Below are 72,089 nucleotides of genomic sequence, written 5' to 3' on the forward strand. Positions count from 1 at the left end.
TTGAAATTAGGGTTTTTCAAATGTGATAAAGCTAAGATGAGGTCATCATGGATTAGGGTGGGTCTTATAAGACAGGAAATTTGAGCACAGAGACACATGCAGGGGAGAGCACCATGTGAAGACGGAGGCGGAGATCAGTGTGATGTGTCTACACGCCAAGTGGCACCAAGGATTATCGGGAGCCTCCAACAGCTGGGGAGAGGCAAGGGAATTCCCCCTCAGATTCTCTCTCAGAACCTCCAAAAGGAACCAACCCTGCTGACACCTGGAGTTTGGACTTTCAGCTTCCAGATCCAAGAAATATATGCAAGAGGCTTTTATGAAGTCGAATCAGTATTATGCCCTATTTACCAAAAGATGACGTTTTGGCAGCTGTTTTCATCAGATCCCTGCCCTTTTGGCTAGCCTGCCAACTCTTTCCCCAGCAACTGTGCTAAAAGAAATTTTAGTGTGGGCCCTTATCATATCTTGCCTGGGTTGCTATAAAGAGTCTATATTCGGGGCGCCTGGGGGGCTCAGTCAGTTAAGTGTCTGCCTTTGGCTCAGGTCATGATCTCAGGGTCCTGGGATTGAGTCCTGGGTCGGTCTGGGCTCCCTGCTCAGTGGAGAGTTTGCTTCTCCCTCTCCCACTCCCTCTCTTGTGCTCTCTCTCTCAAATAAATAAATAAAATATTTTTTTAAAAAAGAGTGTCATCTTTTTCTTTCTTAGTTCCTCTACCTTCCTGCCACTTTTCCCCAAACATACTGATCTCATCGTCGGTTGTTACCCATGCTCTGCAGAAGAATTCCAAGCTCGCCAGCATGTCATTCAAGAATTTAAAGAATCTCATCTCAACCTCTCTGTGTGTTGTCCACCATCTCTCCCTTGCCATGTGCCTTATACTTTGGCGATACCAAATTATTTGATCCTAAATATTCCACACATTTCCACAGCTGCATGTTTTTGCGAATCCTGTTTTGTTTAAAATGATCTGTTAGTTGCCTCACTCAGGAGCCAGTTCCAACCCCCTTCTCCGACCTGGCTTGCTATACAGAAGCTGGAAAAGGCAAATTGTCTCTTTCCCAGACTCTATTGCTGCTAAGGCTAGTTATGTGACACAGTTCTGGCTAATGAGATATAAGGAGAAATCTGCCGGAGGGTTCTGGGAGTTTTTGCTTTGCTGCTAGAAGGGGAAACATGGCAGGCACTGTCCTCCTCATCTTTCACCTTTGAATGTGGACACAATGCCTGGGCTACTACAGCCAACCTGTGACTATGACTAAAGGTCACGAGAATTCCAGAAACTTCAGCCCTGACATTGTTGAGCTGATGAGTCATCTTGAGTGCCTAACTTATTTGTTATAGTAAATATATATTGTATGTATCATATATATTATATTTCTTTATTATTATTATTTAAAGATTGATTTATGCTAAGAAAGTAGGGTGATCAAGGGCACCTGGGTGAGAGAGAGAGAGAGCACACAAACACGGTGAAGGGCAGAGGGAGAGAGAGAATTTTGAGCAGACTCTGTGCGGAGTGTGGAGCCATACTTGGGGCTCAATCTCATGACCCTGAGATCAAGACCTGAGCGGAAACCAAGAGTCGGATGCTTGACCCAATGAGTCTCCCAGGCACCCCTGTTATTATTATTTTTTAAACCACTGTTAGTTAAGCATTCTGTTCCTTGCAGCTGAGGACATTTCTAACCAATACTTTGGTAAAGTGTTCAATGTTCTAGATCTTTCTAGTTAAATTGTTGCTTGCTATGAGAAGTAGTCCCAGACATCCTGGTCAGACTACACCTTCCTCCTCTAAGCACCCATGACATTGGGCACTTATCTTAGCTGCAGTACACATCACGTTAGAATGAATTGCTTACTTCCTGCTCTAGGCTATGAGCTCTGACCTTAGTCTTGCCTGTCTCTGCCCAAGGTATGCTGGCACCCAGCAGAGTGGCCTATAGAGAGCAAAGACTCCAAAAACACAGGGCAAGTGGAGGACTCCATTCACAGCTGCTCATCGCTGCATTGTAACCACTGGCAAGGATTCTCACCCTTTAAGATCTACAAGGGAATGGCCGACCCACCTCCCTGGGTCATTTCCATATTCTGTCCAGGCAGACTGTGCTCTAATGCATCCTGCAGATACTTGCTGTGCTTTCATGTGAAAGATGCTGTGCTATGCTCTGCACAGGACAAAAAGAAAGGAAGGGCACATCTTGTATTTTAAGAGAATACCTTAATAAGGAAATTAAAGTTTCTTTTGCATATGCCTTAAATAACAACACAACCAGAGGGGTGGAAGAAATACATATTTGTTTGCAACTGCAATTCCCATCCCTGACTGCATGTTAGCATGACCTGGGAGCTTTTAAAAAAAGGCAAATGCCCAGGGGCACCTGGGTGGCTGTTAGTTAAACATCCAGCTCTTGATTTTGGCTCAGGTCATGATCTTAGGTTTGTGAGATGGAGTCCCCTCTTCGGGCTCAGCGCAGAGTCTGCTCGAGATTCTCTCTCTCCCTCTGTCCCTCCCCCCACTCATGCTCGTTCTCTCTCTCTTAAATAAATAAATTATATATATAAATATATTTTAAAGGCAAATGCCCTGGCACTCTCCCTGGGGAGCCTGATGAAATTGGTCTGCTGCTCCCTTCCCCACCCCATCTAATTTTTGAAAGCTCCCTAGGTGATTCTAATATCCAGTCAGGGGTCAGAACTACTGATTTAAAAGAGGAAGAGATGTGGACTAGGAAGGCGTCTTGGAGGCCGTGGTCTCTGGGCCAAACCTTGAGGTATAAGGTTGGACAACAGGGAGCAGGGGTATCTGAGAGCGAGGAGTGGCAGAAACGAAACATCAGTCTAGCTGTCAGCCAATCAACCAGACTAGTTGTGGAAGAGAGTTCTGATGAGTCAGTACTAGAAATAAAAGTGGGTGTGTGGGGGAGGGGCCTTGAATGCCAGACCAACAAGGTTAGACCATTCTGAAGGCAAGGATCACCATCCTGATGGCAATTTTTATGCTAAGAAAGTAGCATGATTGGGGCACCTGAATGGCTCAATTGGTTAAGCATCCGACTCTTGATCTCGGCTCAGGTCTCAATCTCAGGGTGGTGAGTTCAAGCCCTATGTTGAGCTCCACACTGGGGGTAGAGCTTTCTTAAAAAAAAACAAAAAACAAAAAACTACCCCAAAAAAAGTTTTTTAAAGAAAGTACCGTGATCAAAGAGAAATTGAAGAAGAAACTCTGCATGTAGAAGGAATATGGGCTGTATGAATTAGTAAACAACGATATAGTCTGTTAAGATAATTACACTCAAGCCACCAGTGAGGTTGCCTGTGGACCTGAGGTGCTCCCAGGTTAACCTTCCTTCCCACAACTTCCACTGGGAGCTCCCGCCCAGTTCAGACATGCTCAGACCTAAACAATGTTTCGAAGAAAACCCCACATTTCTTTGGAGTTCCTTGTAATCATCCGTCATGTTCCTTTCATCCTTTTCTGCCTAATGCCTATCATAGCACACCACAGTGTCTGGGACCTTTCAAGTTCTCAAGAAACGCTTACAGAAAGGAAGAATCCAGCCACACAACTTAGCTTGGCTCAGCTGCAAGGCCTGCTGGGAGCTCAGAAACATGGGATGGTAGGGAGATGGAAGAGGAGGTCAGACCCAGTCAGAGCTGAAGGAAATAACTCGCTGTCAGACTGGCCTCAGGTGTGAGTGGAAGACTGTACAACGCAGAACATTCCAGGGGCCGTGGTGAAGCACCAGGAATTGACTGAGGCCAGGAGCCAAGGAGGCGCAAATTTGGGAATGCTGGGAGAGCCCCAGTATGGGAGCTAAAGACCAAGTAGGAACGGAACCGCAATCCCTGCTGCCCACTTGGGCCGGTGGGCTCTGGCCAAGGAGAACGGCCCGAGAGCTCAGCAGGGTATCAGGTCCAGACCAGAGTGGACGAGCCAAACAGAACATGGGGCCACATCCCCAGGGGAACGACAAGGCCGTCACAGCCAACATCAGGGCCAAGTTGTAGTTCTGAGGGCATATGGGGGTCTGAGCTTCGCCTGAGCCTTGGGCTCATGGCAGCAGGGATATGTCTGGCCCTCAACCGGGTGCTGGGATTAATTCAACCAGTGCTCTATCCAGCACTGACTCTGGGGCTGCAGGAGGGGGGCCATCCCACCCACCACATCTCCAGCCGATCAAAATGGGGAGGTGCTGAAGATGCCCAGGGCCAAGGTGCCCATGAGAAAAAAAACCAGGAGTTGTTGGTTTGTTTTCAAAACCTAGCATGGGTTCCAAATCAATGAAATGAAAACACAAATTTCTGGCTTCTTTCATCCTCTCTGCAAGAGAGATGATGTGACCTTGCCTTCACCACGCCAGGCCCCACCGGAGGCCCCACCTGTCCCTTGGTCATCCCAGCCTTGCTGAGTCTGCGCTCATGTGCTCCCCCCAGGGTCCTCAGGCAGCAAAGAAGTTGCTCCAGGGGCAGAAGCCATTGCAGGAAGGCGAGCAGGCAGCGGACTGTTGGGGAAAGAGGCCTGGCCTCGATCAGAAGAGCCGAGTTCCAGGCCTGATTGCATCACTAATCTGCCGCATGCCCGTGAGCACAGTACACGCAAGGCCTGTCATTGTGCCCACACGCAGCCCAGATGTTTTCCAAGTTCCTTTCGCTCTGCCACTCTGAGGCTTCCCATTAGCATGCGAACAGCAGGCCAGGTATGTGGGGAGTTAGAACAAAAGCCAAATGGCCACTCGGAGTCTGTCCCCTAACGGCTGTGACTTCTTGCGTCTCTCCCGGCCCTTCTCGATGCTGCTGCTCGTCGTGCTGATTTGGTCACCGTGCTGTGCAATGCATGGGAGGAGGAAGAGGTGGGCAGTTGTTGGGAAATGGTGTGGACACTGAGCAATCAAACGGCTGCTGGGAGGTAGAAGCCACGGTGCCCTGCCCAGAACCACTGCCAGGCCCCTGTGCGGAGTGGCCCCCCTCACCTCCACGGTGACCCTTCCCTGATGAGGGCCATCCACAGCCACGAACTGATATAGTTCACAAAGCTGCCCCCTCGCCTCAAGGTGGGTCAGCTCTACAGTGTAGTTTATGTTTTAGAAGCTTCCCCCTGTGGGTTAAGCCAGACCTAAACTTTACTTTTTTTTTTTTTTAAGTTGAAAGAGGGTTGACAATGTTACATGAGTCTCAGGTGTATGGTATAATGATACCACAAGTCCGTGTGCAACGCTGGGCTCGCCACAGTGCACTCCTACCGTCTGTCACCACAATACCACTGACCACCTTCCCTGCCGTACTTCTCATGCCCATGACTTACTCCTTCCATACTGGGAGACCGTACCTTCCACACCGCTTCACCCGTTTTGCCCATCTCCCTACCCCTTCCCTCTGGCAACCACCAGCTTGTTCTTTAAATTTGTGGCTCCGTTTCTGCTTTTTTGTGTGTTTCAAACCTAAACTTCACTTGAGACTACATCTTTGCTTGGCCCCAGCCCTTCCCCCTCCGTCCCTCACAGGGTTTCCCTGCAGCGTCCTCTCTGAATAAATCACTTTCACAAGAGTATCTGTCGCAGGTCCTGCTTCTAGGGACTTGATCCAAGACAGGGTGTTTTTAATAAATAAAAATGAAATGCCATCAATGGGCAAAACATGAATGTGGAGAAAACACGTATGAGAATATGGGATATAAACTCCCAGATTCATTTTTCTTTAAAGGAAAAAAGAAAAGTGTGCAACAAGTCTGTTTGTGGGGGAAGGAAGCAAAGACCAGCTTCCTGTTTGTCCCTGGAGGGCAGTAAGCTGAGTGGGTCCCTTCCCCGGTATTGAAACGCCATTTAGACTCATGCTTTTCCTAAACATCACGAGGTAGCCGGGAGCTCCCCAAATCAAGATCAGTCTGGTTTTCTCGAACGCTCCCGTCTATGACTTACCTGACTCATGCAAGTAACTATATCCTCTCTGTCTGTACAGGGGGCAGGAGCCCCTATAAGGAAACTCCAATAGTGAATGTGGTGTTTTTCTTTCAGAAACCAGGCTGATCTGTTAAAAGTCCGATTCAAAAAGGCTCAGAGGCCCCAACTATCCAGACTGCCCCAGCCCACAGTGGCCGCTCATGTCCAGACGAGGTGACCTAGTGAATAAAAGCTGTGCCTAATGAAAAGCTTTCCCGGGCCCTGAACTGTTGTCAGGCGCATCTTTCCGATGTTCTCTCATGGTCGTCAACGGCACAAGCTCTGGAATCAACATGCCCAAGTTTGATACCTGGCTCTTTCCCTTGGTGGCCGTGTGGCCTCGCCTCAGTGTCCTCATGCGTCAGATTAAGGGCTCATGTGTTATTACAGATGCATCAGTACAAGGGATGAGCTGAGAACACCGTTTGGCACAAGGTGAGGTTTAACACATGTTAACTTATTATTATCATGGTAACTAATTGCTCGTTCAGTGGAGGGCACTTGGGTCTCCACCACCGAGTTGCTGTATATCTGAGCAAATCACTTTTTAAGCACTTTACGCTCGCTCGTAAACACAAGGTTCAGCAGGATGCTCTCTGATATCCTTTCCGGCCCTAAAATTATATGAGCCAATGAACTACTGATGTCAACTTCGAACTCACTTCCAGGTCCTGAACTATCCTGGTAACCAGGACGTTGTTCTTATTTGTCCATGAGAATTTGTAATATTGATAATTTTATACGTCAACTAGACTGGACCACAGGATGCCCAGATATTTGGTTAACCGTGATTCTGGGTGTGTCTGTGTGGCCATTTCTGGGTGATTCACGTGTGAATCGGGAGACTGGGTAAAGCAGATTGCCCTCCCCAATGTGGGTGGGCCTCATCCCACTTGTTGGAGGCCTGACTGGAAAAGAAAGTTGGAGGAAGGGAGGATTTACTCTCTGCTTGTTTTCAAGCTGGTACGTTGGCCTTCTGCACTCCAGTTGGAACTTCACCACCTAATTTACAGTAAGACCGAAATATAATAAGATAGAACATAAAATAAATCTATTTATGTATCACCCCAGTATGAAGGCTACCATCAAAAAAAAAAAGCACAGACTGGGTGACTTAAAGAAGAGAAATTTATTTTCTCACTGTCTGGAGGCTGCAAGTTCATGATCAAGGTGTTGGCAGGGTTGGTTTCTTCTTCCTCCCTCCTTGCTTGTAGATGGCTGTCTTCAGTGTCTTCACATCATCTTCCCTCTGAGTGTGTCCATGTCTTAATCTCCTCTTCTTATAAGGACACCAGTCATATTGGATTGGGTTCCACCCCACTGACCTCATTTTATCTTAATTACTTCTTGAAAGGGTCTATCTCCAAATACAGTCATTTTCTGAGGTATTGGGAATTTGGGCTTCAACCCTAACCATATTCAATTCAATATGAATTTTTGGAGGATGTACTTCAGCCCACGGCAACTGCTTAATACATAGCAGGCATGCAACAAACATATGTTGGACAAATAATAAAACTATGAGCATACCAATAGAAAAATAAATGAAGATAATACACTAGAAAATCACAAAAGAAAAACTTAAATGGACAGTAAACACATAAAAATATGTCCAGTCTCATTGGAATCACAGAAACACAAATTAAGACAATACTGAGATATTTTCATTGTGCCAATCAAAATGGCCAAGATGAAAAAGAACAGACAGTAGCCACCCAGAGGAGTACAGATATGGGGAACACAGCTCTTTGTTACCTTGCTAGTGAGAATGCACTTGGAACACACCCTGGGCAAGGCAGCTTATCATCATTTTTTTAAAGTACCGCATTCTGGCAGGTGAGCAGACATCCTTAAAGAAATGACCTGAAGGGTAGTTCTTAGTCAAGTGAAGGAGGAGGGAGGAGCAAATAAGGCAGAGATAACAGTTTTGCATGAAGGCCTGGTGGCCAGAAAGCACAGTGCCTTCGAAAAGGCAGGAGAATAAGGAGGGGAGGGACCCCATCATGCTGTCCATCCTGGACCAAGGTCAACGTGAATATCGTCTTCCTCCCCAGATCCCACTGCATCAATGCAACATGTCACCACGTATACTTACAGAATTTTTTCTTGTGATGAGAATGCTTAAGATCTGTTCTATCAACAACTTTCAAATGTACAATGCAGTACTATTAACTCTAATTGCCGTGATGTACACCATATCCCCATGATTTACCTTTTTTTAAAAGATTTTATTTTTTAAGTATTCTTTACACCCAACCTGGTGCTCAAACTCACAACCTTGAAATCAAGATCTCACGCTCTACCAACTGAGTCAGCCAGGTGCACCTTACTTATATTTTAACTGAAACTTTGTACCTTTTGACTCCCTTTACCCATTTAAACCACTCCCCATCCTACAACTCTGACAACCACCAACCTGTTCTTTGTATCTATGAGCTTATTATTTTTTTTATCCCACATATATGTGAGATTATACGGTGTTTGTCCTTGTCTGTCTGATTTCCCTTAGCATAATTCCTTCATGGTCCATGCATGTTGTCACAAATGGCAAAGTTTCATTCTTTTTAATGGTTGAATAACACTCCATTATGTATATATACCACATTTCCTTTATCCATTCATCTATCTGTAGAAACTTGGGCTGCTTCCCTATCTTGGCCATTGTACATAATGCAGCACTGAAAATGGAGATGCAGATATTTTTTCAAGTTAGTGTTTTTATTTCCTTTGGATAAATACCCAGTAACGGAATTACTGGATCATAGGGTAGTTCTGCTTTTAACTTTTTGAGAAACATCCATACTGTCCTTCACCGTGGCTGCACCAGTTTGCATTCCCACCAACAGTGCACGAGGGTCCCTTTCCCCACTGTTTCTGGTATTGTTCATACACAAGAGTATAAGTGTTTTCAGAAATCAATTGAAGTCATCAACTATTTTCCTTAGGATGTTTGAGGTTAAGCCTGGAGCTCCCAACGTCCAATAAAACCCCCTTTTTCTTTGTTCTTTATGAGTTAGTTCTAAAGAATAAAAAACAAACAAAAAAACCACAAGAACTCACAAGGACAAGATAGGATCAGCAATATCTTTGGTGAAGAACTCTATTTTCTACATAAGCCAGCTTATGGTTTGCTGACCCACTGAATTTTAAAAATTCAGTATTGTGTTTATTCTAGAATTAATCGTTGAGGATGCAGGCATTCACAGGACACTGTGTCCTTTTTTTATTATCTCTCAGGGAAAAAAAATCAGGCATCACTAATCAAATCTACACAATTGGCTTCAGTTTTTGGACCGTGTGAACGCTGGACTGGATTATGTTTCTCCCTTTGCTCTGGATGATCAGATCCAATCTTATTTATGCTTCGTCTAACAAAGAGTTTATCTTCCCAAAGTGTGTGGGAATTAATATTTGCTCTTTTAAGTTTTTTCTATCTTTCACTCCCTTCCTCCAATTTATCTTTTAATTTTTTCACTTGTCTTTAATGCAACATATCACATCCTTATCGAAAGGAGGTGGGAAAGGGGTGCCTGGGTGGCCCGGTTGGTTAAGCATATCCAGCCTGGAGTTGGCTCTGTGCTGGGCATGAAGCCTGCTTGGGATTCTCTCTCTCCCTCTCCCTCTGTTCTTCCCCTCCACACCGGCTCCCCTCACACACACTCTGGCGTGCTCTCGCGCTCTCTCAAAAAAAGGGGGGGGGGAGATAAGAAAGGGGATAAAAGGCAAAGACACAGCGAGAGAGACGGGTAAGGAACAAACTCTGCTAAAACATGTACTTAGCAAGCAACAACCATTATTTACATTACCAAATTACACTTAACTTCACCATGGGGTTCCTTCCTGTAGAATTCCCTGAAAACATTTACATTTTTTCATTTGCTTTAATAAAAAGCACTTTCCCACAGGCACAGTATCTCTCCAACACGTCTGCTGTGTAAAGCAAATTTTATCTGTATTTCAAAAGAGTTTTACCCAGGTCCAGCAACGTCTGTCTGTAATGGGAAGAACTCAGCTCCATGCCGAACTCCAGCCTCCTCTGGTTGTTTCCCTTCATCTAGCCTAGCTGGCCGTGTGGTGAAGTGTCTGAGTGTGTCAGCCGGCTCTCCTACACTCAAGTTCCTTTCCATCCTCACTAGGAAGAGAGAGCATGGAGCTGATGCGATCACTCACCCACCCAAAGTGTCAGAGACAACGCAGATCAAAACTCCTGTCTCCACTCCCCGGGCTTTTGCCACCATATCACATCAACTCCTTCTCTCCCAAATGATTCCAATTATGTCCTCACTGCTATTTAGCAAAAATTTACAGTGTACATCTTTGCAGTAGTTTCTCTCTCTTTCACACACACACACACACACACACACACACACACACACACACACACCTTTTAACTATGATGTATAGCTTATTAGATATACAACATTTTTGTGTCAAAATTATAGATCTTGGGGGGTGCCTGGGTGACTCAGTCGAGTGTCTGATTCTTGATTTTGGCTCAGGCCATGACTTCGGGGTTGTAGGATCAAGCCCCACATCAGGCTCCATGCTCAGTGGGGAGTCTGCTTGGGATTCTCTCTCTCCCTCCCCCTCTGCCCCCCCCATTTACGAGTGTGCTCTCTTTCTCACTCTCTCTCTTTAAAATAAAATATATAGAGAGAGAACACAGGGAGACTTCATCTCGGGGCTTACGATCTCAGAAGTACGCTGAAACAGCTTAGTTTGAAGCAGAGCCAGAATCAGGAGGCAGTCAGCAGGGCATTGCTGGGGCTTCGGTCCATGGGCGTCCTGAGACATCACTGTGAGTGTAAGGAGAGGGTGAATTCCTAGTTCCCTTGGCATTCTGCTTCCATAATGGTGCTGAAATTTGTCTGCTGATACTCCTCTCCCCTTTATAATGATCGATTTATACCTTTATTAAGTTCTTTTACAACGATTTTGGTAGAGTCTCAGGAGGGAGAGATGACCATTTGAACTTACAACTCCTAGAGCTCTGATCCTCTCTGATCCTGTCTGTGTGTGTACGTATGTGTGTATGTGCACACACGCGTGGGCACACATTTCAGTATAAGAACAGAATTGGGCAGGCAAGCACGTTGCTCTGGAAGCCACTGTGGAACCTCTGTGTTTCCAAGGTAGAGACCCACCTCAGCAATTCAAGTGGATTGTCCGTGAGGTGGTCGAGGCCAGCCTTTGGTGGGAAGAGGGAAGTGGCCCAGCTGCAGGGAGAGTGGATTCCCTGAGCCCGCAGGAGGAAGGGCTGGTGAGTTTGGGGGAAAGGCAGACACCTGACCCCCACTCGTGTACACTGAATCCAGCTTTGTATATTTACAGTCATGGCCAAACTTTATTTCAGGAAAGCAGGAATTAATTTGCTTTAAATCACTTCAGATACTCTGCCACACTAACATATGAGGGGAAAAAAACCTTTTCTCAACAGATGCAGAAAAGGTTTTCAGTATAAGTCAAAGCCCATTGGTGGCAAACTTTCTTTTTCCTGTTTTTTAAAAATAGGCATGTGTATTGTATGTAAGTGGACATAAATAGCGTCCTGTCATAAAGCTGTTTTAGGCGCCTGAACTCCCCTCTCCCTCACCCTTGGCTGTATCAGGTCCTCCACCTCCACACGTCCCCTTAGTCATTTTTCTCCGAAATGATGCAATGCCATACACATTCCATGCCTCGTGCTCAGAACAAACCCCCATTCCCCCCGGCACATTTTCCAGAAAGGGCCACCACTCTTTCTTCCTCTTCTCACTCAGCAAAGCTCTCTGGTCTACCTCCCATCCCCAGCAATCTTTGAGTTTGTGGTTCCCATCAATGATGAACCCAACCGACTGCCATGCAGCCCCTCATTTAAACTCATCCTAAAGCACTTGGGATGGCAGCTCTATAAAAATGCTCTTCTCCTGGGTCACATGGACTGGTTTTCCTTCTGGTTTCTTTCTGTCTCTTCAACCTCCTTTTAGCTTCTCCCCTATCTATATCTGTCAGTGCCGCAGGCCCCTGGGGCTTCTCCTAGACTTCCTTCTTCTCTTTCCCCTCTCTCCCCTAAACTACATCATCCATGCTATACCTTCATTGACACCATTTTGCTGATTAAGACCAAAATCTCTATCTGCAGCCCAGCTCCTTCCTCGGGGTTCCAGACTCATCTGCCCAGTGATCTGTCCACACTTGGACTGGGTTTTCTATGAGTCCTTGATTCCTTGGGACCACTGGGCTGGCTGTCCTTCAGGAAACGGCGCCATCATCCAGTAGCAACCAAGAAGTAACCCTCTTCACCTTGGGGTGGCATGCCCCATCATTCACCACAACCTGTTGATTTTACTTCCTGGATATCTCTCAAATCTATTTTTTGCCCCATTTCCACAACCACAAATTTAGTTTTAAGCCACTATAATCTCTTCATCCTCACCAGTCATTCCACATCCATTCTTTTCTCAAGTTCCTTCTCTAAACTTAAAAGAATGGTTTTGTTCTGTTTTGTTTTGTTTTTTTAAGATTTTATTTATCTAAGAGAAAGAGCGAGAGAGAACACGAGCTGGGGAAGAGGCAGATGGAGAGGGAGAGGCAGACTCCTCGCTGAGCAGGGAGCCGAAGTGGAACTCGATCCCAGGACCCTGGGATCATGACCTGAGCTGACGGCAGAAAGGCAGACACTTAACAGTTGAGCCACCCAGACGCCCCAAAAGTGTGGTCTATTAATAATGCAAATCTATGCCGTTGTTCCACTGCTTGAAATCCTTCAATGACTTCCTCGAGCTTTTGGAACGACATCTGTCATCGTGAGCTTGGCCTCCGAGGCCTGCCTATTTTGTTTGTTGTCTGTCTCTCTGACTGCTTGGTCAGTCTCATCACTGACCTTCTCCTGGTTCCTCGCACATGTTCTTCTTCCCTTAACAGCACATGCTGCTCCCTCTGCCTACGATGTTCCTTGCCTTTTCCCCTAGTGGTTGCAGCTCAGTGTCCAGGGCGTGGTCTGGGGCGACCTCCTCTCCTCCCTTATATTTTTTCAAGTCCCCATGTCACAGGCTCTCAAAGTGTTCTTCACATCTTCCTAACACTTATAATTTATGTAGTTTTTTGTCCGTTTACTTTTCCTGCTAGACGGAAAGTTCCATTATCTGTTCCGTTCAGTTGTAGATGACATTTGTCTTTCCTCATGGTGACTCTGCACCTGCACTTCTTTCTATGCCGGAACAATCAACCACTTTATGAGTCTTGGTGGAAGAGGGAAGGAGCACAAAAGACCATCCCCAGCTCTGCTTACTTTCCCAGCCCCTCCTGTAGGTAGGACACAGACAATCCACACACACCCCTCCCCCGCCCCTTGACACATCCTTAAAGGATTTGGGCTCAGGAACTGGTAACATAGAAGGAAAGGGGAAATTCACTCGTCTCGTTTAGGCGGAAGCAGTGGTGTGGTGGCTTCTGGGACAGAAGCTGCTTTGGTGGTGGTGGCAGTAGTGGCTGCCAATGAGGTCCTGGGAACAGAACGAAAAAACACTGCCCTTTGTGTTCAGCAGTTGCCCTCAGTTCCGTGGGCTGGCTTGCCAGTCCTCTCAATGATTCTGTCACTTGTAATCAACTTTTTAATAGACACTACGGCACCAGAGTGAGACTATACCAGAATCTACTAGTCCGAGTTGACTAATCCAACGGCTGTAAATCTGGTGTCCCAGCGGAGTCCTGGCACAGAGCACGTACACAGTGAACGCCGGCTGCCTTAAAGAATGCATGAAACAAAGGGTCTTATGTGCCCTTGTGGACTGAGGATTCCTTATTCTTTCACAGAATCATTTTTAAAACTCCTGTCCTCCTTACATTTAAATGGCAAAAATCACAAATATTAAACCAGTTTGGAAAATACGGCATTGGTTGATATTGAAAAGTCCTTAAAGACTGCACCCACAGCATTACCGTATGATTTCTCCCCCCGCTAGAAAAAGGTCACATCCACCAAAGACTAGAGTTGGCCCAGCAACCAGGGAGCGTGTACTGTGTGAAGGACAGTTCACTTGGAGGTAAGTGTCACCTAGCTATAGACTAAAACCCAAAGGGATTCAGGAGCTGTTCTATGACAAAGAATGCAGGGCAGAGACCTCACTCATTTACTGGACCTAGATTTTCTCTTCTGTAAAACACAGAAAACAACCTCACATAGATTGTTACGAGTTTTAAATTAAAGAATGTTAAGATCTCCAAAGTCCATGTCTAGTGCGTGCTTAGCGCTCCCTCGATGTTTCCCTAGTTCCCCCTCCCTTGCCCCTCTCTCCTCACCCAAAACAGCGATCTGTTTATTAAATCACATGGCAAGTGTGGCAATGTGGAAAAAGCCAGCGATACCGACAGTTTGTCATGCTATTCTCACCCTGAATTCCATCCCCCCAAACATGGATTGTTTGGCAGGAACATGGTAGCATTTCTAAGAGCACAGATGATATGAAGATTAACTTTCAGAAATGGTTAAATGTGTATGAATTTCCTTTTTCAGATTTATTCATGATGCTGAATCTAGTGATGCCCAAATGGATAGCTTGAAGCTCAAAAATCTGCCTCCACCTAAGGCTCATTAGCGTTGCCAAACAGAACGAAACGCGCCACGCTGCCAACACTGCCCAGCGCTTGATCCCTTCTGTTTATTTCCCACATCTACTGGCAACACCGTTGACAAGCATTTTCAAGAATATTAATGATTGCATAATGTTTGGTGAGAAGCTGTGATTTCTCAGGATATAAATTGATATTGCAGAATTATTTTGAGAAAACCAAGACACCCCAGATGCTTGATTTAAAAAGAGACTGGGGCCCTGGAAAGTGCTTTTGCTTCGAATTGGCATCCTGACTCTGTCATTTATTAATGGTGGGAGGCGGGCTAATTATTGAACACCTCTGAGCCTTGGTTCCTTCGGCAATAAAATTACGTATTGGACTCTATTAACTGACAGCCACCACAATGCTCGGCAAAAAAAATCCCCAACAGATGCAGTTTTTCTCAACAGGCAGCAGAGATTAAGTTGTAGGAAACTCGCCCCACCTCTCTCTGTAGGCTGAATTTTAGTCCAGACACCTCCCACGTGCAGTCATCTCATTGCAAGACCTCTAATTCAATCTCACTCCATAAACAAGGTTACATGGCAAAAATGAATCAGTCCCATGTTTAATGTCATGCTAGCTAACCCTGCAGTACCCCCTAATCCCATTATTAAAACAAATGGCCATGCAGAGCTGCTTTTGCATGTGACAATTCTAATATAAAACTCACAGGGCACCCACTCAGCTTGGGCAAAGAGAAGATTCTGGGTTTAGCCAGAATCTTAAGTAATCAATCAATTTGACTTCTGTCACTTTGGGAGATTTCGGGTGTCCGTGAGCTCTATTTTTTTTTTTAAAGATTTTATTTATATATTTGTGAGAGTGAGAGCATGAGAAGGGGGAGGGTCACAGGAAGCAGACTCCCTGCTGAGCAGGGAGCCCCGACGTGGGTCTCGATTCTGGGACTCGAAGATCATGACTTGAGTCCAAGGCAGACGCTTAACCAACTGAGCCACCCAAGCGCCCCCGTGAGCTCTATTCTTTTCCCTAGTGTTTCTTAACATTTTCTTCTTCTGTCTCAAAAATAAAACTTCAGAAATCTGGTGCCATTGTATGCAACTTTTCTCAAGAGTTTAATCCTTCCTGATTCCCGGGTTATTTCAAAATACTCTGTATCTTGCTGTTCCACTTCAGGTAAATTAAATAAAACTAGCCCAAAACTAGGCTGGTTTTTCTTTTTTTCTTTTTTTGGTGTCAAAAATAAAATTCAGTCATTTTCAATATTTTTAGCACGCACCATATGACAAGCATTGTGTCAATTCTGGGGTGGTGGGAAACAAGATATGGTGCTTGCCTAGAGGACCTCATGGCCTATCAAGGAAAACAGACAAGTGGAAAAGAATCATAATTCAGGGCAAATGGGGGTAAATGCCAGATGTTCTGGGGGATTACTGGAGAGGCACCTAACCCAGCTGGCTCTGGGGGGTGTGTGTGATGGTTGTCAAGGTTTCCCAGAGGAAGTGAACTGTGAGCAGCTGCTGTGAAAAATGGAGGATGAGGGGTGGGGGAAGGGAGATCCCCCGCAGAGGAAAGAGCACTTACAAAAGCGACCGGGGCTGGCAGAGCATGAAGGTATGTTCACCGGTGGGGGAGGGGTGGCGGGCAAACATGGGGAGGTAAGGCTGGAGATGAGCAGGGCCGGGCAGTAACTTTAGAACTTTATCTTTAGGACAATGAGAAAGCATTTAATGGTTCCAAGTGACAGTAGTATGATCAGATTTTATTTTACTTGAGGGGCAAGGAGTGGGAGAGAGAATCCCAAGCAGACTCCCCACTGAGCGCAGACCCTGGACCTGGGAGTTCGATCCCACGACCCCGAGATCATGACCTGAGCCAAAACCAAGAGTCAGATGCTCAACCATCTGTGCCACCCAGGTGCCCCTTGATTTGAATTTTGGAACAGTTCCTGTGGCTGCTTGAAAGTACAGAGCCATAGAGACCAGCTGGGAAGCTCTTGCAGTGACCCAAGAAGGCTCGGGGCAGTGGCCTGGATTAAGGCAGCGGAAGGTGGGGAGCAGCAGCTGGAGCGGAGATATTTTAAAGGTGGAATTCAATGGTGACTAGATGCATGGGTGGAGGATTGGCACTTTCTGCTTTGGGCCATTGAGGGGATACTTACGCTCTTTACAAGCGACAAGAAGAGGGGTATGTGGAAGGAAAGAGGAAGAGAGATGGGGAGGACTAGTTCAGGACATGCTAAGTGTGAAATGGCCATGTCTAACGGGTAGACAGAAAGGTCTGGAGCCCAGCGCACACCTGGCTGGATTACGGCTGTGGGCATCACTCGAATTTACCTGTGGGTCAGTGAGACACATCCCTGGTTGTGCAGCACAATCACTTAGGAAGCACTTAAAAAAAAAGTCCGTTGTTTATTAAATATATCCACAGTTTTTCTGTACTCATGCTGGGAGTGGGAGTGGAGGACAGGACATTGTTGAGGTAGAGCACAGGTAAAATTCACTGAGGTTGGGGAAATAAAGCTTTGAGTTTTTGTTCCGTGAGCATTTCAAAACATACACGAACTGCAGCGGAGGGAGGTGAATCTTTTACTAAGTGGTAACCAAATAATTTTAATATGATTTGTACTCCTTCCCTCACCCCAAGTTTCCAACCCCATTCCACTTAAGCAAACTTCAAATTTGCATCTCAAAGTCTAAGAATTGATCAGCAGCTTTACCACCCATTAGCATTTACTCAAAACCCCTTGAAACACACCAAATGCTCTTTTCAGTTATTTATAAAACTTGCTATAGTCTATTAACTTCTGATAAGCTGTCTAATCAGCTGCAGAAATAAAACTTTTGTCAAAACTTTTCCCCTTCATTTTGAATTCATACACTAATTTCATGACCTTTATATTTTTAGTTCTACCATTCCAAAGTAAGAATAGCAATAAATGAAGCAGAGGACATGGTCTTCTTTACACACTGTTCTCCACATTCTAAACAAAGCTTTCACTCAATTTTATAATTAGTCTACAAAAGTGCTTAATACTTTGAACCTCTACCCCTCATGGAGCAGAAGAGGTACAATAAATCAGCCCAGGGCTAAAACACATAAAAGTTAAAATGTCACGAATGGGGCCTACTAGTTTATCGAAGATTAATCATTTGTGATTTGGAATGTTAGCTCACCTAAACCTAGAATTTATAGCTTTTTCCCTAAATTCTGGTTATCTTCGTCTGTTTACCAAGAGGCATAAAGGAGACATTTAGAATAAACACATACATTCTTGTACCACTACCAAATATAAAGTGTTATTTCTAGGACTCCATAATGTCTATACCTAAAATCCAGCCGTTCTCAATCCTGCTTTTTAGATTGAACTGTAATTTACTAATAGCAATGAGAGAATTAAAGGCCTCAAGAGATCATTTAGTCCAATCTCAGGCAGCTGAAGCTCAAAAGCAACAAGTCGACTAGGCTGAAAAGTGGAAGCCTAGTCTGGGTCTACTGGACTGATGCTTTTAGCTACACTGGAGAATAATGGCAGGAGCAATTATAAGGCTTCAGGAATCTTTAGCTTTCATTCCAGTCCTCCTCTCAGATCAGGAGTCACGGATGGAGAACAACCCTATCTTCCTTCAGCACCTACCCCATCTTTGTCTTCGAAGACCTAGTCTTTATGGAGAGAACAGTCGATCAGACTTGGATTTCCTCAACTTCTCCCTCCTTCGCTCCTAACAGACCTCTCTTGACCCTTGCTCGCCTACCTCTCCACTTCCTATCACGAATGCTTAGGTTTGTGTAATGGCTCCGAAAGTCCTTCTCCCCCTTTCCAAAGTCTATCTCCCTTCTGAGTCCTTAATATATTCCTCCTACTCCTTTCAGGGTCCTACTCCATTATTTTTCTGCTCCCTTGTGTTGTATTTCCTTTTGTGCTCTTTTGTTAGACTACCCTACCTCTATATCCGACTTAAGTAAACAATTCCACCACCCTGTCTCCCATGAGAAATCTTCCCTTCCTTTTCATCTCCAGATTAACTGAGAAAAGCCAGCACTTTCTTGCTAGTCTTTCACTGACCCAACACAATCTTACCTGGGTCCCTCTTTTGCTCCTACAGAAAATGTTCTTGCAAGAATCCGTGGTGATTCAACCACCAAAATCAAAAGGTTCTCTTCAATTCACCTCCTTAACCACTAAGTCTGACAGGGTTGGCCACCTCCTCCCCTTTTACGGGGGTTGGCTCTCCTACCATACTATTGATATCACTCACCTTTTTGAGTTTCTCTTCTGCTCAATCTTCAAATGTTGGACTTCACTGCTTTCTCCTTTCCTCCTGTTCAAATCTTCAAGTAGTATATAACACACATGCATGTCTGTCTCCATGTATCTCCATTCCAGACCTTTCTCCTGAGTTCTAGTGCTCTTTAAGAAGTGTCTACTTGTTAGGTTCCAACCAGGTTCAGTGTATTCAAAATTGAAGTCATCTTTCTTTCCCCCCGCCACTTCATTTCTCCTCCTGTCCTTTCTTGGTAACGGCATCAATAGAAACTCAAAGCAAAAAAAGGGGGGGGCAGGACAGACACACATGCCTCTTCCTCTCTAAGTCATCTTCTCACCACTGACTTCAGTTTTCCCTCAGATCTTCGTATCTACCCTGGCCCACCTGGCCAAGCCCTGGGGTTATTCCTTGGGCAAGCCCTGTTCCTTACCCACCGAATCAGCTGATCGCCTTATCTCTGGTATTCTTTCTCCTCACTCTTTCAGGACCATCCACAACTGCAGTCTTCAGTAATTTCCCTGCATTTAACCCCTCAAATGCATCCCACTAACTGGAGAAGTGAGTTCAACTCCCAGAAGAGCATATAAATCTTAACTTGGTTCAACACTAAACTATACTTTCAATTTCCTCTCTACCCATCCTGTTTTCCAGCCACAATGACCTTCCTGTTCTTTCTAGAATATATTTTTCACATGTCAGTTTCTGCCATTCCGTTACAGGCACGCTCTCGATTTCCTTTGTTTACACTTAGTCATCTTTCAATATATCACCTCTTCTGTAAAAAATACCCTGATGGCACCTGGCTGAACAAAAGTTCTGAATGCTCTGGCCCCATCACACTTCATACACACTTCTCCGAAAAATAATTAACATTTTGTGGTAATGGTCTCCCTGAAAGTTGGGAACTCAGGAGGACACACATAGCATTTGTTCCCATGCACCTGGCACACTGTTAGGCCCTCGAGTATTTGAGGAACTTAGTGATGGAAAACTTCGAGATAGATAAGTGAGGCCTCATCTCTAAACTCCCACACAACACACATGACATAAAATGATATGCTGACAGAGGAGGTTTTGTGAGAGCTTTAATGGCACAAAATGTTTATAGCTACAAGTTATACATGTCTTGTAAACTGTATATAATGATACAAAGTGCTAACTAAATAGATGAAGAACGCATAATCACTTTGGCTCAGTTAATTCCAATAATTTCAACAACTGGTTCACTTAAAAATTCATCCGACTGGCTAAGTCTTCAATTTTCACTTTTTAGAATAGTAAATATTTTTACTGCAAAGTAACTTGTTGCACTTTTCAATGTGCAAGTTTGTGCAGTTATGCTCATGATTCTATTTACAAGTATTTTTAGCCAGTTTTCATCAATCAAGAAAAATGAAACCTGCCTTTTCGTCCCCAAATTGTAAACAGGTATAAAGCTTTTTAAACATTAATCTTAAAATGTCAACTGTTAATTGTCCAAGTCTCCTTTCCGATCATGCAATCTGTTTCTGTTCAACACAGATCTGGGTAGGAGCATAAGCAAGTATTCTATATGTTAGGGCTATCAATAAATACTGCATGATTTCATCTTAGGAGAAGTTTTACTGTGACCATGTATTCATGTTTTAAGTAATAGTCCAATATTTCACAGATATTTTAAGAAAAAGGGCAGAATTAAATTTATTTCCAATGTTGAAAAAAAATCATAAATATACCCAAGTTCAACCACACTACTGATAGAATTGCTACTGAGTTTCAAAAGAGGGCAATGTGTTACCTGTAAAAAAGTGGCTCTTATTTTAAGGTTGGATTTTACTTTTCCCTCCCAGGATACCAACTGTAATACGAGTTGCATATTGTAGCAGTTCAACGGTTTAGTTCTTTCAACTTTATTAGCCTTTCCAATTTTACTCAGGCTTTTCAAAATCAGCGGGCCGTCAGATTCACTTTCTTTCCAAAGAAATCCAAATATGAACACTTGAAATAAATAGGTTACAGAAGGCAAATCAAGTGTCACCAGATATGAGAGTAAGAGAGAAACAAGGTATAATAAAAAGATAATCCAAAATTATTTAGGTATCAAGTGCTAGAAAGAAAACATAAAATGATCCAGAAAACTATTTTGGATATATCGTCTTTCTTAGAGATAACCAGCTATATTCTTGAAAAAAGACAATCAGAAATTAACTTTTTTTGCTTAATCTGTAGGTTTTTCACTATAACACGTCCATTTTCAAAACTTGATGTGAAAGACAAGAGAGTTAGTTTCTGCAAACTGGCAAATCCGGTTGCCAGCGTTCTTATCCAAGGCAAACCTGAAGCACTTTATTTAATGAATAGATGGCCAGTTTTAAAATTAACAATGGTTCTCTAAATAGTCAATAGTAATGTCTATATCATAAACAGTAATTATTTATATATAAAACATATAATAGTATCCCCTTCAGAGTCATGCTAGGTGTTCCGAAATCCAATAAATCTACTTGGAATAACTGGTAATCCCGCTGCTTTCTAACAGTTTGGTCCTAAAGCTTCACATTTTAGAAACGAACAAACTAAACAGAAACAGTCTGTCACTGAAGGAAGCTGCCGAGTGCTCTGGGACTGCAGGAGTCGAGCATGACTGAAGAGACGGCCCCGGGAGAACATGACCGGTGCCTGCACAGTCTCAGGCACCACTGTGGGAAGCTTGTGCAGGTAAACATTAAAAAAGGGAGCGATCCAAAGAAAACAAATGGGCTCTTTTCAGAACTTTGTCAACTGTTCCCACAACCCAAGTCTGGTTTTCAAAGTTGCACGAGTGCTTAGAATCACTCTGAAACAATTATCTTCAGAGTTTAAAGGCTTCAGAGTATAAGTGGTGCTTCCTAAAACAAGAAGCCTGTATTTATACCACAAATTGGAACTTATTCCAAAGCCCCTTCTTAGAAAAAAATTAAAAAAACAAAAAACAAAAACAAAACTTAAAGTCATGAAAAATTCACACGCAGCTAAAGCTAATAAACGTAAAAATACACCGAACACACACAAATCCCCAAAGCAATTTCATATATTTCTAGGCCTGAGACGTTCCTTAGGAGAAATAAAGATTCTACACCATAGAAAAGACAGCATTACGACATACTGGTATTAAAATCTGCTGATGTAGTTTAGTTCTTAGTCTACTTCATACCCATCACTTACGTAGCTGGCCTCCTATAAATTAAAAGGCGCCATTAGGAGGCTGTTTAGACAAAACGTGGCTCCAAAGCTTGTTTAAAATAATTTTTTATTGCCCAGGATATTTTTTTCTTGTGTCTTATTTTTTTTGTTTGTTTTCTTTTTTAATAACTATAAATTCAAGCTTAGGGAAGCTTGCTTTGTCTTGAAAAAACAAAACAAAACAAAACAAAGCTGTTCTATCATTTGCTAACCTGATCTCATTTGAAGAGAGAGATGGTAATTATCTTGCAAGAGTAAAATTTATACCATGAATGATACAGGTCTAAGTCTGGTGGCACTAAAAGGAGACGATAGCGTTGTTGACAAAATTATAATCTGCTGGTGGCATTTGCGGAAAAAGAAGCCCTTGCAAATTTCTAAATAACAGTAAACTCTGTTAGGAAATTCTAAAGTGTCTTACAGGCCAAAAAGGGAATGAGGTTAGTAAAATGCCTCAACAGAGTTTGAATAAAATACTGGATTTGAGTGTTACTGGAACTTGGATATGTAAAAATAGGGCGGTAGGTTGGGTCATGCTTACAATGGTCTCAAGTTCAAATAAACTACTGTGACAATACACCACTTCACAGGTCACACGCTTTTCCGGGGCTGTTCTTTCCTTCAGTAGGTGCTGGCGGAAGGTGTGCTCAGTCGCTTTCCAATATAGATGCTGAAAGGAAACAGAGTACATCGTGTCTCATCGGTGTCAACGGCTGCATACCAACCAGCTGCCCACAGGCCGAACTGTACCTAACAACTCCATGCTGTAAAAGACTCTAAAGGTGTATGCGCACAGTCCCCCGACACCCTAAAATCACTGCTGACTTACTTAAAACTAGTCACCAGCCAGCCAAACTGGTTTTCTGTAATTATGTTTACTCATTAGGCAGGACTGGACAGCACAGGGGCAGTGATCACACAAAGTAAAACCAGAGAGAACAGATCCCTCCAAAGAACAAAGCATAGCCAGCTTCCTTTGACATGTTTCCATAAAGTGGGCAGAAGGTCCTACTGATCGTTCACATACAAAATACAGTAACACGCCAAATTACAAAGCTGCCAGTGCTTCACAGTGGGCTCGTAACTAATCATTTAACTCTTCAGGATTAAGGCCTAATATTACTTTCCTGTGCCAAGTAAGTATTTTACCATTAAATAACATAAGCAGAAGGGAAGTTAAGGAAAATAGGAAGCCAGTCCCACCCCCCAGTGTAATAAAACCAACTTTCTCAAATCCTTTTTTGCTACACTCATCTATAACAACCAGTTACACTCATACCAGCAAGTGAGACAATCTGAAGACTAAGAAGGGGAAAGCAATCAGAAGGTATAAAAACCTTGAGGGCAAATGAACTACCGTGCAGTCAATACTGGAGGGGAATTTAAACTCCTCCCCCTGCCTGCCCTCACACCAACCCCGTTCAACACTCACACATTCCCTTACTCCACGAACCCCTTCATCTTTTCTGCTTTGTGATCATGGCCTTTGCCATCACAAAAACAGATCAAGCACCCAGGAAGACAAAAGGAGTCTATGGGAAAGTCATCTGTATGTTTCCATGTTTATGATGGTAAGTAACCCTCTCCCATATGCCGAGCTCCTTACAGGGGAGGTAAGGGATCACATAGCTTTTGCATATTATATAGAGAAAATGACTCTTTGCACATGCTTAAAGAGAATAACAGATATGTCTTTAAAAAAATAACGACTAGTGTTTAACTCTTATAGTCTTTCAAAAACAGATTTCCTCAACTGTTCCATCAAGACCAAAAAAAAAAAAAAAGAATTTAAAAGACATTCCTGAAAAATTCATCAGTTATAGGTAAATGTGGGGTCAACTTTAGAAGAATAAATGAAAATGCTACAAAAAGAAAAAACAGGATCCTGAACCAACCTACCAAGTTTCACTCAAGAACTACTCAATAAAATGGTGTATTTTCCCACCTGAGGAAAAAAAATGTTCAAAACAACCCCAAATTCATACACTTAGAGGTTAGTTTACTTTAAAACTTAGCTGATCTTGATGAATCCCTAAATTCTATCCCTGAAACTAATAAACACTGTATGTTAACTAAATTGAACTTAAATAAAAAATAAAAATAAAACTTAGCTAATCTTGAGTAATTTATAAACAAGAACAAAATGCAAAAGGAAAAATCAAGCACAGAAGAGCCCCCTTAAAGATGACCATGGAGAGGATTAACATGAACAACTTATTTTCAAATAAGAAAAATAAAACCCCACTACTAAAAATGCTTACCAATAGTATATCAGCTTCAATAATTCTTTTATGCTCTCCCTATTTGCACTGAAACATTAAAAGCAAAACAAATACAAACCATTTCATGCCTATTTCTTATGTCTGGAAATACAAAAAAGGAATGAAGGGAAAACCCATTAGGAGTCCACCAGTACTTACCCTAGGCCCAAAGCCAAAACATGAGAGAGGAAGAGAGACGGAATGAACACCTTAAGGAATTCTGCGGAGAAAATACCCCCTTTCTTCATGGCCCCACTTTTCCTCATGCTTAAAGAGACGGAGCGTTTGGGGTGTCTGAAGTGGAACTCCCTGGGGGACGAAAGGCAGAGGCAGGGGTCAGAAATGTACTTGCTGAGAACTGCCCGGGAGTGGGAGCGGCATCCGCCATGTCCCCTGAAAAGACATGTGCAGGGACTTACTTAGGTGGAATGTTTTCAGGTCTACTGGACCAGTCGGACACCCAGTCGACGCTTTTCTTCAAAACATCAACTTCTTTCTCTCCTTCTGCAACTTCTTCTTCTGACTGTGAAGAAGAATTACAACTTTAAAAAAGAAAAAAGGAAGCCCAATTGTTCCTACGACGAAAGATAAATCTAGACAGAAAATACATGAAAACTCTATGGTTGTGCATCAGCAATTTTTATTAAGAAACAAGCCAGTTTTCTAAAAACACTGACCCAACGATCTGAGATCAGGGCATTTAATATCTTAAAAAGAACCTGAGTGGGTCTCACTGTGGTTCTATCTAAGCATAGGATGTGAACCTGAAAAAAGTGCACTTCAGGCTGTAATGCTCACTAAAATGTGGAGAGTATTAATAACTGTTGCATCTGGGTGATTCTATACAGAGGCCCACAGCAACATTCTCTTTACTTCTGTTCACACTTAAAATTTTTCATTATTAAAAATAAAAAAAATCTCCAAAAGTATATGCTAACCAATATAAAGTGAACAGAAAACGAGTAGGAGATGCGATGAGGAAATAAATAATAATAGTATTTATTAATCATTTATCAAGAGACAAGCATCATTCTAAGCACGTTACACGCATTAGTAATTTTTACCTGGCAACAACCCCATAGAACAGGAATTATTAATACTCCATTTTACAGACGAGGAAATGAAGACATAAATTTAGTAAGTGCCTGAGGTTCCATAAGTAATAAGAGACAGGGCCAGTATTTAAACTGGGTAAACTGTTTCTCGAGTCCCCAACTCCTTAGCATTAGGTTTTTACTTCCTGGAAGGAGATTCTATTTTTTTTAGACAAATCACTATCTAAACACTTCCCAAGGTTTATTCAAAACTACTTAAGCCAAAAGTTTTTTGGAATCATTTATTTTATACTGACTTAGAATTTGACATTTTTCGCATCAGACAAATGAAAAAGAAGTCCTTTTTCTTGCTAATGATAACCTACAGTTTCAGGCCGAGAACTAGCAAAATTCCCAATAGCTTCTCTTTCATGAGAACCCACAGGAATGAGGCAGTCCTAAAAATGAACAGCAATATTCACTCAGCTTTAAGGAATGTGATGCTAGGACCTCAAAGCCAAGGGTCTCAAAGCTAAGAACTGTTTTGATTTGTTACTTTGTTTGAATAGGATTCTCTCTTTGACCAAAGCTTTCATTCTTTTCGATAGATAGCTCTGAAATGCAGAGCTTGATATATTCATGTGATTCTTTTTGACAGGGCTAGTTCTCTATGAACTAGGTGCTCCAGGAAGGTATAATTCAAAGAGTGAAAGGGGCTATCCTATCTCTAGAGACCATCAAATCGAAAGTGAAATCCCTGTACATTTTGCTACCCTGGTAGTATCATTCTTATTTAGTTCTGCTGGACTTGGCAAATTCCACTGAATGACACACTGTAGCCTTTAGGATCAAGCTTTTTCCATTGGGTACTGAGATTACTCAGAATCATGAGCTGGCTCTTTGTGGAATAAATCTGAAAACAGCCTAAATCAAAAACATTAAGTTGTTATGATTTACTTATAGATCAGTTTGTGTACACACAAGAGCTGACTGTATTCAACACACTGCAGTCACTCCTGCTTAGAGTTTCCAGCCTGGTCTCACATGGCTCTCCTTGAAACTGCTCACAGGCGGAGGTTTAAATCTGTGAACAAGTTAATATTTCCTACTTTCCAAGAGAATGTTAATGTAATAAGATTTCAGGGCCTAATTTACTTTAAGATGATGTCATTTTCTCTCAGTTGAGCGAAGCAAAGTTATCTTTGGAATACTAGCAAAAACAAACAGATTCCCCAAATCAGTTTAGGATGCTCACCTCAAGAACCAAGAATCCTACGCTATCCTCATTTACTACCGCTGTGTGCTTCCCGTTATTAATCTTAAATTTGCCAGTTTCAGGTTTTAAATTACCTCCAATCCTTGGAAAAATGCACTTATTTTGGTAAAAATGCACTTAATCTAATGAAATAAGATTCATGCTTTTAACCTTCTCTACACCTACATTTAAAAAGATTCTGATTATTTTAGCCTGTTCTCATGTGCACGTCCTTTACCTTCAAAGCACTTACGTGGTCCATGCCAAGTTCTCTAAGTCTCTATGTGCGGGTATTAAACCGCACAGAATGGGGTCCATAAACCCCAGTTTTACACGAGGGGAATGGGAGGACATTTTCAGTCTGTATCACTGATACCCAACACTGTGCTGGCCTCTTCAGTCCCAGAAACACACTGCAAAAATGACTTCGAGAGGCCTCCACAGTCTATTTGCTGCCATAAAATGGAGACTCTTGAGGGCTACGGTCATAAAAGTGTAGTCTGAATGATCCTTTTCCTAAATGCATTACACCTTAGGCTTCTTCATACCACAATCACTGGGCACATCTTCGTTCATTCTCATGACCTTGTGGACCCCCTGAGATCAACCCCGTGAGTGGACTCATTTGAGTAGAAGGCACAGGGCTGCAGGCTCCGAGAGCCCTGGTTTCCATCCTGGCTCTCTCACCCACTGGCTCTGTGATCTCAGAATAGTAATTTAATGAAGACAAAGCCCCACTTCTCCCATTTGTTCTCGGGGCTAATATCATCTCTTTCACTAGACTGAGAACATTGAAAGTGGGAAAAACCTTTTTTAAAAATAAATTTAGCACCTAGAACATATCTAATGTATATTAGTGTCTTTCCTTCCTCTTCCTAGAAAAGGCTTAAAACATTCTATATTCCTCATATAGACACGCATAAAAATGTTCGATAAGAGCAAGCCCCATAACGGTCCTGTGGTAAATACTTCTGTTTGCTAACCCTAAGCTCGCTTCTCATTCATGAAAAAAATCCACCCTCCCAAAACCTAAAACTATTAATTTTTAAATGATCATTTCTTCAATTTTAAAAAAGCAATGTAAAAGGATTTTGAAAGTTTAAATAAATCATACCTACTGATTTTTATTAAAAGTCTTACTCTAAAAAACATATTTTTCTTAAGGGACTTAAAACTGCTTTTCCGAAGATGTAACCATGTTTAAATGGACTGCTCTGATTGTTAATATGGCTTACCCAACAACGCTGACAATAACTAATGTTTGTTTAGGTACTGGTTTCTGAATCAGGACCATACTAGCAATACTACCATAATCTGACACAGAAGCCAAAAATGTTACATTTTCTCTCCTGAATTTCACAAATTCCTCTGGAATTCTAGGATGGACGTAGTCAGCTCTACAATTCCACTTAAATTTAATCATCAGTTAAGGCTAATTGTATACTGCCACTCCATGAATCAAGACAGCACTTATCAGAGTGTTTCATTTGGTTGTTAGGTAGATTATTATGGGGCAAAAGTATGTGTGAAGGGGTAGGGAGGTCTAAGATCAAATAAGCTTGGGAAACACTTGGTTTAAACAGATTCTTCTACTGCAAGAATTGTCAGAGCCTTTAATGTGCTATACTATGTGCTGTGACTACTGCAGGGGGAGGGGAAGGGAGCCCAGGGACTATATTATTTCCACTTAACTTGACTTCAGAACTACGTTGTAGAGCTTCCCATTGAGCAAATGTTCCTCAAAGCACATTCTGTAAAATGCTAATCTAGATCTTCAAATTATCCGCAGAAAAGACAATGTGAATTGAGGACATCTTCCTCAGGAAAGACAACAAAGAATTAATTTCATTTCTCTTCCTTGGGATTCCTTAGTACACTTTTGCCATGGAAACTATATATTTTCTTCTTCATTAGTTATAGCTTATGCACATGGCAAAACCAACATACATTAGCCAGCAGTTCAACAACTGCAGTCAGAACATCTCCGTACACGAGAGCCTTCTCTATAATATAAAGCTCATCATAAAATAAATTCATATTCAATCTGTAGATTTTCTAGGTTTCAGAGAACAGCACAGAGTATGGAAAAAGCAGGGGAAAACTGTGCAGCCTTCTGAAAGAGAAAGAATACTGGGTGGACCCAACATATTATGCACAGAATTTCTAGTGCAAAAGGGGAATAGGACATTATACAGGGAGAACCCCACAAAGCAAAGTTTCTGTCTGACTGCACTTAAACATTCCTTCCACAAATACTCTGCCAGCCCATGAACACCATAGAAAAAGGCAATGGTTCTGGTCCTCACAAATTTGCACTCTGGCACTTCTAGGCGAGTCCACACATCAATACTATAGTCAAGGGCCAGCTATGAGCATTTTAAATCGTTAGTAACAATTACTTACTTATTGTAAATTTCAGAATATTAACTGTTGTACGCTTTCAATACTATAGCCATCTATTTTACTGACAATGTCAACTGCTAATGAACTACATTTACCTTCTTTAATTTAAGGAACCCTGCAAAATTTAGATGAATTTTATCTCTAGCTGTTGAAATTTGTCTGAAAGTCCGGATGCAGAAAAAGTTTTCACGCCCGGTTCTACACCTTTCCTTGTCATTTATTATTTTGTGACCTTAAATAAAACATCCATCTCAGCTTTCTATTTACAAGTTCAAGAAACTAGCCCGGAATACTGGAATGATACATTACACAAGAATTTTCCAATTCTTTTAGGGTGAGAGGACCCCAAATTCTCAGTTGCAAAGGCTGGTACAACGAGGGCCGTATCATCCTAAGTAAATTCCAAAATCAGAAACTGAAGAATTTAAAACAGCTTCAAACTACTTTTTAAAGTCTATTCTTATTCCTTAATATATTTTAGCAAAACATTTAGAGGTTCGCATTCCTAATTATTTACTGTACATCAGAAAAACGAGCACACACGCGTGTGCGCGCACACACACACACACACACACACACACACACACACACACACACATACCTGAGAGCTATGGTCCCTGCTGGTGTGCATCTCCACATCAAACATAATCTGTCCATCTTCTTGTGGGGAAGGGCTAGAAGAGAAAGAATTTATTTAGCTGTTAGTTTTAATACTCATTTTGTCAAGTAATTAACCTCCACTGGAAATTAGAAGTTACAGTGGTATGGCTTTGAAAAAGCAGGAAATCAAAAAGTATTATCTTGAACCCAAAGAACAAATGAAATTGAGCACTCTTATTCCCAAGTGTTCTGGAATTTTGTGCTGGTGATGAATTCCTTTGCAAGGATAAATTTTCCCATTTTTATTCTTTTTCCAATAAAGGTACAAAAATCTTCAAATTCAGAAACCTTCAAATTCAGAAACCTTCAAATTCAGAAACCTTCAAATTGGCGTTCTTTTTCTCAGAGTTCTTTCATCATTAAATAATTCATCACCAGTGATTTTCAAAGTGTGAAAGCAGTTTTCAGTCTAGTTGGTTTCCAGCCTCCCGAGGAGCTTCCCAGGTGTAACCTGAAACCGGCCCCCACACAGGAGGGCAAGGAGAGGGAAAGAGGCAGACCACTTCAGGGTGAGAGGCGGCAGGTTTAAACAGCAAGGGAATTTACAGACAGGCTTGTCTTGGAGTGACAGTAAGGTGAGCAGATCGCACCTACCTGCCAACTCTTAAAAGTTTATGCAGAGGCCTTAACTGGGTTTAGTCACGTATACCACTCAGTCTCAACACCACATTTCTGTCTCAAAGCTGTATTCTTGAGGAGGCTTCTGGGAGCCAGGAAGGCAAGCAGAACGCACATTCCAAGGACAGGGGAGGGAATGGGAAGCCTCCGATTGCCCAAGTCCAGCTCCTGGGTCAACCTGCGGTCACGTCTTCTCGAACACCTCCCCCAACACTGTTTCAAAGGGTCTTCAAGGTTAAAATTGTTTTCATGATACTATTATGATTTATTTGCCTTTCTTATTCTTATTCTCTCATTCTTATTCCATGTATCGTTAAATTTTCCAAAGGCTACGTGATGTGTTTTATCACAACAGCCCGAATGCAAAAGCAAATGAGAATCCAGCTGTTTTCTATTAAGCCAGATAATAAAGAAATTTGCAAAAATGTAAAACAATGCCACCAGTCCTTACTAAATTTTTTTTGGGTTATGAAAAAGTTATTTTTCATTTAAAAAGTATACTCATCCTGAAATGCAATGGGTTTATTATTGTTGAATGAATACATATTTTTAAATCTGTTTTAATTTCTAATATAGTTAAATATCAAAATATATAACCCACATCAACAAAAGACCTCTGGGGATCCTAGCAATTTTTAGGAATGTCAAGGAGTACGGAGACCAGAACCACCATTCTACTTACTTCAGAAATATTTGCTTTGAGATTATTTCAGAGTGAATTATATAGGTTTATATATGAATATAGAACCTTCAATGAAAGTACAAGATATATTCCCAGAAACAAAAATTTACAGATAAACTTTTAGACAAAAACACATGATCATGAACTATACTTGATATGACAGATGAAAACAACACAGTAAGTTCTATTCTTAATCTTATCAATGATTCCTTGTGTAACCCCAGCAGGTCACTAGACTTTACACTACACACTCCACCCCGCCAAATCTAAACCGAAGGAGGGATGAAAACGCTCCAGGCTTAACCTGTTCAAAGGAGTAGATGTTATCTGTTAAAGCTACCAAGAGCGCACGTACAATGTTATTAACATACAGAGATGACAGTGAGACAGACTCAAAAATAAATAAGATCACCTGAAATGTGTCAGACTGATTCAGCCTCGGAGCCTCAGACTATTCTAATTGACATAAAAGGGCCTTAAATGGGGACAGCAAAAGAGAAAAGCTGGTTCTGCATCACACAAATATGTTAGCATATTTAGAAATTTTTTTTTGAACTAGAAATCTTAGGCTCGATGGGGCGCCTGGGTAGCGCAGTCGTTAAGCGTCTGCCTTCGGCTCAGGGCGTGATCCCGGCGTTCCGGGATCGAGTCCCACATCGGGCTCCTCGGCTGGGAGCCTGCTTCTTCCTCTCCCTCTCCCCTGCTGTGTTCCCTCTCTCGCTGGCTGTCTCTCTGTCGCATAAATAAATAAAATCTTTAAAAAAAAAAAAAAGAAATCTTAGGCTCGAGCACAAGAACCAGGTGGAAGGAGGCACTCCTGTTGTCCTCAGTTTACTGTCATTATGCTCATATAACACCCTTGCATTCACAGCCAGAGATCAAATTAAGAGCCAGTCTCACATAGACAGGAGCAGGTCAAGGCAGCAGAATGACATAGCCAGGAACCCTACAGAACCTCTGCTCTACTTCCACACTCTTATCACTGCACCAATCTCACTTAGAAAAATACTAAACATTTCACTGGTAAACGGTTTACTAATTCTAACAATTTGGAATGCATTAGAGCTTCAACCCTGGCTCATATCAGAATTAGCTGGGGAGCTTTTAAAATATCCTCATGTCTCTATCCCATTCCTGACGACAGAATATGAACCTCTAGGGATGTGGCCTGTACACTGGTATTTTTAAAAGCTCCCTGGGTGAATCTAGTGTGTAGGTTGAGAACTCCTGCAACAGGGTAAAATGCAATACAAAACACATAGGGGTTATCTTCTAATAACCACTACAGTGACAAAAATGTATCTCTGGAATAATTTTTAAAGTGAAAATATAGTTGACCCATGAACAATGCAGGGTGCTAAACCCACCCTGCAGTTAAAAATCTGTGTATAACTTCTGACTCCCCCAAACTTAATTACTAATAACCTACTTTTGACAAGAACCCTTACGGATAACATAGTCAATTTACACATATCTTGTATGTTATAGGTCTTATGTAGTGTATTCTCATAATACAGTAGGCTAGAGAAAAAACTGTTAAACTCGTAAGGAAGAGAAACTACACTTACAGTGCTGTACTGGATTTATGGGGAAAAATCCACATGGCTGTACAGTTCAGACCCATGTTGTTCAAGGGTCACTGTATATACAAATTAGGTTCGGAACGAATATCCAACAATCCTAAAATGTTTCCACCTACAAAAAACACTCCTCAATGACTTCAAATATAGAGATGCGTGGCAATTCAAACGACATGAATTCTGAAGACATTTTGAAATGTTAAGGTGTGTTAGCACAGGACAGTATTACTGAGCTAGAGTCGGAGGCCTTCTCTGAAGATGACTAGGAACCCCAGAGCCTAAAGATACAGAAGCTGAGGGATAGGAAGTGTTCAGAAGCACGTGCCACGCCTTGCTTCACATGTTTAGAAACCTAACTTAAACGTGATCACAGGAAGGTAAATTCGTATTCCATCACAAGTGTAACTACAACCACAAATGAAATAAGATGACCAGAAAAGCAAGCAGGTGACTTTTTCTCTGCTCAATGACAACAGCAAGTGAACAACAGTTGAAGAGACACACTGATACCAATGATCAAGGGTCATGGACTTGAACGCATAGTAAAAGTCTTATAAACAGGCCCAGAACAAGCAGAAAACTTCAGAAACCCATTATGAGTCCCGTAATATAAATGCAATATACTATAAACTTCATTCTGAAAGACAGACGAGCGCTGTTGCAACTGGAATCAATGGCAAGCTGCTCAGCAAAGAGCCATCTGCTCTGCTTCTGCTTATAACAAGAGCCATCCCAGGCTCCTAAGAAGCACAGGGACAAAGGCAGAGATGAGACGGGGTGGCGGGGGCGCACGGTGTGCCAGAGCCAGCAAACCAATCCTCTGCTACCTTGGTAACATCAGTGGATTATAAGACATGCAGGAACTTCAAACATGACTGAACTCCTATTTCTCCTTTTAAACTTTTCTTGACAAATAAAATATGCTATATATACAATTTTTACAAAGTACAAAAATATTCAGAAGAAAAATATCCATAATTTCATCTCTTAGAGATAATCACTTTTCTTTTCAGTATACATTTTTAAGTGTTTCCTCAGTCTCTGCCTTGTGCATCTGCATTTTCTATAGACTAATGTCAGTTAACTCTTGATTAACCAGAGGATCATCCAGTATCCCATAATGCTCATAGTATGGCTGCCACCAGTCTAAGAAGTGTCAGGTATACCACCCATCCCTCTGGAAAAAAACAAAGCTCACACCGCAAAATAAACGAACAACTCAGTTTCATCTTACTCATACATATCGCTATATCCTTACTCTTTCACCAGAAGTAGCCCTTCATCAGTGGAATTACTTTCCCCAAGGCAAATGTAGAAAAATGAGGTCTGAAATAAAAGTTCCTCTGAAGAAACAGAATGGCCTTCCAAATATCTGCAGACCTTGGTTGGTGTTTCCAACCATGCAAATGCCGTTATAACTTGAATCAACCTGCGGTTTCCAGGACCCACACGTTTACTGAGTGTCTACTACGCACCAGCACCATGACTATCAAGGGTACAAAAGAGATGAAACATGACCCCTGACTTTTGGAGCCTCACAGTCTAGAAGGGGAGACAGATCCATAACTGGCAGAATGCGATCTGTGAAACAGGACACAAAGGAAAACGGAAGAAAGTTTAATACTACAAGTAAACATTTATGCCACTGACTTTTAAACTGATAAACATCAAAACATGATACAATCTGAACAAGGAAAGTCATTTAATCTAGGGATAAACACCAGGCACTCAAATATTTGTCAATTAGCTATCTGATTTAAATACACATGCTGCAGTAAATCAGGAGTCATATTTTGTAAAATGAAAATGAAAGCAGATTTATTTTTTCTAATGGTAAATTAACCTTGTAACCCATCTGTATGGGTCTCACTTACCTGTCACAGTGAGAACTGGCTCTTGAACTACTCTGTCCTGATTCGTGTTGTGCATCCAAAAGAATCTTCTCCATGTCTCCATTGTGGATAGAGGATGAGGAAGGTACATGTTCTAGCCCCCCATTTTTCCCATTGCCATTATCATTGCCATTGCTGCTGTTCATGGGTAGCTCCACCCAGGAACCTGTTGGACAAGTCAGATAGCTTAAGTTAACCACAGCAGAACCAAACTCTGTCATGTGCACATAGATGCGAATGTGGTGAATTCTGATAAGAATTCGGTCTCGCCTCAAAGCAAATGCAAGAGTATTCAGAAGAAAATAAATAAGGAGAAACAGAAGTCTAAAATATATATATAGTTCCTGTTCTTGAAGTAGGTCACACAATCAACCAATTTAGAAGAAGCTGGAACTCTACAACTAGTATCTTAGAAAATGGGTCTTTCAGCCAATTTTTCTCTCTAGTTAAAGCTTGGTTTATATATGATAAGCACTTCACTGAAAACTTTGAGATTGCTTTTCAAAAAATAAATGGCTACTTTATTACTACTTATCTTTAATATTTTAATTATATATGTTTAATATAATGTATATATACATTTTTCCCATAGTCCACTTCAGCTATTTAGTTGTATCGTCCCCACAGATGAAATAAACCTATGGCTCAGAAACTTCATAAAAGTCATCTAAATAAGTTAACAACTGTCCTAACTAGCACAATTAGAAGCTCCTACAGAACTTTAATCCAATCATAAAATTTTCAATTTGTGTACAAATGTGCAGCATAAAATTAATGCATCTAGCTCTTAATTAAATCCGGAGATAATACTAAAAAAATTCTGAAAAAAGCTTTCTCTCTACCCCACAAATTAGTTCCTTCCTTTCCTTTGTACCTCACCTCTTTCCATCCTCTCCCCTATGCACTAACCATACCTTGTGGGCTTGTCCTTTCTTCTCTCCCACGACTTCCTATTTCCTAGGGTTTCACTAAGCCTTGTTGGTTTTGGGGGAGAAACTGCACATCTGTACAGGAGACACTGAGGTTTTTCTCAGGTCAACAGTCAAAGAGGGTGGAGCCACAGAAAAGGGGACGTGGCCCTGGTAATCTGGATAGCTCTTGAAAATATTTATTTATTGGCTCAATGAGTTTGCTGAACACATTAAGGTGCTTTCATTTTAGTAAGAACTGGTAACAGTAGCCAATAGACCAATTTCACAACAAAAAGAAACACTGGTGAATTTTCTTCATAATTTCCATTCTATACAACAGATTTTGCTTTAGAAAATATAACCAAGCAGGTTGACAGGACCATTCCTCCAAACTCTCAGCAGAAGCCTTAGAGTTCTGTGGCTGAACAATCTTCCATCAGTAAATCAGAAAAACCACTGAAAGAGGCTCAAACCCTAAAATGCACTTTCAGTGAGGTGAGGACTATTCTAGATCCAAAGTGAACTCAACATCATCCTTATATGAAGGAAAAGCTCACAGGCAGGCCTGGCTGGAAATCTGACTCCACCACCTACTCTCTGCCTGTCTTTCTGAGCTTCAGTATTCTCATTTGTAAAACAGAGATATAAAAATACAGAACCCTACCTCCCAGAGCTGCTCTGAGGATTAAACACAGGACACAGGTAAAGTACCCAGTAGGTGGGAGACAGTCAGCTATCTACTAGTAAAAAGACCTTATATTTGTTAAGTACTTAGAACAGTGCTTGCTAAATAAAAACGAAGTCACCCCTTCTTTCCTTTCCCTCTAAGGCAGTCCCAGTGGGTGTCAGAATCCCATTACCACCACCAAATCTTTGGGACTGTACTGCCAAACAACACAGTTGTAGGACATCTCTGTGACCTCATTCTGTACACAAAAATGGACACAGACTAGACAGAACTCAAAACTGATTAACAAATTCAACTAGCAAAGCTAAAGCAGATTTAACACTAAAGATAATTTAACTAAATACTTTGAGTGCCTCTGGAGTATATAAGAAATACGCCAAAATCCCTAAATTTAGAGTTCTGCAAAGTATTTTAACAGGAAAGAAACAAAAAAGAAAGAGGTATATGATAAATTTTTTTCTACTTGTACTGTTTTCTAGGATTGTCAAGCTTATTTTTTTTTTTTATTTTTTAATTTTTTTTAAAGAGCTGAAGGCAGACGCTTAATGACTGAGCAACCCAGGCACCCCCCCTTTTTTAAAAAGATTTTATTTATTTGACAGAGAGAGACACAGCGAGAGAGGAAACACCAGCAGGGGGAGTGGGAGAGGGAGAAGCAGGCTCATTGGGCTCCATCCCAGGACCCTGGGATCATGCCCTGAGCCGAAGGCAGACACTTAAGGACTGAGCCACCCAGGTGCCCCTGTCAAACTTACTTTAAACCAACAGAATTAGTTCTTCTTGTATAGAACCCCAAGGATAAAATAAAACAAACAAAAGACCTGAGCTGCTCTGGTAGAAGAACAAGGAACCAGGAGTTCCTGATGGGTCTCTGTAGAAGCCAGTCTTCCCTAAAATAGTTAATGTTCACTTCAAGTAGCTGATCAGAGAAAACTGGCTGTAACAGTATCAGCTTTTCCAGACCTTACTTTTTTGAAGGACCTCCAAACCAATATCTAAATTCTATTTTCTACATTAAAAATATATGAGCAATCATAACCTAGGAACTTGAGAAGACATACCTGGAAAGCCTTAGTAAAACTGATCTCTTGTGACTGGCATCACACCCAGCATAACTGAAGTCACTTCTACTTAAGGCAGACAATATTTATCTGGCATATTATTAATATGGTGGTTAAGGGCACAGACTGAAGGCAGACTCCCGCTCTACCACTTACAGCTGTTACACCCTAGACAGGTTACTTAATCCCGTAACAGTTTTCTCAACTGTAAATTGGGGAGAATAATTATATCCACCTCATAGGGTTGTCAGCAGGCTGAAATGAATAAAGCATGGAACAAAATAATGAAGGTCGCTAGTACATGGTAAGTGCTATGTATTAGCCACTTTTATAACTATACTCTGTACCTTTTAAAAAAATTTCTTACTGCAAAAATGTGTTTGTTTTTTTTTTTAAAGATTTTATTTATTCATTTGAGACAGAGAGAGAGAGAGAGCATGAGCAGGGGGAAAGGCAGAGGGAGAGGGATAAGCAGACTCCCCGCTGCACCAGGAGCCTGATGCAGGACCTGATCCCAGGACCCTGGGACCATGAACCCAGCCGAAGGCAAATTTCCAACCATCTGAGCCACCCAGGTGCCCCTAAAAATGTGTTTTTTGAAAATAAACATAAAGTAAAAATACATTTCCTCCCAATCTCCCATTCCTATTCCCAAAGACCACTTTTTTAAAGATTTTATTTATTTATTTATTTGAGAGAGAGAGAGAGTGTGTGTGCGCGCACACACAAGCAAGGGGGAGTGGCAGGCAAAGGGAAAGGGAGAAGTAGGCGCCCAGCCTGATGCGGGGCTCGATCCCAGGACCCCGGGACCAGACCCAAGCCCAGGGCAGGTGCTTAACCAACTGAGCCACCCAGGCGTCCCAACAAAGACCAATTTTAAAAGGTTTGTATGTCAACTTCCAGAGTTTTTTCAATTAAATACAGTTCTGTTTCTTGCTTTTACAAAAAAAATTTAATTGTACTACACGGATTTTTCTGTAAGAAGCATTTTTTTTAAGACTTTATCTATTTATTTGAGAGACAGAGTGTGGGAGCACAAGCAGGGGGAAGGGCAGAGGGAGAAGCAAACTCCCCACTGTGCAAACGGCCTGATGCAGGGCTCGATCCCAGGACCCTGAGATCATGACCAGAGCTGAACACACATGCCTAACCAACTGAGCGATCCAGGCACCCCTGTAAGAAGCGTTTCTTACCTAACAACTTCTGGATGTTCTTTCAATGTCAATGTATATTGCCTTACTTCATTCTTTTTAAACAACTGCTTTTGAATCTCATCATAAGGATATACCATACTTTAACCATTATCCAAATGTCAAGGCTAACCACTACCCCAATTGTCTCTAATATTGCTATTACAATCAGGTCTTCAATAGATGATAATTTGACAATGTGCATTAAGACACCTAAAAAGGTAGATTTCCCTTAAATCATAGATCCCATAGACCATCTATGGAAATAAACAGTATTGCAGAAAAAGTTATACACACAGATATTAAAAGCTTCATCTTTTGACTAAGATGGGAAAAAAATAAACTTGTCTTTCTCAATAGATGGACTACACATGCTTTTCATTACCTAGTTCATTCCTGATTCACAGTCTCAGAATTTCTTATGTTCTAACTCTACCAATTCTCACAAAGTCCCCTTCTACTTGGAAAGTAAACAAGACAAGATATGAGGATTGTGCTGTCCAAGCAATACAGAGTAGAAAAAAATCTGAGTGAATTCTCTTCCTAATAATCAAACTTTAAAATTAAAAACTGCAGGCTCTCTGTTTTATTAAAAGACTACTTATAAACTGAAAAGTGTTCTCTTATGCCAGACTCTACATATACACAATACATGAGACATTTTCTAGTTTAAGTCTTTGAGAATTGCTAAACGATTCAGAATTGCTAAGAGATTCACACTTCTACATTTTGTAATATGGTACATCGTGAAGGTTGGTCTGGTAATTGTGATTACATTCATGACTGTATGCTGTATATACTCTTTATAGATTTATAATCACTACTTCAATCCTTTTGCAAGAAGGGGAGTGGGAGAGCTGAGGCGTAGAGGAAGGGAGAGAAGGAAGAAGAGTAGTTCTCATCTTTTTCCACAACTTTCCAAGGTCCCATGTATAACTCTTATCCTAACCAGGGGTAACACATTTCATTACATCTTATGTTCTTTCCTCAAAGCCTTTATTTTATTTCAAGTACTTGATGCTGTAATCCAGACCAAGAACAGTAACCGAAATTCTTCTAAAAAAAAAAAAAAAAAGTTGGTCATTTTGCACAAGTGGGTACTCACACACCAGCTACTTATGTATTCAAAACGGTATCATGAAGTACTGAAGTTTCACATGCTATAGCCTTAAAAGCCTTCTCACCATACTAGGGAAGCAAGTATATCATGGTTGAAAATGTTTAAAAAAGAAAAAAGGAAAAAAAAAAAAAAAAGGCTGTACTTCCTACTTTAAATACTAACAAGAATTTTACTACTACCTTGATTTTCCTTACATTACCTACCGAATTATACAGCATAAATGTCCTATACAAATATTAAATAACTTGTTAGTTTTCTTAAGAATAAAACCGACTGGAAACTGGAAAAACGTCATTTTTACTTTGCCAGTAGTTTAGACATTTATCCACTGATTTGTAAGGAAAATGAACAGTTCCCCTACAATGGTTAAAAAAAAAAAAAAAAAAAAGGGAGAGAGAGAGAGGGAAAGGTTTCATTATTCCAAATTATTTCAGTAATTTGCTGTTAAAACTCTGTCTTGACCCCTGAGCGGAAGAAAAATCCCAAACCACAGATAATCTGTACAATGAGTTCATCTCCTGTGTTTCATAGTTGTGCAATTTTACCCAACAACGAACTTCAACTTATCAGCAATTTGGGTAGTATTAGATGTCTGAGTAAGTTGTTTTGCCTAGTACCCAAAAATCACTTGAAGGAATCAGTAAGGATTCTTGTTTTGTTTAAACCACTGTTGTATAATGAACTGAAAACACAAACAGAATAAAAGGCAAAAGGGGAGAAATTAATACGGCACTAGCTAAAAGCTTTTCAGTAACTTTTCAAATCTCACCCTATTCAAAATAAAATATTCTATCTAGCAGATTTCCCAAAGCCAACATTTTGATATCACACACAGACTGAGTGTTCTTCCACTTCTGTTAAGAGCTAATACAAACGTAGCAGCAACTGATTGGCCAAAAACATCAAATACCTCATAGGTCTATCTAACACCGAGATAAACAATCAGACAGCTCAACCCCATTTGTTGTTGTTTTTGTTAAATGGTCAAAGGAAACTAAAATTCCTTTTTTCCTGTGAAATCATGTATGCATACCAACCAAACAGCTAACTTGTAAGTATTGCAGGAAAACAGTGAGTACAATTAAGAAACAGTACCCTAAAAAGAGCTAGATAGGCAGGTCACCTCTGTACTTTAGGTAGAAAAACATACTGAGAGAATAGGAAACACACATCACCAGGGGATTCTGGGCTACTAACATGTCCTGAAAGGAACACTAGATCATTTGAAAGTAAAAATCTCAGCTCTAGGTCCTACCTAGCCTGCTGTGAACTTGGACAACACACTTTACTCTTGCTCTCTTTACCAGTAAATAACAGAGACAGTTACCTCTAAAGTCTCTTCCCATTCTAAAATTCCATGCTTCCAAAACAGTATGCTAAAAACGGGTAAGTAGTGTTTTAAGTACACATTAATATATGAAGCAAATAACGTTTAAAGATACATAAATTAATCCTTTCTGTGGGAAATAACATATACTTAAATTCCAGAACATAAGACACTTGAGTTTCAAAAACTCAACATTTAAGAAATTTATCCATCAAAAGATGGAACAGCAGCAATAAGCAATGAAAATATCTTCAAATACTCAAATTCTATTCCCATCTTGTAGCGAGGGGACAGGAACTCTTTTCCCTAAAATAATTTTTAGGCTATGTTGGAACACCTCCCTCTTATGAAAGACTGCAATGCCTCGGAATGTCATTTAAGCATCCAAATGATTTTTAAACGATTTCATCTGGCCATATGCTAACTGTCCCAACTGCCTCTTTCATGAGATCAATTACAGAAAGGTTAGGCAAGAACCTTTCCAAGAAGACCGAGCTTTCAAGACAACTGGAAAAAACCTTAGGACAAGATGTCTGAGCACCAGAATGTTATGATAAGCAACTGTAGCTGGTCGTAACTCAAATACTGCACATTAACTTCCAAGCGCCTCTATCAGTGTGATTTTAATCCCGCTTCTGCACACTTATTGCCCCCAGATTCTATGATTTATACAATCCTAGATGGTTCAAGAGGCTGTTCACAAAAGGTTTTCAGGCCACACAACTCCATCGTTTGAAAAACAAAACCAAAAAACTCACTTGGGCCAACTCTCAAAAAACAAACAATAAAAAAAGTAGCATAGCCTCCTTACCCCCCACCCCCAACGTGAAACAAGTAACCACTAAATTGCCAAATGATTTTCCTGACCAGCCTGTGGTAACAAAGGAAGGGAACTGGAGGGCTCACATTCTGAGCCCTAAGGGAAGGCCGACCCAGAGAGGTGGGGTCAGCGAGGCCAGGCCGGAGCCCCGCTGCACACCTGACCTCCCGCGCGTCCCCCGGCCGCCCCCTCCCCTCGGCCCGCCACCCGCGTCCATCCCCCAGCGTCCCCGCTGCACGTCCCCACCCCTGCCCACGTCCCCTCCGCCGCCCGCTCCGCCCACCCCGCTCCCCGCGCCCCAAGGCCCGCCCCCCCCGCGACCCGATTGGCTCCGATCAGAGGCCCACCACAGGTGGGATCGGCTCGCCCCCCTTCTCCTTCCACCCACCTGCCCTCCTCAACTGCGAACTCAAGCAGCCCCCAACCAAGACCCCAGGGAGGGGAGGGAGACAGGGCTAGAGGAAGACAGGAGCAACTCCTCCTGACAGGTGATGGGAACTGTCAGTTACCCGGACATCCTCAGCCTTGGCCAATGGGCTGCCTTCTCCTCCCGCCCCCCCCGCGCGGAGCTGGCGGCGGCGGCCGGAGCAGCTCCTCCTCCCCCCATCTTCTTCACCGAGCCCACCGGCCCAGCACTCACTATTGAGGCCGGCTGGCGGGGGCAAAGGCTGTTCACCTTCCTCGCAGTTGTTGTTGTTGTTGTGCGGGGGCGGCGGCTGCTCTACTAAATGAGACGACATTGTCGGGTGGCTGCAAGAGCTGTGGCCGCAGCAAGACCGTCTCTGGTTCTCGGGCAGTAACACAACAAGCCGAGTCCCCCGCCCCCTTTTCTGCGCCTGCGCAGTCCCTCCCCCGCCCCTGACGTCAGGGTGCGCTCCGGCCACGTGATGACAACACAACATGCGACGGGGCGGGGAGGGGGCGTTCCCAGGAGAGCTTCAGACCTGGAGACGCGGGAGTCACGCTGACACGCGCACCTGGAATGAATTCTTGCGTGTCATTTGTACTGGCCTGATGGAGTGACTTACGCGGGTGGAACTGAGATAGAGGTTAGGGAGAAATGTGTAATGAGGAAGTGTTAAGGTGCTCATGTGTTGGCACCCAAATCTTCTACACCAACATCGCTTAAGCCAATCCCTGAGCATTTCTTTTTCAATATCTGTAAGGATTCATTTCTGTGATAGGTATCATGGTGACACAAAGGAAGCAAAAACCCCGGCGCCTCCCTGTCATAAACCTAAAACAAAGCTGGCAATACGTTAATACTCCAAACAGGGAACAATGTAAGGCAGACCAGAAATTTTAGTTAAGATTTCTTTAATTTTAAATTACAAATGTAACACGTGATCATTGTAAGAAATGGAAAATTCCAGGAAAACATACGGAAGAAAACAACCACCCAAATTCCATCATCTAACCTATTTTTGGGACTTGACATGGGAAGTCATGTTCCGTATATGTGGGTGACAGCAAACTTTATATTTCTAAACGCTCCACCTATTTCATCTAAACATGTCTTTGTCCATTACTTGGTCTGTGTGGCATATATTTCTCTCATTCTGTCAATTGTCTTTTAAGTTTGTTTCACTCTGCAAAAGTTCAAAATTTTCATGCAGTCAAATCTATTATTTTCATATGATTTGGGAACACCCTTACACCAAGATTTAAAATCTATTCCTTATAAATTTTTCTAATCTTCTTATAGGTTTAATTTTTATATTTAGGGCCTTGATCTATCTGAAATTTATTTTTGATGTGTTGTAAATTAATTAACTGCCATTTTTCCCAATTGGGTAGTCAACTGACCAAACAATATTTATTATTTTTTAAGTCATCTTTCCACACTGATTTGAAACTGTACCTTTATCATGTTCTAAATTTCCTCAAAAACATGAGTCCATATAAGGCCTCTACAATAGCTCTATCAGGTAAAAGTAAGAGAAAGTTTGTCCTCCTTTGTCTTTTCAAAACTTTTCATGACTACTTAATCACTCTCTAAATGAGCTTAAAAGTTGACTGTCCAAGATTGACCATGTGTTGGTAATTATTGAAGGTGGTGATGGTTACATTAAGCTATTATTCTAGTCTTGAATACACTTGAAATGTTCCATGCTAAAAATGTTTTTTAAGGATTAATTTGTCAAACATTGCAAATTTTTTTAAGATTTACAACAGAAATGTATTCAATTAATAGATTAATTGGGAGGATAATTGACATATTTACAAAATTAACTTCCCATTCAGGACTATTGTCACTCATTAAAAGAAAAAGGTAAGCAGTATAGCCAGCAAAATTGAGTTTATTCAGGAATAGCAGAGGAGTTGAAACTATGATGAACCATAGGCAAGTGTGAAGAAGAAAGAAGAAAACAATTTTGAAGAAGAAAGGAAGAGGTTGGGAGGGGTTATTTTGAATAAAAGTTCATTAAGGAGAGCAAGAATTTGAGGTTGTGGCAGTGTCTCATTGGCTGAGCTGTTGCCAAGCAAGAGGAATATCTTCCTTCTTGCTGGGGTATGTAAAGTAAGCTTCTTCCTGCTGACGTATTAAGGTAAGCTGCCAAGAGTGGTACCTGAGTGAGAACCCTCCCTTCCTTGATTCCCTTTTCCATTTTGAATTAGGTTTCCTTTATTCATTTTCACATTTCCCTCTTTTGATCAAGATCTTTCCTTGAAAGCACTGCTACTCAAGCATTTGGTTGGTTATTTATTAATTAAACATTTTTGTCTGTGTCACTCAGTGGCAGAAAGGACCTTTCCTGGTTATTCCTGTCCCAGGTTGCAGGGAGACCTCATGGTGATGGAAATCACAGGAACCACATTTGCACAACAAATAAAGTAGAAGAAGGAGCTCTCAGGTATTTTCCACCCTTAAGGTGGTATCATGTCTAGATAGTAAGCTTTGGAAATCAGCTCAAAGTGTTGAGCTAGCATTATTCTATTTGGTGCATCACTTCTTCTTTTTTTTTATTATATTATGTTAGTCACTGTACAGTACATCCCTGGGTTTTGATGTAAAGTTCGATGATTCATTAGTTGCGTATAACACCCAGTGCACCATGCAGTACGTGCCCTCCTTACTACCCATCACCAACCAGCCTATCCCATTCCCCCAACCTCCTCCCCTCTGTAGCCCTCAGTTTGTTTCTCAGAGTCCATAGTCTCTCATGCTTCATTCCCCCTTCTGATGCATCACTTCTGTAGAGATTTGACAAGCGCCAAGTTTAAAAATAATCATGCAAAACAGAATTAAAAGTAACATGACAAATTCAATTTGTATAATGGTTCTAAACCATGACCCAAATCTGAAGGTAGCCAAATGAACAAATCAAAGGACCAGGGAGATCAGGTGAAATTTGTTGTAACCAGTGTACTTGTTCCCTGATCTTGTGTAATTGAGTTTCTATCTCTCCAGAGGCACTTATCCAAGTGCAACAGGTGGTGTTTGCTATTGCACAAATGCCTCTTGTTCAGCAATTAGTCAAGGGCTATGCAATTGTCCAAAATGATCTTAGCCAATGAGTCAAGTGATCATTGTTAGGCTGTTACTGCTTTGGTGTGGAATTGGGTAGCTCTCCTAATATTAGGGAGAGATTTCTGATCATATGCTCATTAGTATTTACTCTAACCCAAGGAAGAAAAGCTTTCCCTACAGATTCATTTATGCCTCTTGAAAGTTCCCATTTAGGGCAGCCATGGAGGCTCAATGGGTGGACCAACGAGAGGCTTCTGGTTTATTATGCATTTTACCAGGGATGGTTAAATGTCCCAATAAGCACTGGTCTCCAATTCACCAGCTAACTAAACATTCATATGCCCATGAAAATGCCATCCACTGCAGATAAAAATGAAAACAGGTGGAGCACAGAGGACTTCAGCTAAGGTCTGGTTATTGATAGATTCATTAGCTGGAATTTCCTGATTGAAATTTTCAAGCCAGTGGTCAGAGAAATTAGGATGACATTCTGTGAGATGCCATCCCATCCTAAAGCTGTCTTTTCTAAAAGCCTTGCAAAGAAGAGTTAGCCCATTTTTATTTCCCTTGGGTCCAGGGGGCAGATCATATTTAAGTAAAGAAAAGACGTGGGTTGGGAGGAAACAAAGGTTGTATGATTGGCAAAGGTGGAGGTGTCTAGTTGAGCTAGCATAGTTATGACTGGGGAAAGTATGGGAACACCTGGCCAAAATAGCCTAGCCCCCTAGGTAACATTCAAAGGCTTGTGGACTTAATCAGTAGTGGCATTTGAGACTAAGGAGAAATTGATGACAGGTAAGACCAAGGAGTCTCTGACATTGTGAATAGATTGGAGTTTCTGTTGTTAGATCTAGTGGTCAGGAAGATTTGCCCCTTTCGCGATAGATTGGGAAATATGAATAAGAGCTTTGTCTTTCCAAGAAAGAGAGAAAGAAAATAAGATGAGATGCAATAGAAGAAAAAGTATACAGGCCTAGTCCAATCATTTTGGGAAAGTTTTCTGCCTCCACTGTCATTTGCTTCAATTCCTGGTAAGGTCCCTCCGGCCAGCAAGGTTGGAGGAAATCTTTCCAAAAGGGTCTTTTCTAGGGGGTGAAACCTCTAGGCTGCAGATCATGATGATGTCTAGCGTTTTGTCTCCTGGGAGCACTGTGGAAAGATTGTTCTACTAAGTATGATCATTCTCTTAGGCTTTTATTAGACCTTAGCAAAATTGAAGTATATCCCCTTTTATCAGCTGTGGATCAAAGGAAGAAGGAGCTAACTAGGTACATTAGGCATACTGTGATTATCTCAAAAAGGGAGTTCACCAGTTTCAAAAGGAGTGGATCTGAGATTCAGAAGAACCAATGGCAGTGATTTTGGCCAGGGTATTTCAAGGGTTCCTACAAATTTTGCAAATTCAGTCTTAATGATGAATTAGTAATTCAACTGGTTCTGAAAATCGAGGGTGGTGGGCACGGTGAAAAGGTTGTAAAAGTGGTCAAACAGCACAAATTTGTTGAAGCACCTGACCAGTAAAGTGGGTTCCTCAATCACTAGGAAGTTCAAACGTGAGAGGAAGAGGGGATTCCCCAAATAGGAATGATCCTTTCTAATAGGATCTTAGCCAAGGAGGAAGCAGCGGCCTGTTTACAGAACAGATTCTTATTGAACTCATGCAAGTAATTATACTGCGATGAGAAAAAATACTCAAGTTTCTGAATTCTGGAGGGATCACTTAGGAAGAAAAAAAATCACTTCATCTTTATTCGCAAAGATTTTACCAATTTGTTGTAAGCCATAGATCACTTAAGAGAAAAAGTTTTCTTCAACTCAGTTCAGTTATATGATCCTAAAGCTATCAGAGACCTGTATTCTACAGTACTTGTCAGAGTCCTTTTCATGAATTTCTCCTTAGATGAAATACATTTGCAAAAGCATCAGAGTAAAACAATAACTGTCTATAAATGACAAAAGACTTTAAAATGCCCATTATTAAAGATCTGATGCCAGTTCATTACAATGGAATTGACAAGAAATTTGCTTATTTCTGTGACATATATTTTCAAATTACAACTGATAACATTATATCAGGACACACCAGAATTTTAGGAATTTCATATAAATTTTAGAACACATAATTACATATACATATACAAATATAAGGTAAAAAAGTTTTAGTGTTACTTCTTATTTGACAAGCTTCTCATGTAATATAAGCCTAATTGGTTTAACATTTCCCTTTTGGTAGGGAGAGAGAACAAATCCTTTGAGATGTTCTAGGTACCCTCTGGAAAAACTCAAGATAGTTCAAGGTCAAAAAGATTTTACCCAGAATTTGAATTTTGGCAAGTCTGTCAAAAATATAAAAAGATTTTGAACATTTGACCAAATAGGATCACAGAAAATTATGAAACAAGACTTAATTGTCCATTTAACTAAAGTGACAAAAACATTTTAAAGGCAAATTCAAAAGGTTCTGTAGTTGCAAAAAGCTTTAGCTCCTCTTAATAAAGAAGTCTCCCATTTTTCTAAGTAATCAAAGACCTGATAAAGATAAAACAGAATCTTAGTTTCCTAGGCAGATTACATTTAAGGTGAAGAAAGTTTGTTTACAATTTCTTATTAAGAGCAAAGCAATAATCTAAGAAAACTCTGTCCTTTTAATAGAAAAAAATAGATTTTAATTCTGTACCAGTATACTTTTGATACTAAAATTCTTTCTCTTTTTTTAAACTTAAATAAACCTATTTCAATTTTAGCTGGACCACACAAAAAATTTCTTTCTGAAGAGTCCTTTTTCACAAACCTTTTACAACTTACTGTATCTATTCAGCTTTTGTTCTTTTTCCTTTCTTATTCTGGTAATCGTTTTACTTTAGGATAAAATTACTGTCCTTTTCCTCAACAAGAAGATGCATGCCCATTCCTAATACTTTATGTTACTGAAAACACACATCCTACTTTTCTTGCCTACCTTTCATATACAATCATTTTCTTTACCCTTATTGTTTCTAGTAGCTTTATTTTTACCTATATTAACTAGAATACTTAACTCCTAGAATCTTCAATTACTAATGAAAGCAAAGAAGTAAGCAATGATGGACTGGCAAATTTATTTATAAATACGTTTTGTAATTCTAGAAGCATATGCCCTTTTAACTAGTGTGGTACAAGACCTTGTGGCCCACAGACCCAAATTTATCTTCAGTTTTTCTGAAATAGAAACCCGGAAGTAGATAAACCTATGTTCAGGAATTAATGTTTTAGTATTTGATCATGGTAGAAAATGATCTAGATATTCAATGACATTCCATCATTTCAAGTTACCAAAAAGATTTGGGGAACATATGTTTAAGCACACATACCATAAAACATAATTATTGCAGCTTAAAAGATTCTCATCCCATTTTCATCTATCTAAATAATTTGCTCCCCAAAATTATGCTTAGATTACTCACAAAAGCTAATGAGACCCTAGAGAAAATCAGCCATCATCTCAAGTGAATTTTCTTGCTGACAAATTTTGCAACAGAAATAACATGAACTTTTATTTGATTACATTTAATGCTGATAACTCTGAAGACGTGCTTTTTTAAATGAAACCAACAAACTTAAACTAGTTTTTACTTTATCTCAGACCATGTGAACTCAAAAAATATTTGAGTCAGTCTACTTAATTTATAGAAGCACCTTTTTTTAAGCCAATTAAATAGAGTTCTTTTTTTATTGTTGTTTAAAGATTTTATTTATTTATTTGACAGAGAGAGAGAGCAGGAGAGCACAAGCAGGAGGAGTGGCAGAGGGAGAGGGAGAAACAGGCTCCCCGCTGAGCAGGGAGCCCTTGGGGGGCTGGATCTCAGGACCCTGGGATCATGACTTGAGCCGAAGGCAGTTGCTTAACCAACTGAGCCACCCAGGCACCTCTCAAATAGAGTTCTTTACAAATTAATTTTGGTAATATCATCCAGAAGTAGAAAAATATCACATATCTATAACATACATACATAGACCAACGTAATATATAGATAGACACAGATATCTTAACAACTTTTGTTTAAAAAATTTTAGTTATGTGTCAGGTACAAGACTCAAAAGAATAGTTGGATCCAAATTATATTTCTGGCAGATGGCCTAAGTTAAGGTTACCTCCTCAGATGGCCAAAGTTTCTTACCAATGAGTTTTTTATTTGTATGCTGTAATGATCCTTTTAGAGCTGTTTTTGGAGTCATTTTGTCTTTCAGATCTTCTGCATTCCAATCTAAAAATGCATTCCATTGTCACTGAGACATTTGGAATCTTCTCTTTTAAGGGATCCCCTTCAGGTGGATTTATCCAAAACAAAGTTTCCCCAGAATGACCATTACAATTCCAAAGTATCCAAAAGTTTACCCAGTTTTCAGAAAGGCACAAGAACCTGATCCAAGGATTAGATGGAACCTATCTTGCCTTTGGATTTTTTAAAAGATACCATGAGTGGCCCCGTTTTCCAACAGCTGTTTTAAAACACTGGGAGTCACATGTATTCCTGTTTTGAACAGGATGGGAGACTTACCAAGAAGCTTCAACAAGTAGAAACAAACAGAAAGGAGTAAACAGAAATAGAGACCAAGTATGCACAGTAAAGTTGGAGAGCTGAGAACACAAACAAAACAAGTAGAAATTTAGAAAACAAAAGAATATTCACCAGAGTGAGTGACTTTCATAAAGGGTGACTTTCAAAAAAACAGATCCCAAGTCAAGTCCAAAAGCTTGACCAAAAGGGGAGAGCTTGAATCAGAGAGGAGACTTACCCGAATCAAAATGGAAGAAGACAATGCACCTTGTGAAGAGTACAAGGAGCTCAAGTGGGTACTGTGCATAATTCTGGGCGTTGGTAGTTCCTCAGGGGGTTGTCTCCTTTGATCCCACTTCTAACACCAAGAAACGTCAACCATCAAAAGAAGAAGTTTAGCCAACAAAATCGACCTTATCTGGGAACAGCAGAGGAACTCAGGACAAGCAAGCCTTGGCTATCCCTAGGCAAGTCCAAACAAGGGAGGAGAGCATACTTTTATAAGGAAAGGAGAAAGTTTGGAGGGGTTGTTTTGAACAAAAATTCATGTTTTGAGCAAGGGTTCAGGACTGTGACGTCTTCTCATTGGCTGGGTTGTTCCTGGACAAGGAGAAAATCTTCCTTCTTCTTGCTGACATATGTAAAGGTAAGCTATGACTAGTGACACAGAAGTGAGAACCCTTCCTTCATGGCTTCCTGACTCCATTTTGAATTACGTTTTCTTTATTTGTTCTCATACCAAGATACCCCTCCTGTTCTATTTTTATTAATTTTTTTTTAAAAGGTGTTTCTTCAGGGGTGCCTGGGTAGCTCAGTTGGTTAAGTGTCTGTCTTCAGCTCAGGTCATGATCCCTGGCTCTTGGGATAGAGCCCCTGCTCTGTGGGGAGCCTACTTCTCCCCCTCCCTCTGCCCCCCCCCACTCCCTTGTATACTCTTTTCCTCTCTCTCTCTCTCAATAAATAAATAAAATCTTTTCTTTTTTTTTAAAGGTGCTCCTTCAAAAAGTCTTAAACACTTCTTAATCTGTTTTGAGTTTTGGCACAATAACTTTATAAAAATTAATTAGAAAGTTTGCCTTTCTATGGTCTTAAGTAGGTAAAACTGAAATTACTTTTCTTTAAGGGTTTGGTACAATTCCCCTAAGGAAACATCCAGACCTACTGTTTTAGGGAGGTTAGCTTTATTTCTGGAGGATGTTGCCTTAATTTCTTATTTTGTGTTAAATGTCCTCTGTTTTTTCTTGATTATATTACCCAATGGTTTATCTACTTCATTGACTTTCAAATCTCATTTCTTCTTCCTAGTTGTATTATTCTTAATTCCTTCTTTTAACAGCTTAATTGAAATATAATTCACATAGTCTACAATTAATCCATTTAAAGTTCATAATTCAGTGTTTTTATTATATTCACAGTTATGCAACCATCACCACAATCTAATTTTAGACTCTTGTCAACCTATACTCAGCTTCCCCTCCTCATCTTTTCCTAACTTCTTACATTTGATACCTATTCTATTCTTTTTTTTCACTTGGGTATTTAAGACTGTTTCCTGATCAGAGTATGTTTTTATATTATTTATAGTTTGGAGATTTTTTTTTTTTTTACGTTGTCTTTGAAAACTAATTTATGGTTCCTTTTGGAAAATGTCCCATGAGTACTTGAAAAGGAGGCATAGTTTCTGTGTTCAGAACACTAGGGTTGATGTATCCATTGGAATTACCTTAATAATAATAATAATAATGTCATTTAGGGGCACCTGGTTGGCTCAGGCGGTGGAGCATGTGACTCTTGATCTTGGGGTTGAGTTCAAGCCCTGAGTTGGGCATGGAGTCTACTTAAAAAAAATAATAATGTCATTTAAGTTTTTCTATTTCCCCCCTTCTTGTGTGTCATGGATTTCAAGAGGTCATTTCCCATTCCTAATATGATTATATTTTTCCTATCTCCTTTTTTATACTTGATGCTTCAGTAATTGATTCACAGATATTCATAACTGTCTCTTTATCATAATGAAGTGATCACAATTTTGTCCTCAGTTCAAATTGTTTCTGATACTAACATCATGATTCTGATTTTTGCTATTGTTGTGGCTTCTGTTTAGTTGCAACGTCAGAGTGTACATTTACCTACACTTTTAATTTTCCACCTTTCTGAATCACATTCTTTTAAGTGTGTCACATAACAGTAAAAAGTCTTTGCTTTAGGATCTAATCAGAATTTTTTTAATACAGTAGGTTAACACATTTATATCCATTAATAATGTAAAAGTATTTGGGGTTAATATTGTTATTTTATATCATGCTTTCTGTTTGATATCTAAAAATATTTTTCACCATAGGTCTCTTTGTTTCACAGTATATTTCATCCTATAATTTTATTTTTGTTCAGTTAGTTCCTTTTACAACTATATATTTATATATTTTCTTTAATCCTCCATTTTTCTCGGGTTTTTTTCATGTCCAGAAAAGAACAGTAATGAAATTAATTAAATTCTCTTCTTCCACCTTTCCCTCTACCCATTTTAAATCATATTAATATTTATCTTTGTAGTTTTAGGTATAGTTGTACCTCTGTCACTTGATTTATCAACGTAATCTAATAAATTTTGATGAGTAGAAATAAAGTATCATACCTGCCTCATCTCTTAATTTTCTCCCTTTTCTCTGCACTACCACCATTTGTTAATTACTCATTTCAATATTATTAGTTTATACATCATAGTATATGTATGTATCCAATAGCTATTCCCACAATCATGCTGAATAATGAGCCAGCCCAAACTCACCGGCTTGCAGAAGAAACATTTCATGCACCTGAAGGATAATTAATATAGACTTAGCTCATGTAGATTTGGTTTCAAGGTGAAAGTTGATCCAGCTCTGCTCCCCTGTCTGTCATCTTCCTTGGACCATAGGTTGGCTAGGTCATGTTCCTCTCATAATGATGAAAGAAATTCAAGAATAATGAGCAGATGCGGGGCGCCTGGGTGGCTCAGTCGTTAAGCGTCTGCCTTAGGCTCAGGGCGTGATCCCTGGGATCCAGCCCTGCATCGGTCTCCCTGCTTGGTGGGAAGCCTGCTTCTCCCTCTTCCACTCCCCCTACTGGTGTTTCTTCTTTTGCTGTGTCTCTCTCTGTCCAATAAATAAATAAAATCTTAAAAACAAAAAAAAGAATAATGAGCAGATGCAACTCTGAGCTATCGTTCTGTTCACATTCCATCGGCCAAAGCAAGTCAGAGAGCCAACTGCAAAGTCACATTGCAAAGGGAATGGAGTCTTAAAAAAGGCTAAAAAAAAAACCACAAAAACTGGAAACAGTAGTATAATCTACAAAAATATGCTAGCATAATTCCCACATTTGTTTTAGCTCAATTCTATAGTTACAGATTCACTGCTCATTATGGATCCTATTGCTACAATTTATGCAATTATCTCCGGCTTGCTGAAGTTTTCTTCCTGAGAATAGTATCCCCTAAGATAATGCATGTTCTTAAAATGTTGACCGGTTGGCTGTTTATTTTTTTTCTTGAAAACTTTTTTTTGCACAATAATTGAAATACAACAAATCACATGTTTGTAAGTACACAATTTGATAACTATGGACTTATGTATACACTGTGAAACCATTACCACAGTCAAGATAGTGGACATATCCCTCATCCTCAACATTTCCCTAGTGCCCCTTTTGTTCTGTCCCTCCTGTCCCTCCCCTCCTTTCACTCCCAAGTGATCAGTGATCTGCTTTCTGTCACTATAATTTGCATTGTCCAGAGTTTTAAAAAAATGAAATCATACATTACATACTTTTTTGCCAGGTTTCTTTCTCTCAGTATAATTATATTGAGATTCATTTATGTACTTTGTATATTAATGGTTTGTTGCTTTTTATTGCTACATAGCATTACTTTGAATGGATATACCTAACTTGTTTCTCCATTCATGCACTGATGGCACGTTTAGGTTGTTCTAGTTTGGGGCTATTACAAATATGGCCACTATGAACATTTATGTACATATATGTATGTATGGACATATATTCCTTTTCTCTTTAGTAAATACCTAGGAGGTAAATGAATGGATCATATGGTAAGAGTATGTTTAACATTTTGAGAAACTGCTTAAATATTTTGAAGAGCAGCTTTATATTTCCACCAGCAGTGTTTGAAAGTTGTTTCCTCAATAACCTTGTTAACACCTGGCATTGTACTAATTTTAATTTAACTTTAGTTATTCTCATAAGGGTGTAGTGTTGTTTCATTGTGAATTTAATTTGCATTTTCTCTAATGATAAAGCTATTGAGCAGCTTTTCATATGCTTGTTATCCATATATCTTATTTGATGAAATGTCTGTTCAAATAATTTACCCGTGTTTTAAATTGAGTTGCTTTCTTATTTTTGAATTATGAGAGTTCTTTATATATTCACAATACACATCTTTTCTTAGGCATATGATTTGCAAAGATTTTTCCCCCAGTACACATACTTGTCTTTTGTTTCTTTTAACAGTGTCTTTTGAAGAACAGAAGTTTTCAATTTTGATGAAGTCCAGTTTATCAATCTGTTTTTTTATGTATTGTGCTTTTAATGCCATTATCTTACCCAACTCAAGATCACAAAAATTTTCTACTAGGTTTTCTTCTAGGATTTTGATACAATTGCATTGAAGATGTAGATTGTCTTGGGTAGTATTTGCATTTAACAATAATATTGTCTTCCAATCCATGAACATAGGATGTCTTTCCATTTCACTAAATATCCTTTCATTGCTTTCAGCAATGTTTTATATTTTTCAGTGTACACATTTCTCACTTCCTTGATTATATTTATTCCTAGTTATTTTATTCTTTTGTGTGCCATTGTAAATTAATTATTTTGTAAATTTTCTTTTTAGGTTGTTCATTGCTTATATATAGAAAGACAATCGATTTTTGTATGTCGATATTGTACCCTACAAACTTGGCTGAATTCATTTATTAGCTCTAGTAGTTTTCTTTTAATTCTTTTGGATTTCCTATGTATAAAATTATGTCATGTGACAGTATAGATAGTTTTATGTCTTCCTTTCTAATTGAATGCCTTTTTTTCCCCTTGCCTAATTGCTCTAGTCAGAACCTCCAGTACAATGTTGAATAGCTTTGGTGGAAGTAGGCATCCTTGTTTTGTGACTGATCTTAGAAAATCTTCAGTCTTTCACCTTTGAATATGATGTTAGCTATAGGTTTTTCATTAATGCCCTTTTATCATGTTGAGGAATTTCACTTCTATTTCTGGTTTTCCAAGTGTTTTTATCATGAAAAGATAAATTTTGTCAAATTAATTTTTGTGTCAATTGAGATTATAATGTGGATTTTCCCCTTCATTCTATTAATGTGATGTATTACAATTATTGATTTTCTTACATTGAACTGCCCTTGCTTTCCTGAGATAAATCCCACTTGGTTATGGTATATAATCCTGTTAATATGCTATTGGATTCAGTTTGCTGGTATTTTGTTAAGAATTTTTGCATCTACATTCATAAAGGATATTGGTCTATAGGTTTTTTATGGTATCTTTGTCAGCCTTTTGTGTTGGGGTAATACTTGCTTCATAAAATGAGTTAGGAAGTCTTCCTTCTTCTATTTTTTGGAAGAGGTTGAGAGGGTTTGTTGTTAATTCTTCTTTAAATGTTTGGGAAAATTCACCAGTGAGCCTATCTGGTCCTGGGTTTTCATGTTTAGAGGTTTATGATTACTTATTCAATCTGTATACTTGCTATACTATACTATACGTCTACTCGGACTTTCTGTTTCTTCTTGAGTGGGTTTTGGTAATTTGTATCTTTCTAGGAATGTGTCCATTTCATGTACGTTTTATAATTTGTTGGCATATAATTGTTCTTAGTATTCTCTTATTATTCTTCTTATTTCTGTAAAGCCAGTAGTAATATCCTCACTTTTATTTCTGATTTTAGTTATTTGGGTTTTTTTTTTTTCTTAGTCTAGCTAAAACTTTGTCAATTTTGTTGATCTTTTCAAAGAACCAACTTTTGGTTTCATTGATTCTCTCTTGTTTTACTAGTTGTCTATCACGTTTATCTCTAATCTTTAAGATTTTATATATTTATTTATTTTAGAGAGGGTGTGTGTGTGAGTTGGGGGGGAGGGGCAGAGGGAGAGAGAGAGAATCTCAAGCAGTCTCTGTGCTGAGTGCAGAGCCTGACATAGGGCTCAATCTCATGACCCTGAGATCATGACTTGAGCCAAAATCAAGAGTTGGACACTTAATCAGCTAAGCCACCCAGGTACCCCTTTCTCTAATTTTATTATTTATTTCCTTCTGCTAGCTTTTGGTTTAGTTTGGTCTTCTTTTTCCTATTCCTTGATTCATAAAGCTAAATTATGGGCTTCTAGTCTTTCTTCTTTTTTAGTGTTGGCATCTACAGTAGTAAATTTTCCTCTGAGCACTGCTTTTGCTGCATCCCATAAATATGTTATCCTACTATCCTCTAGCCTCTGTGGTTTTTGATGAGAAATGACTTTTGTCTAGATTTCCTAGATTTTCTTTGTGTCTGGCTCTTGACAATTTGAATATAATGTGTTGTTGTGTGGATTTCTTTGCATTTGTCACTTTGGAGTTTATTGAGCTTCTTGGGTGTTTAATTTATCAAATTTATTTCCAAATTTATCAAATTTGGAAAGTTTTTGGCCATTATTTCTGCAAATATTCTCTATGACTCGCATTATGCATAAGATGGTATGCTTGATAGCATCCTATAGGTATCTTATGCTCTGTTCATTTTTCTTATTCTTTTTTTTTTTTAATAGACTTTAATTCTCAGAGCAGTTTTAGGTTCACAGCAATATCTAGCAGAGGCAGAGATTTTTCCATATAACCCATGTCCTCACACATGCATAGCCTCCCCCATTATCAGCATTCCCCATGGGAGTAGTACATTTGCTGCAACTGATGAACCTATACTGGTGCATCATTACCACCAAAGCCCATAGTTTACATTAGGAATGACTCTTTGTGTACATTCTATGGGTTTTGGCAAATGTAAAATGAATGTATCCATCATTATGTTATCATTGAGTACTTTTACTGTCCTAAAAATCCTCTGTGCTCCTCTTATTCGCCTGCTCACCCCAACCCCTGGCATCCACTGATTTTTTTTTTTTTACTGTGTTACAGTTTTGCCTTTCTTGAAATGGCATATAATTGGAATTGTACAGTATGTAGCCTTTCAGATTGACTTTTTTCACTTACTAATATGCATTTAGGGTTTTTCCATGTCATTTTTTGGCTTCATAACTCACTTTTTTAAATCACGGAATAATATTTCACTGTCTGGATATACCACAGTTTATCCACTCACCTACCAAAGGACATTTTAGATGCTTCCAAGTCTTGGCAGATATGAATAAAGCTGCTATAAACATCTGTGTGGATTTTGTGTGGACATAAGTTTTCGACTCCTTTGATTAAATGCCAAGGAGTGCAATTGCTAGACCATATGCTACAAGTATTTAGTTTTGTAAGAAACTGCCAAACTTCCAGTGCAAAGTGGTTGTACCATTTTGCATTCCCACCAGCAATGAATGAGAGTTCCTGTTGCTTCACATCATTGACAGTATCTGTCAGTGTTTTGGATTTGGGCCATTCTGATGAGTATGTGGTGGTGTCTCATTGTTTTAATTTGCATTGTCCTGATGACAGATGATATGGGGCACCTTTTCATATGTTTATCTGCCATCTGTGTATCTCTTTTCGTGAGGTGTCTGTTAAGGTCTCTGGCTAATTTTTTAAAAATCAGATTGTTTGTTTTCTTAGTTGGGTTTTCAAAATTCTTTTTTATATTTTGCTGAGCCATTCTTTATTAGATATATCTTTTGAAATATCTTTCCCCAATCTGTGAATTGTCTTTTCATTTTCTTGACTATATTTCAAAGAACAGTTTATCAACTATTTCTTTCATGGATTACACCTTTGGTATCATAGCTAAAAAGTCATTGCCAAATGCAAGGTCATTTATATTTTTTTCCTATGTCATCTTCTAGTTTTATAATTTTGTATTTTACATTTAGGTCTGTGATCATTTTGAGTTCATTTTTGTGGAGGATGTAAAGTCTGTGTCTAGAATCAATTTTGCCCCATGAATATACAGTTGTTCTGGCACCATTTGTTGGAAAGACTATCCTTTCTCCGTTGTATTGTCTTTATTTTCACATGTCTATTTGTAGGCTTTCTATTGTGTTCTGCTGATCTGTTATCTATTCTTTCACCAATACCACACTGTTTTGATTATTTTTGACTCTTAGTAAATCTTGAAGTCTGATAGTAACAGTCTTCCAGGTTTGTACTTTTCATTTTTTAAAAGATTTATTTACTTATTTTAGAGAGAGAGAGAACAAGCAGGGAGAGGGAAAGAAGGAGAGGGAGAGAATCTAAACCTGACTCCATACGGAGTGCAAAGCTTGACATGGGGCTTGATCATGACCCATGAGATCATGACCTGAGCCAAAGCCAAGAGTCACACATTCAACTGACTGAGCCACCCAGGTGCCCCTCCAGTTTTTTTCTTATTCTTTTTTTTTAAGGATTGAATTTATTTATTTGACAGAGAGAGAGAGAGACACTGAGAGAGGGAACACAAGCAGGGGGAGTGGGAGAGGGAGAAGCAGGCATCCCCCTGAGCAGGGATCCTAATGTGGGGCTTGATCCCAGGACCCTGGGATCATGACCCAAGCCGAAGGCAGGCGCTTAACAACTGAGCCACCCAGGCACCCAATCCCCCCAGTTTTTTTCTTATGTTCAATATTGTGTTGCCTATTCTGGGTTTTGCATCTCCATATAAACATTAAAGATCAGTTTGTGGATATCACAAAATAACTTGCTGGGATTTTGATTGGGATTGCACTGAATCTATAGATCAAGTTGGGAAGCACTGTAGTCTGGACACTATTGAGTATTCCCATCCATCAACATAGAGTATCTATTTAGTTCTTTAATTTCTTTTATCAGATTTTTATAGTTTTTCTCAGATAGATCTTGTACATATTTTGTTAGATTTATACCTAACTACTTCATTATTTTGAGGTGCTAAGAAATAGTATTGTGTTTTTTAATTTCAAATTCCACTTACTCGTTTCTGGTATATAGAAAGTGATGGACTTTTATATATAAATCTTGAAACCTTGCAATCTTGCTATAACTGCTTCTTAGTTCTAGGAGTTTTTGTTGGTTATTTTGGATTTTCTATATAGATGATTATATCATCTGTGAACAAAGACAATTTTTTTTCCTTCCCAATTTGTATACCTATTATTTCCTTTTCTTGCTCTATTTCATTAGCTAGAACTTTCAGTACAAAGTTGAAAAGAAGTGGTGAGAGGGGACATTCTTAACCGGATCTTAGAGGGAAAGCTGCAAATTTCTCACCATTAACTATGATATTAGCTGTAGGGTTTTCGTAGCTATTCTTTATGAAGTCGAGGATGTTCCCCTCTTTTCTTAGTTTACCAAGTTTTTATCAGGAATGGATGTTAGACTTTGTCAAATGATTTTTCTACATCTATTGATATGATTATGTTATTTTTCTTCTTTAGCCTGTTGATCTGATGGATTACATTGATTTTCTTTCCTTTTCTTTTTACTTTTTTATTGTTTTTGTTATGTACTACATTAATACACTGCAAAACCTTCTAGAAGGGGTGATGAACATAACCAAGTTATATTTCATTAATCAGGAAAATGCTTCTCTGGTGCAGCCCCTCTGGAAAACAGTATGAAACTTCCTCAAAAGTTTAAAATAGAGCTACCCTACCACCCAGCCATTGCACTATTTACCCCAAAGATACAAATGTAGTGATCTGAAGGGGCACATGTACCCCAATGTTTATAGCAGCAATGTCCACAATAGCCAAACTATGGAAAGAGCCCAGATGTCCATCAACAGATGAATGGATAAAGATGTGGTATATATATACAATGAAATATTACTCAGCCATCAAAAAATGAAATCTTGCCATTTGCAACAACGTGGATGCAACTAGAGGGTATTATGCTAAGCAAAATAAGTCAATCAGAGAAAGGCAATTATCATATAATCTCACTGATATGTGGAATTTAAGAAACAAAACAGAGAATCATGGGGGAAGAGAGGAAAAAATAAAACAAGATGAAACCAGAAAGGGAGACAAAGCATAAGAGACTCTTAATCATAGGAAATAAACTGAGGGTTGCTGGAGGGGAGGGAGGTGGAAGGATGGGGTAACTGAGTGATGGACATTATGGAAGGCATGTGATGTAATGAGCACTGGGTATTATATAAGATTGATGAATCACTGACCTCTACCTCTGAAACCAATAATACATTATATGTTGATTAATTGAATTTAAATTAAAAAATAAATTTAAAAAAGGAAAATTCTTCTTTAATCAATATTTTCCAAACCCTTTGACACATAGTAACGATTCACTCCAGAGATGCACCTATCTCTTTCCATCATACTCCACTGATAGGAATAATAGGCAACCTTTTCCTTGGCCCTGTTAGTGAACCTGTGGATGTGCGCAGTGGCTATGTCAGGTCAGGGATGAACAAACACATGACCATGACCCCAATCCCAGGCAGAATCTCAAACCAAATCACGCCTTGGTTGCCAAAGCTAAACCCTTCCTTCATGGGCCCTTAAAGGAGACCCAGTCTCATTCATTGATTTTCTAATGTGAATAGCCTTGCATACCTGGGATAAATCCCACTTGTTTGTGGTATAAAACCCTTTTTATACATTGTTGGATATGATTTGCCAATTTTATCTTGAGGATTCTGGTGTCTCTGTTTATGAGAGATATTGATTTGCAATTTTCTTATGTTTTTGTCCGCTTTCAGTATTTGGTATTTGGTATTAGGGTATGCTGGGCTTGTAGAATGAATTAGGAAGAATTCTCTCTGCTTTTATCTTTTGAAAGAGATTCTAGAAAATTGATATGATTGAAATGTTTCATATATTTTACCAGCGAACCCATCTTGGCCTGGTACTTTCTGTTTTGGAAGGTTATCAATTTTAGATTCAATTTCTTTCATATATATAGCTCTATCTTTTCTTGTGTGGGTTTTGCAGATTGCATCTTTCAAGAAGTTTATCCATTTCATCTAGGTTATCAAATGTGGGCAGAAAGTTGTTCATAGTATTCCTTTATTGTCCTTTTAATGTCCATGAGATCTGTATTAATGTTCTCTCTTTCATTTCTGATATTAGTAATTTGTGCGTTCTCTTTTTTTCCCTTGATTATCCTGGCTAGAGGCTTGTTGATTTTATTGATTTTTTTCAAAGACCCAGCTATTTCTTTCATGATTTCCTCCATTAATTTCTTATTTTTGATTTCATATTTTTATTATTTATTCTGTTTGGTGTAGCTTGGGTTTAATTTGCTCTTCTTGTTTTAATTTCCTAGGGTAGAAGCTGAGATTTTTTAAATCTTTAAATCTTTCTTCTTTATTAATATGTACATTCAAAACTATAGATTTCCCTCTAAGCACTGTTTTCACTGTATCCCACAGATTTTAAGAACTTGTGTTTTCATTTTCATTTAAGTCAAATATTTTAAATTTTCTCTTGAGATTTCCTCTTTGACCCTTGTGTCACTTAGAAGTGTACTGTTTAGGGGCACCTGGGTGGCTGAGTAGGTTAAGCATCTGCCTTCAGCTCGGGTCATGATCCCAGGGTCCTGGGATCAAGTGCCCCATCAGGCTTCTTGCTCAGCGGGGAACCTGCTTCTCCCTCTGCCTGCCGCTCTCCCTGCTTGTACTCTCTCACCGTCTCTCTCTCATTGACAAATAAAAAATAAATTAAAACAAATAAATAAATAATATAAAATCTTTTTTTAAAATGTGTTGTTTAATTTCTGAGTATTTTGGGATTTTCTAGCTATCTATCTAGCTATCTAGCTTTCTAGCTATCTAAATTCTAGTTTAATTCCACTATTGTCCAAGAGAAGTCATTATATGATTTCTATTCTTTGAAATTTGTTAAGGTATGTTTTATGGCCTAAAATGTGGTCTATCTTGGTGAATGTTCCATAGGAACTTGAGAAGAATGCGTATTCTGTTGTTGGATGTGCATTATATCCAGTTGATCAATGGTGTTGTTGATTTCTAGTATGTATTCAGTGATTTTCTGCAAGCTGGATGTGTTCATTTCTGATACAGGTGTATTAAAAGTCTCCAACTATAATAATGGATACAGCTATTTCTCCTTGCAATTCTGCTTTTGCCTGATGTTGTTTGATGCTCTGTTGTTTGGTGCATACATGTTAAGGCATGCTATGTCTTCTTGGAGAATTGATCCCTTTAAAAATTTTTTTTAAAAATATTTTATTTATTTATTTGACAGAGAGAGAGATAGCGAGAGAGAGAACACAAGCAGGGGGAGTGGGAGAGGGAGAAGGAGAAGCAGGCTTCCCGCTGAGCAGGGAACCTGATGCAGGTCTCCATCCCAGGACCCTGGGATCATGACCTGAGCTGAAGGCAGACACTTAATGACTGAGCCACCCAGGCGCCCCAGAATTGATCCCTTTAATACTATGTAATGCCCCTCTTTATCCCTAAAACTTTTCTTTTTATGAAGTCTTCTCTGTTTGAAATTAATATTGCAATTCCCCCTTTGTTTAGTTTAGAGGTAGCATGTTATCTCCTTCTCCATCCCTTTATTTTTCATCTATATCTGTTTTTGTATTTAAAGTAAGGTTTTTTTTGTAGATAACAGATAGCTGGGTCTTGTTTTCTTTCTTAAGGGTTTTATTTATTCATTTATTTGAGAGCAAAAGTGAGAGAGAGAGAGCTCGAGTGGGCGAAGGGACATAGGGAGAGAACCTCAAGCAGACTCTGCGCTGAGTGCCAAGTCTGACTCAGGGTTCAATCTCATGACCTTGAGATCATGACCTCAGCCGAAATCAGAGTTGGATGCTTACCTGAGCCATCCAGGTGCCGCTGGGTCTTGTTTTTTGATTCACTCTGACGAGTGGCACATTTAGACCATTTATATTCAAAGTCATTATTGATATAGTTGGATTAATATTTACCATATCTGTTACCTTTTTGCATTTGTTGCCGTTGTTCTTATTTTTGTCTTCCAATCTTTTCTCTGCCTTATGTCATTTTAATTAAGCATTTTATATAATTCCATTTTCTCTCCTTTTTTAGCATATCATTTATACTTTTCCCCCCTTTATTCGGTGATTGCCTTAGAGTTTGTAATATACATTTACACCTAATCCAAGCCTACTTTCTTTCCTTTTTTTTAAAAAAGACTTTATTTATTTATTTATTTACAGAGAGAGAGAGAGCACATGCAGGGAGAGTGGGGGAGGGAGAAGCAGGCTCCCAGCTGAGCAGGAAACCTGATGCGGGACTCAATCCTAGGACCCTGAGATCATGACTTGAGCCAGAGGCAGACGCTTAAACAACTGAACAACCCAGGTGCCCCTCAAGCCTACTATCAAACAACACTGTGCTATTTCCCATAATGCTAATTCCTCCATTTCCTACCTAATACCATTGTTATCATTCATTTCATTTATACATAAGCACATATACACATTGTAGGTCTAATTATTATTTTGAACAAACTGTTATCTGTTAGATCAATTAAACATAAGAACAGTAACTTTTTATTTTACCTTCAGTTATTCCTTCTCCAGTGCTTTTCCTTTCTTTTAGTAGATCTGAGTTTTTGACTTAAATCATTTTCCTTCTCTCTAAAGAGAGACATTTTTTGCAAGGTAGGTCTATTGGGAAAAAATACCCTCAATTTTTGTTTGAGGAAGTCTTTATTTCCTTTTTACTTTTGAAGGATATTTTCACAGGTTACAGAATTTTAGATTGGTGGTTTTTTTTTTCTCTGAACCTTTCAAATACTCCACTTCCCTCTTTTTATGCTTGCATGGTTCGTGAGAAGTCTTGTGCTTAGATGTGTCTTTGTTCCTCTATAAGTAAGGTGTTTTAGTTTGTTTTTTTTTTCCCTCTAACTTCCTTCAGGATTTTCTCTTTATCTCTTATTTTCTGGTTTTTTGAAAATGATGTGCCTAGGTATAGTTTTTTTTTTTTTTTTTGGTATTTATCATATTTGGTGTGTTCTTTGAGCTTCCTATATCAGCAGATTGGTATTCAGCATTAATTTAGGGAAACTCTTAGTCCTTGTTGTTTCAAATATTTCTTCTCCTTTTTTCTCTTTCTTCTCATTCTGTTATAATCTTCTGTTTTTTAAATTAAGTTAGTCACCATACAGTACATCATTAGTTTTTGATGTAGTGTTCCATGATTCGTTAGTTGTGTATAACACCCTGTGCTCATCACAACATATGCCCTCCTTCTTTTTTTATAAATTTTAAAAAAGATTTTATTTATTTATTTGACACAGAGAGAGGCAGCAAGAGAGGGAACACAAACAGGGGGAGTTGGAGAGGGAGAAACAGGCTTCCTGCTGAGCAGGGAGCCCAATGCGGGACTCGATCCCAGAACCCTGGGATCATGACCTGAGCCGAAGGCAGACGCTTAACGACTGAGCCACCCAGGCACCCCCACATGTGCCCTCCTTAATTCCCATCCCCCACTACCCCATTCCCCACCCCCTCCCCTATAATCTTCTGTTTTAAGCTGTATGTGTTATACGTTTTGTAGTTGTCCCACAGTTCTTGGGCATTGTGTTCTGCTTTTTTCAGTCTTTTATCTGTTGGCTTTGCAGTTTTGGAGGTTTCTATTAAGATACTGTCAAGTTCAGAGATTTTTCCCTTCAGCTGTGTCCTATCTATTAATAAAGCCCTCAAAGGCATTCTTCATTTCAGTTATAGTGTTTTTAGTCTCAAGCATTTCTTTTTGGTTCTTTATTAGAATTTCCATCTCTCTGCTTACATTGCTTGTATGTCTACTTTATCTATTAGAGCCTTTAGCATATTAATCATAGTTGTTTTAAATTCCCAGCCTGAAAATTCCAACATCCTTGCCATATTTGAGTCTGGTTTTGATGCTCGCATTACTCTTCAAATTGTGTTTTTTGCCTTTCAGTATGTCTTGAAATTTTTTTTTTTAATAACTGAGAATGATGAACTCGGTAAAAGGATCTGCTGTAAATAAGCCTTTAGTAATGTACTGCTAAGGTGTAGACAAGGGGAAATGTTCTATACTCCTATGATTAGGTCTCAGTCTTTTAGTGAGCCTATGCTTCTAGACCATGCATTTCACACCTTATTTTCAGTCCCCACTCCCCTTAGGTTAGACAGGATGGCTAAAGTGGGGTGAAATTAGGTACTTTCCTTCTCACATGTGTAAATCTAGAAGAGGCTTGAGTGGTTCCTTTCCCCCCTCCCTTCCCTCTAGCCTTTCTGTGGAAGGCTAGAGTCATCTGGGCTTGGGTATTTCCCTTCCTTGAGGTCAATTAGGCTCTGATAGAAACAAAACAAAACAAAACGCCCAGCAGGTATGGGTCTGGTTAAAGAGTTTCTCCTGAAGGTAGACCTTGTTAAGAAGGACAGAATTGTCAGGCATATTCCAAAAAGGTTCTTTTCCCCCTTCTGCTAAGCACAAGTGGATTTTCCTCCAACATTCACTGTGAGAACTCGGTAGAAATCTAGGAGGTAAAACTCACAAGAGCGAGGACCTGCCATTGATTTGGTTTCCTTGGAGTTCTAACTCTCAGTGTGGTCCTCTGGAGCCTTCAGCAATTCATCAGGTGTGTTTAGGCTTTCCTACCCCCAGAACTAGCTCCTGAGAAAGTGTCAGCTCAGTTTCTACTATGGAAAACCAATTCTCTGCGGTTGCCTGTCAGTCTCTCCAATTTTGGGGGCAGTGGTTTGCTCTGTGTCCTCACTTCTCTTATGGATCTAAGAAGAATTGTTGGTTTTTCAGTTTGTTTAGCTTTTTTACTTTACATTTTACTTTATAAGATGGAGTAGTGACTTCCAAGCTTCTTATGTACTGACCACAAACCAGAAAATTTGGGGTTATTTCTTTCTGCTCCTCAGACTGGATTTCAGTTGACCTATTTTCAAGTTTGCTGATTTTTTCTTCCACCTGCTCAAATCTGTTAATTTATTTTTTTCATTTCAATTATTGTACTCTGTAGTTCCAGAATTTTTATTTGGTTCGTTTTTATAATTTGTGTTTCTTTATTGATATTCCCTATTCATTGAGATATTATTCTCCCTGTTCCCTTTAGCTTTTCATCTCTGGTTTCCTTTAGCTCTTTAAGCATATTTTGAACAGTTTATTTAAAGTCTTCATCTAGTAAGTTCAATGTCTGTGCCTCCTCAGACAAAGTTTTTGTTGATTTCTTCTGTGAATGGGCTATATTTTTTGTTACTTTATATGCTTCCTAATTTTTTGAAAACTGAGCAATTTGAATATAATATGGCAACTCTGGAAATCAGATTTTCGTCCATTTTAGGATTTATTTTGTTGTTAGTCGTGGACTAGAGGTGTTTAGTTTTTTAGTGGCCTTAAAAACTATTTTTGTAAAGTCTATATTCTTTGTCATGTGAGATTTCTGGAGCCTCTGTCCCTTTAGCTTGTGATTAGTTGGTGTTTTGACAGGTTTCTTTGAATATCTGGAACCAAAGGAAAAAGACAAGAAAAGAAGGAAATGGGAAAAACACTCTCAGTTTGTGTCGGGGTACTCCTTCAGGGCTTTGACAGGCCATTTACAACACTGAGCCTCTACTTCTTGCTTGTGCTGAGCCTAGAGATAGCCAGGGGTGAAAGTTTAGTGTCTTTGCAAGTCTTTTCTAAGTACACATCTTACTTTGGGTATATGCATGGCTTTCTTGGCTCCTCAGTATACATATTCACTTTTGAATGCTGTAATTAAAAAAAAGAAAAAAAGAAGCCTTCTTCCCAACTTTTCTTTCCAGGCTTTAGGCACGCCTATTGCTTGTCTCAGCTATAATCTTTTGCCAAGGCAAGAGCAGTAGTTCATTTGCCTTGCAAGGATTACAAGGCATTCTGCCCTGACGACTTCCAAGTTAGGGGAAAGAAAGGCAAGCACTTTCAGGTAGCCCCCACACAGGTTAGAACAGACAAACATATTTCTTTGAAAATACGGTGTACTCTTCTCTCTCTGAAACCGAGGACCAGGGTCACACAGTGGTAATGCAGGCTGCCAGCATCAGGACCATCCCTGAGCCAGGGATGCATGGGGCCAGGGTAAGTAGAAATGCCACAGATCATTACTACCATTTTTTGGTTGCCTTTTTCATAATTCAGCATCCCTTTTATTATTATCCAGAGTCCTGAAAATTTCGATTCTGACAGTTTTTACTTTGTTTTCCAAAGTTTCTGAAAGATATTTTTGCTGGGTATAGAATTCAAAGCTTACAAGTTTTTTTCTTTCAGTACTTTATTTATTTTTGAGAGAGAGGAAGAAAGGGAGAGAGAGTGCATGCCCTCGCCTGCACATCTGGGGGCAGGGGAGGGGCAGAGGGAGAGGGAGAGAGAGAATCTTAAGCAGGCTCCACGCCCAGCACAGAGCCTGACACTGGGCTTGATCGCAAAACCCTGAGGTCATGACTTGAGCCAAAATCAAGAGTCTCTTGCTTAACTGACTGAACCACCCAGGTGCCCCTCTTTCCATACTTTAAAAATGTTGCTCTGGTGGCTTCTTGTTTGCATTATCTCCAATGAGAAATCTGATCTCCTTTTCTTTGTTCCCCTGTAAAATACTGTTGCTGTTTTTTCTTCACTGCCTTTAATATTTTCTCTTTATTACTGATTTTCAGGCATTTGATGATGTGTTACCTTGATTTAGCTTCCTTTATGTTTCATATGCCTGAGATTTATTAAATATTTTGGATCTCAGTTTATAATTTTGATCAAATTTGGAAATATTTCAGTCATGATTTCTTAAAAAAAATTTTTTTGGGGGGGTCTCTTGCTCTCTCTCCTCTCCTTGTGGATGATATTTATCCACATATTAGGTTGCTTAATGTTTCTTATAGCTCACTGGTGCTCTTTTCATTATTTTTTTCCCTTTATGTTTCATTTAGAATAGTTTCTATTGGTATTGCTTCAAGTTCATTAATCTTTTCTTCTGCAATATTTAATCTACCATTAATCTCACCTGGTGTATTTTTCATGTTAGACCTTGTAGTTTTTAATCCCTAGAAGTATGATTTGAGTCTGTTTTATATCTTCCATGTCTCTAATTTTTTTTAACACATAAAGTACAGATTTACAGGTTCCCGGCTGGCTCAGCTGAAAGAACATGTGAGGGGCGCCTGGGTGGCTCAGTCATTTAAACATCTGCCTTCAGCTCAGGTCATGATCTCAGGGTCCTGGGATTGAGCCCTGCATCAGGCTCCCCGCTCAGCACAGAGCCTCCTTCTCTCTCTCCCTCTGCCACTCCCCCTGCTTGTGCTCTGTCTGTCAAATAAATAAATAAACTCTTACACACACAAAAAAAAGAACATGTGACTCTTGATCTCAGGGTCATGAGTTCGAGCCCCATGTTGGGTGTAGAAATTACTAAAATAAATAAATAAACAAACTTAAAATAAATAAAATACAGCTTTAAAAATTATTTTAATTTGCTTCTCTTCTAACTCCTGTCACTGTTCTTCGTTGATATCAGTTAGTTGATTATTCTCCTCATTATGGGTTGTGTTTTTACAACTTCTTTGCATTCCTTGTCTCCTTTGATTGGCTTTCAGACATTGCAATTTTTCCCATAGTGAGTGCTGGATATTTTTGCGTTCCTATAAATCTTGAGCTTTGTTCTGTGATGCCATTAAGTTACTTGGGAACAGTTTGATTTGGGGTGGTCTTGCTTTTATGATTTTTTAGGTGGATCCATAGCAGTGCTTAGTCTAGGATTACCTAGTCTCTGTTGTTCAGGTGAGACGTTTCTGAGTTCTCTGCTCGAAACCACGTGAATGACGAGTCTAGTTGATAGGAGTAGACACTATTCCCAGACTTTTGTCCTCCTGTCCCTCTAATCTTTACTGGTGAGTCTTTCACGGCCTCTATTAATTTCCTTACTGACCATGGCCTGTTAGTACTCTGATGAATACTCAAGGTGGTCCTTCTGCAGATTTCTGGGGTTTTTTCTTTGTGCAGCTGTCATCACTGTGGTACTTTGTCCTGTGAATATAGCCACCTTGGTCTCAGAAGCATCACCTTGCCCCAGAGAGTTTTCCAGGTTCCACCTGAGTTCCCTTTCTTTTTGCCATAGCTTAGAAACTCACAAAGCAGTAAGTTATAGCACTCATAGGCCTCACCTTGTTTGATTTCTCTCTTTCAGAGATAGCTGTCCTTGTTGCCTAATGTCTGGTGTCTTTGAAACCATTGTTTATGTGTTTTGTCTGTATTGTTTTTTAAACTTTTTGCAGGAGGGTAAATCTAGTTTTCTTTACCCTACCTTGCCTGGAAATGGCTGTTCCCTTTGGGTGGTAATACAATTTGTCTAGTGTGCCAATTATTGGTCTATTGTTTCTCAGCTTTATTCACATTCTTCCATGTTCTCTCCTGAGCACTGGGAGCTAGAGGTCTGAACATTACCTTTCCACATCTCTTTGCAGTCTGGCTTCCACTTAGGTTCTGCCTATGTGGCATTTTGGCAGGAAATTGGAAGGTGGGAGAATGGTGGAAGCATGTCTTTTTTTTATTATTCAAGTACAATTAACATGCAGTGTTATATTAGTTTCAGGGGTACAATATAATGATTAAGCAATTCTATATATTAGTGCTCATTATGATAAGTGTACTCTTAATCCCCTTCACCTATTTCATCCATCCCTCCATCATTTCCCCTCTGGCAACGATCAGTTTGTTCTCTATATTTAAGAGTTTTTGTTTGTTTGTTCATTCATTTGTTTTGTTTCTTAAATTCCACATGTAAGTGAAATCATATGGTATTGTCTTTCTCTGACTAATTTCACTTAGCATTATACCCTCTAGGTCCATCCATGTTGTTGAAAATGGCAAGATTTCATTCTTTTTTATGGCTGAGTAATATTCTTGGGTGTGTGTGTGTGTGTGTGTGTGTGTGTGTGTGACATCTACTTTATCCATTCATCTATTGATAGACACTTTGGTTGCTTCTATATCTTGGCTATTGTAAATAATGGTGCAATAAACATAAGGGTGTACATGTCTTTTCAAATTAGTGTTTTCATTGTCTTTGGGTAAATACCCAGTAGTGGAATTGCTGGATCATATAGTAGTTCTATTTTTAATTTTTTGAGGAACCTCCATACTGTTTTCCACAGAAACTGCACCAATTTACATTCCTACTAACAGTGCATTAGGGTTTCTTTTTCTCCACATTCTCACCAACACTCGTTATTTAGTAGAAGCATTTCTTTATTGTGCTTTTGGTACGTGTGTCTGGCAGAGGTAGCTGAAGCAAAGGCAGGTGAATCTTGGCCACTGACTTCCTGCTCAGATATCATGCTTCCCACAGTAGCAGCCACATAAATGCAGTCTTGACAGCATAGCATCTGTGGGCTCTCAGCCTGGGAGCAGCAGGCACTTTGAACTCATGGTCTTCTGCAGCATCAGAAGGAATACGCATTCCTAGGTAGAAGGTAGTGTTGGCAGTTCCAAGAGCTGCCCCATTGTTACAGAAATAACTGTGGGTTCTGGATAACACCATCTCTCACTTTGATTCTTCAGCTTCAGGGCTGGTAGTGGCTTCTTGAAGTAACGAGTCTATATATAACTCTTTTCGTATAATCAATACCTTGTATTAAATTTTCTCTACAATCTATGATATTTCTTCAAAACACCCACAATACTTTCTTCTTCCTAATTGAATGCTAAGTGTTATAGGAAGATATAAAACAATTGGATTATACTTTATTTAAAGATTTTGTCAGCATTACTCCACTGTCTTCTAGCACTCAATATTGTTTGGGGGAAATTTGAGGTCAACTTGATTCCCCCCCTCTGCTTTATAATTTGTTTTAATATTTTTTACTGGATACTTGTGATTTTTTTCTTCATTTTTGACGTTCATTAGCTTTATTCATTTGTCTGGATATGGATTGCTCTGTATCAGGTTTTCCCAGACAACTGATGTCTTTTTTTTTTTTTTTTTTTTTTGAAAGACTTGGGTCTTGTTTCTGGAAAATTTCCTTGAATCATGGAGGGTATTTATTCCATTATTTTTCTCCAGATACACAAATGAGGTATATGATAGAACTCATTTTCCTGTCTTCAGTATCTATCATTTTTTGATCATTTTCCTCTTTTTTCCTAAATATTATACTTCTTTTCCTCTGAATATTTTATGTTATAGGCAGAATAACTGCCCATCCCCCCAAGATGTCCAGGTCCTAATCACTAGAACCTGTGCCTGTGTTACATTACATGGCAAAAGGGACTTTGTGAATGCAATTAAGGTTATACACTCACAAACAGAGATATTATCCTGGATTAGTGGGGTGGGCTCAATCTGATCACATGAGCACTTAGAAGTAGAGATTTATCTCGCTAAAAAGGGATGAATCAAAAAAGGAAGTTAGCGTGCTTACAAACACGAAAAGGATTCAATTTGCTATTTTTGGTTCTAAGATATCGGGATCCATGTAGGGCAAGTCCTCTAGGAGCTAAGAAAGGCTCAAGTTGCACAAGCAATCAGAGACCTCAGTCCTAACCTACAAGGACCTACATTCTCCCAGCAATCTGAATGTATTTCAAAGTGGAGTCTTCCTAGAACCTCCTGATAAGACTCCAGCTAGGGAACAGAGTGATTTCATTCTTGCAAGATTTGGAACAGAAAAATTAGCCAAGACCACATGTATTTCTGACCTGCAGAATTGTGAGATAAATAAGTTTGTGTTGTTTTAACCCTCTCAGTTTGTGGTGATTTGCTTGGAAGCTATAGAAAACAAATTTATTATACATCATGCTTTAATACAATTTATTTTAAAATGAAGAGATCAAAGTGATACATTAAAATAAGAAATGAGTGAGTTTGAAATTTTGAACTAATACCTCTGACTATATATCTTTTCCTTTACATTCCAGTGTTAACATATTACAAATTTTATTGTTATTGTTCAGAATTTCCGCTAAAATATGTGGTCATCCACATTGATTTTCTTTATGAACAAGACTTTATATTCAAGTATCTAAATATAAAAGAAATATACAGCAAAAGTTGTGTAAATATGGGAGAAACAAGTAAAAAAGTAAAAAATGTGTCACTGAAGAGGTGTATAAAAAATTTCTAGATGAAGTAAGTTAGAACATGAATAGAAAACTATTTAAGTAGAATAAGTTACCAAAATTATGCTCCAGTGTATAATTTCATCATTCTGTGCAATAGTGGTAGAAACATGAATTAATTTGGCTTATTCAATTAATCAATTAATTGAACTCCAATTTTGGAGTACTCTCTAGGACAGCAAATAAAATTTCTAAAGTTTTTATGAATTAAGGACTTCCACTTCTAGCTATCATAAAATAACAGGGACTAGATTTATCTTCTGACAAAATAAAACTAATAAACTAGATTGAATATACAGAACAATAGTTTTTAGACATTGCACAAAGTCCTAATGCACAATTGCATTAGGACTTTGATACACGAGAGAAAGGAAACAAGTAAGTCCTATGATTACCTTGGCTTCCTACCTG

General features: G+C 39.6%; 1 protein-coding gene and 1 pseudogene across 3 annotated transcripts; both read right to left on the reverse strand.

The window, feature by feature from the left end:
• Positions 1-22,012: 22,012 nt before the first annotated feature.
• On the reverse strand, positions 22,013-42,292 carry BNIP3L (BCL2 interacting protein 3 like). 3 transcript variants are annotated; one of them, XM_045774047.2, is made up of 6 exons: positions 42,105-42,292; positions 34,330-34,513; positions 29,517-29,589; positions 24,643-24,746; positions 24,383-24,532; positions 22,013-22,632 (listed from the first exon to the last, which is right to left on the reverse strand). In XM_045774047.2, the coding sequence occupies exons 1-6, from the start codon at positions 42,202-42,204 to the stop codon at positions 22,584-22,586; spliced, it is 660 nt and encodes a 219-aa protein (XP_045630003.1). In that variant the 5' UTR covers positions 42,205-42,292; the 3' UTR covers positions 22,013-22,583. The 3 variants fall into 3 exon arrangements, with proteins under 3 accessions (XP_045630003.1, XP_045630004.1, XP_045630005.1); XM_045774048.2 differs by having other exon boundaries at positions 42,141-42,290; XM_045774049.2 differs by lacking the exon at positions 42,105-42,292 and adding an exon at positions 35,262-35,412.
• A 17,600-nt stretch (positions 42,293-59,892) lies between these two features.
• LOC123777417 (NADH dehydrogenase [ubiquinone] 1 alpha subcomplex subunit 1 pseudogene) lies at positions 59,893-60,143 on the reverse strand (annotated as a pseudogene).
• Positions 60,144-72,089: the final 11,946 nt, after the last annotated feature.

The sequence above is a fragment of the Ursus americanus genome, chromosome 13 (assembly GCF_024610735.1).
Source record: "Ursus americanus isolate L20-20 chromosome 13, mUrsAme1.1.p, whole genome shotgun sequence".
Taxonomy (NCBI): Eukaryota; Metazoa; Chordata; class Mammalia; order Carnivora; family Ursidae; genus Ursus; species Ursus americanus.

Coding starts and splice junctions, on each gene's coding strand:
- BNIP3L (XM_045774047.2), bottom strand. CDS start 42,204: ATGTCGTCTCATTTAGTAGAGCAGCCGCCGCCCCCGCACAACAACAAC. Junction 29,590..34,329: donor GCCAGTTCTCACTGTGACAG/GTAAGTGAGACC, acceptor TTTCTCTTCTAG/CCCTTCCCCACAAGAAGATG. Junction 24,533..24,642: donor CCTGAAAACATTCCACCTAA/GTAAGTCCCTGC, acceptor TTCGTCCCCCAG/GGAGTTCCACTTCAGACACC.